Genomic DNA, 72,089 nt, shown 5'->3' with positions numbered 1-72,089 from the left:
AAAAATTTGCTAAAAACAACACTTGTCTTTAGATTAAACAACTTTGATTCAAGTCTTATTAAACTCTTTAGTAGACTTTCATCAAATTTGAATGCATGTAACAAATCTATCTATCAAATTTCAATCCCTCGTGGAGATGATGATGAAGAAAAATCATAGCTTTTACTTTGTGCTGGTTGGATGTCGTATTTCTTTCTTTAATAATCTCCCCAAGACTCATAGGATCCAGGTGGATTTTGGCATCAAGTACCCATGACAAATAACTATTGTCGTTAATATCAAGGGCAACAAATTCTAATTTTGTGAGATTTGTCATGGCAACACTGTCATAAAATATTGTACTTATATTAGAAATTTAATACATATTGAGTATGCGAAATAACATTAACTTTATTAATTATAACAAAGAGAGAAAATCGACATATCTTTTAGACCTATCTTTAGCAGAAAAAACAACAGAACATCGTGCTGATAACGTGTTATAAATTTGAGGAGCACAATAGGAATATAGATGGTAATAAAATATATATTAAAATAAATATAATAAATAAAACATAATATATAAATAAATAAATAAAATAACAAAATAAAAAAAATGAGAAAATTCTCAAATTTCTCCACTTCCTCCACTTCCTCCAATTTGTAGAGAATTTGCTCAATATGTATTTTCAAAACCCATCAAAGGCCACTATTTATAGACAATTTGGCAAGTAGGAGATGAATTATATGAACACTAAGAATGAGTATTTACAAGGCACATGGATAATATTTTGAATAATGGGGACATGATACATGGTCGATAAACTCTAAGCATGAGCATTTAATAGACATCTATTTTTTTATAACATTTATAATAGTAATTTTTTGTCTTAAAATATAATTGTTGATCTATGGATGGTTGGATTGGTGGCGGATGATTGGCATTTTTCTCACACCACCCAAGTTTAAATCCAACTCCAAGCATTTACTTTTATTTCCTTTTTCTTGTTTTCGAAATTTTAATATTAAATACAAATAATTATATCACTTTGCTCTAAAGAATATTATAATTATTACATCATTTTTAGAAATCTAATTATTACATCATTTTATTTACAAATATTATATACTTTTATTTAATATTATATAAGTTCAATTGTAATTTACTTAGCGAGGTTAAATTATAATTTAAATTCAAAGAAAATAATTATTTATTTTTTTTATGCATTACAAAAAGAATTGTTTTCTTAATTTTAATTTTTCTAATGAAAATGTTATACTTTTATAAAGATTTCTATAAGATTCAAATATAAAAAGTTATAATAAAATGAAGATTCCTATTTGAGATTAAAAAAAATAAAATTATATGCTAACCATTATAATTTTTTGTTTTATTATCAATTTTTAGAACTTCTTTATAAAAAAACAAAGGAATCTTTTTTTTCTAAAGAATAAAAAAATTAAATAATTGTTATTTTAGTACTCAAATTATAATTCAACTGCCTAAGAAAGTGAATTTTATAGAAATATTTATAGAAATAATTGTTATTTTAGTAGTTAAATTATAATAAAACTATCTAACAAAGTTGTATAGAAATCTTATTTATATAAATGAATTTGATAGAAATCTTTATTTTACTATAGATTTTTATAACATTCTTATAAAAATGAAAAGTAACAGTTAAAGAGGAATAGTTTTTTGAATAATATAAAAATAATAATTATTATTTTAATATTTAAATTATAATTTAACTATCTAGCTAAGTAAATTACAATTGAACTTACTAGCTAGATATCTTTTACAGCAAAGTGATAAAATTACTAATATTTAGGATACATATTAATTTTACTTTTCTATTTAAAATAAATATTTAAGATAACAGATAAAAAAATAAAAATTAAAAGAGAATAGTTTTGTAAAGAAGAAAAAATAAATAAATATTGTCTTAATATTTAAATTATAATTTAACTATCTCGCTATGTATGTTGCAACTGAATTAGTATAAAATTAAATAAAAAACATCAAATATATATATTCGAAAACAAAATGATGTCATAATTATAATATTTTAATAGCACAGTGATAGAATTATTTATATTTAATATTGAAAATATCAAAACAACAAAAAGGAAAGGAAAGAGGAAAAAAAACACTTGGAGCAAGAACTGAATCTGGTTGGTGTGAGAAAAGGGAAAATGACATAAGTGACCTAAAATAAAAGGCACAAATGAAAATTGGATACCATTTTAAAAACCAATTAAATTTGGTCTTCTGCATGTATCCACTTTAACTATAAATGCATTATTCTTCTATGTTCTTCCTTTTTCTTTTTCTTTTTCTTTTTTTTTGTTTTGCGTTTTTCTTTCTGCATTTCTTCTTTTTTTCTTTTGTTCTTTTTTTGTGTATGTCTTCTTTTTTTCCCCTTTCTTTGTTTTTTTAATCAAACATCAAACATAGAATATATAACATTAGAGCATTGAGCATCGAGTGGACTTCTGAATCGAACATACAACATACAACATAGGACCTAGAGTATCTAGGATCGAGTAGCATGTAGCTAATATATAGTATAGAGCATTAACATAGAGCATAAAGTATAATGCATCAAGCATGAAATATTGAGTATTGAGGATCAAATTGCATGTAGCTAGTATATAACATAGATCATATAACATAAAACATAGAGCGTAGAGCATCAAGCATTGAAGATCAAGTATCAAGTATCAAGAAAACTTATAATTCACAGTATGAGTTTTAGGGTCGAATGAATAAATTCATATAATGCTGACATAAGCAAAAAACCACTTTTCATTCCATTTAAAGAAGTACTATTTTTTATTTGGTCCAAAAAAAGAGCCATGCATACAAAAAAAAAAAAAACCGGTGAGAAAGTGGCCTTTTGCTAACACTTTACCACCATTTCAAAGTAGAATATGTTGTCCGAACGTATCAATTTATATATATAAATAAAACCTATCCCGTTAAAAATTTAAACTTGGTTTTGTTAAATGAGGCACAGATTCTGAATGGAGATGCATTCCAAAAAAAAAAAAAAAAAAAACCACACCATTTTCCTAATTTATTTCAAAAGTACCATTTTTTCCTAAAATATTTTTAGAACTACCATATTATTCCAATTAACCTAGATTTGAGCATTCAGACTTGAAGAAATTTCCATAGATAGCGCGCATATATGTATATATCTTCAATATATATATACTTATGAATTATAATATAGCATGTGACCTTTTCTAGATTGGATCCAAATCATGTCGTTTTTTTATTTTTGGCTAAAGTTTCAAACTTTTTGCAATATTTGAAAAATCAGTTATAATTATTATTATATGTTTGTGTTCACCTTTAGAGTAGGTTAGTATGGGCTTAGGGGCTCTCCTCAACTTTTGGTTCTACCTATAGTATTAATAAAATAAACCACACAAGCATTAGAATCTTGTACTGGCATGATGATATTTGCACTTATAGCCCCAGGATGTTCAACGTTTGAGTCTGGCTCCAACTCCCTCATATATTTTATGTATATATATATATATGCAATTCGATGTTTCTTTTGTGCTCTATTCTATGACTATGTATCTGGGCATCAAATTTCTTCCTTTTCCTTTCTTTCCCATAACACATGGAGTATTCATTCCATGGAAGGAAATCTGATTCTCTTTCCCCTTGCGAGAATTTTTCAAAGGTCCTCAGAGACCTTCATTTTGATTTATACTGTTCCACCTATAATCTCACCTAGAAATGGGAATTCAAATCTCTTCTATGGTGATCTCTATCTCAAAGAAGAATCCAATTCCATTCAATCCAAATTGATATGAAGTGAACCAATAAAAGAGATCAGATTATAATCCATACTTTTCTTTGAGTTTTCGGAATGAAACCCTTTATGTTGATGATTGAACCTCCTCACGAATACCTTTACAATTCTTGACATAAGGTTGCATGTTTGAGCATTCAAGTCTAATCAACTTGCTTGTGGAGCAATCAAACATCGAGTAAATAATTAGTTCTCCTGACGTGTAACTACCTCTAGAGTTGCTAATTGCTAGAATTTTCATACCATTTGGTATGAGGGCTTTGACACCATATCGTTCTTCTTTCCTTTAGATTCTAAACCAAGCTGAGGCCCCAGTGCCCCAATCAATTGATTTTTTTCTTTTTCCTAAATAAAGATCAAAACCCAAATACTCTTCTATGCAAACTTTCTTTTGTAATAAATAGAAATTCAAAGCAACAAAAACACATGAATACACCTGCACTAGACAGAAACCTTATACACCTGCACATCATTTCCCAGATATGGAATCCCAACTGCCAAACACAACAGCAGTTTCACATTCCTCAAGATGTAACCTTAATCAACCACAACAATCCTACATAACTTCCAACAATTATGGGTCCCTAAGAGATTTCATACCCAAGGTTAATACTTCTCCCAGGCATAACAGATGTCATGTGGTAGAAAAAGCCTTTTATAATCCTTACTTGAATGCAATTCAGCCAAGAACATGGCCAGAAAAATCACAACTATACCTTTCAACTGTTTACTTTTGTTACTAGTTGGATGCACATTGACCAAAAGTGACACAACATAAGAGCGAAAAGTAGTTAGTTTTATAATGTGATTAGTAGCAGAAAATAAAACCTGCCAGCCTATGATGCAATTACTTCAGTGCATCATCAAATCACATATAATATAGATAAACAGCAAATCCAGATGGGAGGGTAATAGAGAGAGAGACATGGGCATATTGATCAAAGCTTTTCACAAGACATCCATAAATTACCAAAATTTCAATTCACAGAAAAGGTAAGAGATGTTTTGGGAAAGAAAACACAAAGAAAACTTATGAGAATTTAACTGCATGAAGCAGGGAATCTATGTAAAAGGGAAAGCATACAAGTTCAAGATAGAAGAGTCATCAGAACTTGACCTGCTCAGAAAGTAAAAGAATAATACTAGTTGCTCTTTACTTAACTTTGATAAGGAAGGTTAGTATCAGCAGCTGAAATGCTAGATCTGCAACTGTTAAGATAAGTTCTCTCCACCTTGTAACAATGAATATACCATATATATTTTTGAGAGCCTGTTACAGAGACAAACTATGCAAGAAAGTCATGTCTTCTTAAGGATATGGAAATAAGATGGGTAGATGCTGATGCAAATGGACAGATCACCAGTTATGAAATGAGCCAGGTCTAAGAACATGAAAAGTCATAATTCCTTACATAAAAAATGTTGGCAATAGAATCCAAGCAACTTGAAAAGTTTGCAACAGCAAGCTGGAAGAATAATGTAGGGGAGTCACTTGCCTATGCATTTCATCACATAGTGGATTGCTTGTTAGTTGTTACAAAGCAAAATTACCAATTTAAGGTTCATCGATTAGTTCAGAAGAAGGCCTAATTTTCCATAGTTTCTGCACCCCATCAATTTTCTCGATTACCAAACAAGGGTTCACAAGAAAAAATATAAAGAAAATTATGGAAAAAAGAGGCCCAGCAGTCGTAATTATAAGAAAAGCTTAGATAGAGATGTTAAAACAAATCCCCAAACCTCCTATCAGTGACACTCAGGATTCAAAAAGATTCTAATGTATCAATTCAACCAAGTACTCCATCAAGGACTCTAAATATAAAGAAGAGGCCTGATCTTCATCCATATAGAAATTAGAAAATATACAAGCTAACACTTCTGGTAAAACATAGCCTCACACATAGCCACACAATACTTCAATCATCTAATAATATACTGGCAGTAGATCTATAATACACTTAATCACACTCATCTATAATATTTGATCACCTACAAATACATATCAGGGAAGAAAAGAAAACATGGTGATTAAAATTATATTAAAGGAGATCCATGGTAGCACTATCGTGATCAACTAACATGAATATGTTTCAACTAAAAGTGTAATTCATGTAAGCTAATGTGTATGGTCAGAGGCAAAACAAAAATGCAAAATATACCTATTGAAGGAGTGAATTGCATTAAGAAATACTTGGATCTAAGAGAGCACATCGAGTTGATGCAACAAGGATTTTATATTCCCTACTTAAAAACTGTATATGTTCCTTACACCTGTCTGCCATAAGCTTATTTAGAGACATCAAATTTTCCACAAGAGTAAGAAAATTCTTCTCTGCATACTGAGTAAACCTGTAATGATATCCTATCTATATGCTTTTTAGACAATATTATTATTAATACTACTATTTCTTGATCTTCTTCAGCTGCTTCCTAGGCCCAGGAACTTCCAACCTACCAACAGAACAGCCACATCTTGCTCGAAAAATGAGCACTGCTCTTCCATTAGGAGGTGCCATCTTCTTAAGTTCAGCTTCTAATTCACGGTGATGATCACGGGGCAATTCAAAAAGCCCCTTCTTCACTCCATTTTTAACCAATGGAGTTGAGTTCTTCACACACTCCTCTGTCTCCAATTGGATATCGAATTCAGCTGCCTTTCGAAGCCCTTTACAAAAAGGATTTCCACATTTCCTGCTCGTGCAAATTAAAACAACCCAAGCAGCTAACGAAGCACAGAAAATGCTAAGTCCAATGGATCCATAAACCCAAGGAGCCCGAGAGACTTCCTCTCCCATTAAATACAAAATCGCACCGAAAATCTCAAGAGATTCAACGATAACAAGCTTCATATAAGGAAATAACAAAAACCCACAAGCACCAACCACAGCGATCAAAATCACAATATCAATTACGGCCGATCGAGACCGATGACAAACAGGAAATTTCGAACAAGTCGATGAAGCAGTCATCTTCTTGTTCCTTGATTTGGAACTTGAATCGGCTATATTCACTGAACTCGCCATGACGGTTGGTTGGTCAACGGACTTGCAGACCGAGATCGAGTATGGGAAATAGACCATCTCAAATCAAATTCCAATCAAACTGCGATTGAAACACCCCGATTCAATCAATCACATCCAGCAATTCAGAACCCAAATCAGATCGAATAACTCAAAGGGGAAATCTAAATCGAAAAAAGGGTATTATTAATTGAAGATGAAAAGGAAAACCCAAAATTTTGTCGGCGTCTAAACCAATCCAACTCCTCAATCGAATCGAAATCGTAATTAAACCCAAAAAAAGAGGTAATGGGGGGGGGGGGGGGGGGGGGGTGGTTAGGGTGAGGAGGTGGGGCGATCGTAGAGATATCGGCAAAACGGGTTAAAGCCAAAGAAGTAGAGACAGATAATAAAGAAGCAAAGAGTGGAGAGAGCGTGATTTGAAGCTTTAAAGCCACATCTCTTAAAGAAAAAGAAAGGTTGAAAATTTTGGGAAATGGCAATCGGCTAAGTCAGAAGATGAAGAAGAAGAAGAAGGAAGCTTACGTGGGCTACTTTGGCTTATGGGCTTTGGATTTCTCGTTCCATCATATGAGAATGATTTGGTGGGCCACACCTCCATGGGCTTGGCCCACATTTTTTTTTAAATTTTATTTACCTCCATTATTATTTTACTAATATAAATCAATTAAAATTTCCATTTTTGAATATTCCACCTAACTCTAACTCCATTAAAATATTAAACAAGATTCCAAATTCTTCTACTAACCATTTAATCCAGTCAAAACTTAAAACAAAAGAAAAAAAGTATTATGTATAAATGTAAATAAATTTTAAAATAGCAATAGAGTCGAGTAGAATAGTATTTTAGAAAATTACAAAAATTTAGTAAAATAATAAAAGAATCTCAATTATTATGATTTTTATTTAGTTTCCTTTTTTAGAAAAAGTGAAGGAAAAAGTATGGTCTTTAGAAACAATTGTGGAGATTCCCCGTTTGTGCAAGTAATAATTTGATAGATGGTTGTTAATTAAAGTGGTCTTTGATATCATTAAGAATTAATAATCTAGCTAATCATTTTTCTAATAGAATATCTCCTTTATTACAAAATAATTTATCTAATAGAATATACTTCGAAAGATAAAATAAAAAAATAAAAAAATAAAAAGGAAAAAGCAACGTGTATGTGACTATGCAAATTATGAGGTAGATATTATATTTTAAGTTTTGAAACTATGCTTTGTCTTTTAATTTTGAAATATTGAAATTTAATTAATAATTAACAATTTTAAGGGATACTCCAAAAAAAAAAAAAAAAAAAAAAACTATTTTAAGGGATATTTCAAAAAGTTGAATTTCATGATTGATACTATTTATATTTAATTTTTACCTTCATAAGTTTTTATTTTCTGATTTATATTATCTCAAAATTTCAATTGATTCTATTAATTAATTATGTCTGTTTGAGTTTTCATAAATCAATTAGGTGTTGGAACTTTTTGAGAAATGAATTTTTTATATGGTCTTGAAAAACAAATCCTCTCTAAATAATGTTAATTGACAATAAGTTTTCACTGCAATTTTATATAATGCTAACTTTTTGTTGGGTAATTGTTTTTAAATAGCAAAATTATTGAAAATATTTTTAGATACAGTAAGGTACCACTGCTTATCAAAGAATTATATTTTGTTATATTTATAAATAAATTGACTTGTTTTCTTATATTTGAAAGTAACTTTTTTTTAATATAACATATGTGAATAGTGAAGAATTGAATTTACCTTAAGAAAAGAAATACATGTCAATTACCGATAGTATTAAAATAATTATAATCCTTGTAATACTACTTCTAGTACTCTTTTATTTTCCAACAAATTGGATCAATACAAGCCCTTTTTTTTTAATTTAAAATATTTAATTCTTCATTTCAATTGTATTTAATTAGTCTTTAATTTGTACCATGTCATATCAAATTATCAAATGATCACTTAAATATTTAGTGGCATGATTTTATTAATTTAAAATCAAAATAAGTTAATATAGTCGAAATTTTTTAGAATTTAAAAGAAAAATTCTTAAGATACAAAAATCCTAAAAATATTTATATGTGGAAACTTTTTGCTATAAAGTGTAAATATTTTTAAATATTTTTTTTTATATTTAAGAATTCCATTTAAAAACTAAATTGACTCAAATAATAAATTGAGATTTGACCTCTAAATTTTGATAACTTTCCTTGTATTTTTCATTGTTCCCATGAATTGAATTGACAAGTCAATATATATGTATATATTTTCTGAAAAAGGCAATTTGACGATGAATTGGAAAAAAGAAAATTCTTTTTTTTTATACAAAATTCAAAACCCAAACGCAAACTTTTTTTTTTTTTTGTTTTGTTCATAAACAGAATAACAATAATAATAATAATAATAAATTGTAAAAATTACCAAACTTTGACTAGAAGGAAGCCTGCAATAATGTCTGTAGAAGATATAATAATAAATGATGACGTTTGGGATGGAGATTTTGGGTCAAAATGGGCGTTGGCCATTGCCTCAAAGTTTCAAATTTTGGTAATGGTATTTAAATATATATGAAACCTCTTTTTTTCTTCTAAATTAGGTTTGAGTCTTCTACATTATAATTTATGGTATTCTGACATAAATATTAACATCATAAGTGTTAAAATCAACCACATAAATGGAAACTTACTAAATGGTAGAGATAGATTCTTTTAAAATTTAAGTATTAATAAGCTGCACTTAATCTCATGCATCTCTCTTTAGATATATAGTTAAAAACAATAGTAACAATTCAATTTTAAAAAAATATTTATCACGTAGTAAAATTTTATTGGTATCCGTCTCAACCCGAAACAACACTCAATTTTTTTTTCATAAAATTTTTAGTTTGAGGTATATAGATCAACGGTGGAAGTTTATCTTTTGAAAAACATTTAACACTATCTTTTTTTTTTTTCAAAGAAAAATCTAAGTCACTTTTATAACCATTTTTTTATAAGTAAAAATTAAGTTTATAGACAATACGTTCACTCTTGAATTATTATATTTTCTCATCTAACTTTTAAATTTTAATAACATTTCCAAAATCTAAGCTAAAAGTAATTATAAAAAATTTCTTTTTATTTTTAAAATTCGACTAAAAATTTCAAGATGTTGGAGCTTGGATCTCATTCACCTTGGGTTGCTTCGTGGGTGCCTGGTGGCCTTGACCTCTAACACGCTTCCCTCTGGTCTAGTCTCGATTTAGTTTGAGCTAACTTCGGTAATCCTCACAGCCTACTGCACTCCGATGCCTAAGATTGACTCTCTCCTTTTGAGGTTACTTACATGCTTCGTGGGGTGGTTGAATGGGGAAGTTGTCTTTTGATGCATGCCCACGATTGCGTGTGATAGTAGGTGGTGTCAAGGACGTTTCTGGCACTCGAGGTTACAGGGTGTCAGTCCGACCTCAACTAGTCGTCCCAAAGCCAAGGCGCTGATATATATATATATATTTAAGGACCCACACTCCCCTATGCCCTTTTTTTCGAAACACTTTAGGCTTGGACCTACCTGTATGCTTTAGGCATTACCTTTGGCAATCCTCAACAAAATGCATTTGGACTTATAAGACCAAGCGTAGTCTTAAAAAAAAAACCCATATCTCAAGCTCTCCCTACCTATAGTGTAATTTATTATTTCTAGTTTAACAACATGTAAATTAAGACTTCAAACCTTTAACCTTTTGATCGATGATATATATTTTAGTTAATTGAACGTATACTCAAGTTAGCAGTATTGTATCAAAATGAGCATAGTTTAATTGGTATATATGATATCTATGCCATTCAAAGATTCGATCCATCTACCTCAAGATTCGATTTATATAAAATTTGTATTATCAACCTCAATGTCAGAAGTTCGATCTCTCTACTCCACATGTTGTTAAAAAAAAGTAATAATGTCTTTTATCTATCGAACTTAAAATTGAATATTAATTAAATCTCTATCAATATGACATACAAAGAATGGAACATAAGTGGAGTTATGACTTCCTTGACTTATTTTTGCCCAAGAAGAAGAAAGTCTCCTTGATTAACACTTAATCATCCCAAAATTCATTCCCAAAACGTAGTGTGATTGAGTCAAATCTAGGAAAATGAAATAAACGCGTTTGGAAGAAAAACATTTGAGAATTTGATCTGTTTGTAATAAGAAATTAATCCTTAACATAGTCAAAGTCCTATGAGAAAAAATTCATGAAAATATTTGTTGAGCAGCATTTGACACGAAACACCATTTCTCTATTTTATTTTTGTATTTTCTTTTCTTTCTTCGAGAATACCATTTTGTTTCGTCTGATGAAAAATAATTTGTTTTATTGTTTTTTTCATACCTCATAAAAATCTAAAAAAACAATTGTAGATTAGTTATCAATTATTGAAATGTATGATTTTAGGTGCAAAAAGTAATCCATCAAATAGTAATCTAAAAAATAGACTCTAATTGATTACTTTTGTTGTTATTTACCTGCGATTATGTAATCGTAATGATTGTGGGACCAATCTCGAAATCGTAACAAAATACCATTCAATCTGATTGTGGTTGAGAAGATCCACTATATTTATGATTACGTTACATGTATTATTGTTGTAACGGTATAAAAATTATAAATTTACCACATTTATTGTTATCTTTACCTTTACATTACGTTAGGGTCAAATAAAAATAATAAAAGTAAAATATCACAAATCCAAAAATAGTAAACGCATCCAATTATAGTTGCGATTCAAGCCTCACTAGATGAAAACTATTTTATTGCAACAATTAATTTGCAACGCTTTTTCCACTGATGCGAAGCTTTTATAACTGCAACAATTTAAAGCAACACTTTTATAAAATGCTGCAATTTTGCGTATTGCAGCAATTAATTTGGCGACTTTTAAACTCTTGCATGACAGTAACAATATTAAAAATTGATGCAATTGTGTGAAGTGTAACATTTGATTTACAATGGTCTAATGATGGTTGCAAGGCTTCCATACTATTGCAACAGTTTTAAATAAAAAAATTTAGAAAAATTTATAATCGCTACAATTGTGTATTGAAGTTTGCAACAATTAATAAAATCAAATTAAAAAGAATAAAAATAGGTTATCAATTTTTTTGGCAATAAAGAATGTTTTGAAATGCTTTGAAATATTTCTTCTAAAAAAATGAAAATACTTTTGATATTGAAAATAAAATCTCTCCCCCCCTTCAGGTTTCCAACCCTCGACGCCTCAAATCCCCCAATTTTAGGCAGATACCAAAATCTTGATTTTTTTTTTTTTAAAATAATGCTATTTTATTAATTATTGACAAAAATAGGATTCAACATACAGAATTGACAAAAATAAGATAGTAAATCGTATACGATTATTGAGTAAGCAGGTAAAACGTGTACCCGATCCACGATTTAAAGCTAAATCGTGGATCTGGTATACGACTTCCTTACACATCACGTGACCAAATGTTGACCTGAAGCTACTTACCACCCGACAATTGCCACATGTCTGACATGCAGCTTTGACCACGATGTTGTGGATCGGGTCCACAACTTTCTAACCCGTGTACCGTGGTACACGGGTTAGTGGTCCCAAAACCCCCACGCCTTCCTTCCCTGATCAGTTTCTTCCTCATCTCCAACTTTCTTCTTTCTTCCTTTCTCCTAGCCCGCCGCCAGTTGCTCGTCCACCGTTCAACGTGCGTTCCATCATCCCGTAATTTCCTTACCATCACTTATATGCTACCGTCAACCATAGGTATTTTTTCTTCAATATATGAGATTGTGCCTTGAAAATCCATAAATCTAGTATTTTAATTAGATGTATGCATGAAAAACAGAGTTTTGAGCTAGATTTGTTTAAAATTTGGGAGATATAGTGTGTAAAGGTTGTTTTGTCTAAGATTTCGTATTTTAAGACCATCAAATTGGATTTGAAATTTTGTTTTTGGATTAGTTGGGTTTGGACTTGAAAATTTGAATTTTTTTTTTTTAGGTTATTATTGTAATTTGGACTGATGTTGGATTGGACTGTAGTTTGTTTATTTTTTTAAAAAAGAAAAGAATTGGATTGATCTTGAATTTGAGGTTGGACTTGGGAATAGGTTTATTATTTTTATAAGAAAAAGAACTTTTTGGATTGATCTTGAATCCGAGTTTGATTATCTTTTAGATTGGGTTGTTAGTATTAACCTATTATGTTAGACTAATATTTTGTCAACTATAACAATTGTAAACATTCGAGTAAATATTTGTTATTGTAACTAGTTTTCTTAATTATTATAATAGACTTTGTTATTGTAATTAGAATTTGTTATTTAACTTTGTTTATATTCTTTTAGTTTTTGTGCATCATGGATACTGGTCCTTCTAATCATGTACAACTATATCAACAAAATACCTATCATTCACAACTGATATGGGATAATTCTTCTACTATAATTTTGGATTGTCGGAGAAGGAAGGCATTTGTACAACGAACTATTCCGTTTGATCCACGTATTATGCCTTATGTATAACAGGCTGATTTTCTTGGGGTTGTACAAATTGGATTTGTCCTACTAGATTGACACCTCATTACTACTTTAGTGGAGCGTTGGAGACCAGAAACCAACATATTTCACATGCCTTGTGGGGAATGCACAATTATGTTGCAGGATATTACAATTTAGTTTGGATTACCAATGGACGGAGAACTTGTGACAGGTTCATTGCAATATGATTGGAAAATTTTTTGTGACGATCTTTTGGGCATTCGACTAGATGATTTGAAAAGCTCAAGTTGAATATCCCGTGGTTAGCATCTCAATTTCCAAAGTTGACTCTTGATGCCAACGACATTAGTGTACTGTGATATGTACGAGCATACATTATGCAGCTTATTGGAGGATATTTGTTCGCTGACAAGTTGAACACTTTGGTATATCTTATAGTTCTTCTACTGTTGGCTAATTTCGAGTATGCTGGTACATACTCGTGGGGTGGTACCTATCTTGCATGACTTTATAGAGAACCATGTTGGGCTACTAATGCACAAGCTTTGGAAATAGTGGGGCTATTGATATTGCTACAAGTATGAGCTTATGAAAGATTTAATATTGTAGCACCACAAGTCCAATTACAGGCCTCAGATCATCGTCCAGCTAGTGCCAAATATTATTTTTATTTATATATTTATTCCGTTATCATTTTATGTAAAAAAATAAATTAATTGTATTTTTTTATAGAAAAATTATAGATGTAGTGGTGTATTAGCTACCTCTGAACAGTTAGCAAATATGTTGCTAGTATTAGCTGCTTCTGAATAGTTAGAATATATATCATACTGGTGACATGTCATGATCATTGTGCACAAGGAGAAATAAAAAAATGGATCAACTGTATTAGATAACTATTATTCCTAGAACACTAGGGGTGGTCATTCAAATTGCAAAAACCAAACTGTTTCTAGAAACCGAACCGAAAACTCAGTGAAATTGAAAAATGCGGTTCGATCCAGTTTGAAGAAATTTTGAAACCAAATTAATTCGATTCGGTTCGGTTTCACTTTCGAAAATCGAATTTGAAACTGAACCGAACCGTTTGTAACTAATATATATAATTTTTATTTATATATTTTTAAAAAAAGTAAACCGAATTTAAAATCGAATCGATTTTAATTTAAAGAACAAAATCGGATTTAAAGCTAAATCGAACCGAACCATTTTTTAATTAAAGGAGAATATAACATGGATTTTTTTAAAATACCAAAATCGAATTTGAAACCGAAACGAACCGCATATAGGATTTATCATACCTGATGCCGCTTATTATTATTACATGGTAAGAGTTTTATTATCTTACGGTTTTCAAATGTAGGATATGAACATTATTTAGTATTAATGTTTTTCATCATATAGGATAATTTTGTCCAATATGTACAATAGTATTCAGTACAATACAATTTACCAAAGTTGGGTTCAATGTGTGATCAAAACTTGGTAAATATAGAAAATATTATTTAGTAGATAAGATGACTCAATGTTGTTGACACTATCGAAAACATATTCGTCATAGACAATAATGATAACAAGGTGAAGCTAATCTAGACGCACACTAGGGTTGGTAACGGGGCCGGGATGGGGCGGGGGGACTCCCAATCCTCATCCCCGCTCGAGTATTTTCCCCCCATCCCTACCCCCGTCCCTGCCAATTGAAGGCGGGGATAGGGATGAGGATTTCTCACAAGGACCCACCCTCGTTATATATATATATTAAAAAATAAAAAAAAAAGTTAATTGGAGATAGGGTAGGTATGCCCTCTCCATCCCCGACTGGGGACCCGGTTATAATCCCCGAATCGCTTCAGTTGGGGTAGGGACCCGACCCCACAGGGATTTTTGCCAACCCTAAAGCACACATATGATAAATAAAAGAACTAATGAAATTACATTTTATCTTGAGACTTTAAATCTAGTTAATGAGTATGATATAAAAGAACAAGAATAAAACAAGTAAGGAAGAAAATTGTTAATTAAAAATTTTAAAAAATTACTAAAATTATGGACGGGTTTCACGAGTTTGATCCTCATTTTGATTAAGTCCATATGGCTGAAGTCCTCATTTTGACCAAGTTCATATGGCTAACATGACAGTCATCTAGCGTCCACAAGGTGATGACTGGATTAAACAAAAATCGTGTATCGGGTACACGATTAGCTAGTAAGCAAAACTACCATATTTTTGTCAATATTTTTTTCTTTCTAACCCTACTTTTGAAATTTTTTTTCTATATATCATATTTTTATCGTTACTTTTAAAAATTACATTATTTTTTAACATAATCCCAAAATCTTTAACAAAACTCTCTAGCCCTCAGCCCTTTCCTCTAACCCTAGTCGTTCTTTTCAAGAGAAACTTCTAGTCGAAGACAACTTCATTGCTCACTCAATAGCATTGCTTCCAATCCTTTTCAGGGTCAGGTCTTGCTCAACATTTGTCAGAATTGATTTTTGCATTTGACGCTGATATTCCCTGTCATGGCATCGACATCGGTACCAAACTCTTCTTTTGGTTGGATGTTTTTGTGGTACTTCAACTGTTAACTTCGTTGTAGATTGATGATGATTTCTTTTGCTTCAGGCTTATTACTAAAGATGAAAGGTTTAAAGTGATAAAAATCGGTAAAAGAAAAGTAAATATTCTTATATGATATATTCATTCATTGGGGATACAATTAGCCTCTATATATACTTATTGTCGAACTTTGTCGATTTTTTTTTCTGTTCTGCTTTACAAGTTATGTAGATTGCCACCAAATTAGCTACATCTGTGGGGGCAAGTTTTACAAGAAAGCCTTCTAAGTATGATTGGTTCATCCGCCCATTAGGGCTTTGATATACAAAAACACATGTAACACATCCTCATCACTGAAGAAATTGAATCCCAAACAGAAGTGTGTGAACGCCGTTTTTAATTTTAGTTTGATACAATAATGAAAATAAAGAGAGAAAAACTAATTTTATAGGATAAACAACTTCTCAAAACAACACGCAAAAGGAGAAGGAAAAAAAATGAAGATATTCTACTTAAACTTGTAGAATTCACAACCTTCATGAATCCTTTCCCGATCTCACCAATAAAAGCGATCTTTTCTCGGTCTTACCAAGAAAATGCAGCAACAGAGGAGGGCACCACCACGAGGACTTCTTCGTTATCCTCAAGGATGAGAATCAAAGTAGGATTGTGGGCTCGCATTGATTAATTTTGAGAGAAATGGAGTAAAGAATTTTGTGGGAGAATTTTTCAAGAATTTCCATAGAGAGAACGCGTAGGAGGAAGAAAAAGAATCGTTCTGCCTCTTTCTATCAAATGTGAACTATTTCATGTAAAAGTGGGGGATTTTGAGAGATTAATGGGGAGGAACTCCCTAATTATTATAAAAAAAATTAAATAAATAAAATTTTGAAATTTAAATAAAATATATAATAACTACCCTTATTATATATTAATAAAACCATATGTTATTAACATATAATATTATCTATAGTTTATTAATCACTCATATAACATATAGAATTAATATGAATCACATTCATATTAATTTTATTCTATAGTTTTTATATGAATCATATTCATATAATTAATATTTGAATCATATTCAAATACTTATTTCTTACCTTAAAACTTTATATTATAATGTATCACATACATTATATTAATTCTATCTTATATGAGTCATATTCATATAATTAATATTTGAATCATATTTAAATATTTATTTCTCTCATTAAAACTTATAATGTATCATATAGATTATATTAATTATATCTTATATAATTAATTCCCTTTAATTTTAATAATTCAAATTAATCCTATGGTGTATCATATATATTATATTAATTATATCTCATATAACTAATTAATTACCTTTAATTAATTTGAATAATTCAAATTAATCCAAACTTAATTTGATTCTCATTAGTCCTAATTGAGCTAACGAGGGGACATTATAGACCTATAAATTGAAGCTCCAATGATACTTGATTAATTAATTAATTAAACTCTTTAATTAAATTAATCAACTTTCATTATCTGTCGGTCACTCCACCAAAGATTGATAGTTGCACTCTTTGCATTATAGATATATTTATGTGTCCATTGGATATAACCAATCAACAGTACGTTGTCCGCTCTTAAGTACAGTTGGGCCAAAATTACCGTTTTGCTCCTACTCTAACTCGTTAAGTACCACTGATCCCTTTAATGAACCATTAGTTATAGTCCAACTATAACTGAACTCCTCTCTGGTCAGGAGAGAGTGTGGTACCACATTTTCCAAACCTCGAAATCAGCCCTTAAGGGCGCAATTTTTCTACTTACCCTAACAATAGAGAAGAAGTGAATTTCTTCTTCTGTAATCGCGTTCTTAGCTCTCCAATCAGACGAATCCCCAAAATGATAGGTATATTGAGTCGGCGAAACTGGAAACTCTCACGCATGTGATAAAGGAACCAGTGAAGGTCCTTAAACGGAAACAAGGACGGCGACAAATCCCAATTTTTACAGAATTTCCAATTTTACAGAATCAATAAAAACAATATTCATTTAATCACAACAACCAACATGCTGAATAAACAATTAAGAGAAGGGGATAATTAGGGGAAGAGATACTAACCTTTGAAGAACTTTTCTTCTAGTAAGATTTCTCCTCCGAAAATGGCCACGAACTGGAAACTCTAATTTAACCCAAATGGCCACTACCAATAGGAGTCTTCTGTATTCTCTAAGATGAGAATCATAGGAGTTTTGTGGGCTCTGTGATTTTTGGAGATGGAAATAATTGAGAGGAGAATTGAGAGATTGGGAAGAAAAAAAGTCTTAGGGAATTTCTTTTCAGAAGCCTTTTATGATACTCCCTCTCTCAAAGAAGAAGAAGATCATCACTTCCAAACCACCCATACAATACGTGGGTTGAGATAGAATAAGTGAAGAGAGTTATTTCCCTCCCTTAATTTCAAAATTAAATAAATTTAAAATAAATTTAAATTTATTTAATTATATATATATATATATATATATACATATATATATAATAACTGATTTATTATACATATATACATAACTATATGTTATATCACATATAATATATAATCTATAGTCTCTATATTGTATCAAATACAATATAACCTATAGTTTCAATTCTCTCACTAATGACATTTAATATAAATCTCATTTATATTAAATTCAATTATATGAATCCAATTCATATAATTAATATTTGAATCATATTCAAATATTCATTTCCTCTCAAATAAACTTTATATTATAATGTATCAAATACATTATAGTAATTATATCATATACAATTAAATTAAATTAATTATATCACATATGATTAATTCTCTCAATTCAAATCAATCCAAAATTGATTCTCATTAATCTCTGTTGAGCTAAAGAGGAGACATCATGGTCATGTAGCTTGAAGCTTCAATGATACTTGAATAATTAATTAAACTTCTTTAATTATATTATTCAACATCCATTAACTGTAAGACACTCCACTAAAGACCGCTTCATTCTTCGCACTACAGATATATTTCTGTGTCCATTTGATATAACCAGTCAACAGTGCGATGACCCTTCACAAATTGCTCGTAAGTACAACTAGGCCAAAATTACTGTTTTACCCTTGTAGTTACATCTAACTTCTTAAGTATCACTGATCCATCTAATGAACAATAAATCATAGTCCATCCATCTAATGAACAATAAATCATAGTCCAACTATGACTAAACCTCTCTCGAGCCAAGAGAGAATGTGGTGTCACATTATTCAAGCCCTGGAATTAGCCTTTAAAGGAGCAATTTATCTACTTCTCCCGACTTTGGGGAAGAGTGAATTCTTTCATGTGTAGCTGTGCTCCCAGCTCCCCAATCAGACAAATACCTAAAATGGTAGGCATGTTGAGTCGACGATCTAGTCATTCTCACCCATATAAATCATAGGACTGCCTTCATAGGCAAGAGTTCACAACTCATTCAGGATTTAGGTTATATCACATGTGATCATCCTTGTGAAATGTAAGTCTCTAATTATGAACGGTGTTATATAATGAGACTAGTCATTTCGTGGTTCGGTCTTATATAAACTCCTTTGTATAGAATACTCTTACTCACATGTCTTCACATGAATGATTAGGATCAGATCATCTGTAGCACTTTACAATAATTGTAACATCTACAAAGCGGGTCGTACTTGTAGTGTCACCAAGATAAGGTATCCAGCCTTATCCATCTACTATAGATCATTTAGGTTATCACTTAAGCATGATCCACCTGTATGTCTCTACATACATGTTTAAGCTACAGATGATAATCTTGAATGTTAGTTTATTGGTTTGTAGGTTTAATGCTATTAAATGTCAAATAAAACATCTCATATTTCATTAAACAAATAAAATGTTTTTACAATACAATTAAAAACTACAAAACCCTACGAGATTTAAGGCATCAACCCCAACATGCAAATCAAAGGACTACCTTCATATGTAGGAGTTCACAACCCACTCAAGATTTAGGTCAAGTCCCCTATGATCATCTTGGTGAAATATAAGTCTCTTCTAGCAACAGTGTTATATAGAGAGACTATTTATTTCGTGGTCCGTTCTTATACAATCACATGTCTCTACATGAATTATCAGGATTAGATCATTTGTAGCACTTTGCAACACTTGTGACAACTACAAAGCAGGTCATATTCGTAGTGTCACTAGGATAAGGATCCAACCTTATCCATCTACTACAGACCGTTTAGGTTATTACTTAAATATGATCCACTTGTATGTCTCCACATACATGTTTAAGTTACATAAAATAACCTAGAATGTTAGTTTATTGGATTGAGTAAATGCACATAAAATAACAATTATTTTATTGGTAACAATTTGTTTACAGAGGTTTACAAACTACGAGAATAAAAGAGATTTAGAACACCAATCTCAAAAACTATACTTTCACTATTGAGATTAGTGGAGTGAAGAAAAATCTAAATGGTCATATATATACTTCCATTGGTCTCATATCCAAGAGAACCATGAGGTATAACACTTTTATACTCAACATCTTCACTATACATTATTAAATAAATGCATGAACAACCCTGGTTGGAGCCATGGTCTACCCAGCAGTACTTCATATCCTTCTTGCTCTTTGTCTAAGATTAGACTAAAGCTTTAGATTAGAGGCATGTCATCCTTTTATTTTTTTGCTTTTGGCTAAGAAGCCCGTAGGTTGTACGCCAACCATACGTAGCTTGAACTGTGATGGCCACAATGCTTAGCTATTGCCGATCCCCAAGACGTCTTTGGTTGAATCTTCACACCTGATCCACCGTCTGAATGGTATGCACTTCCGTGTACTAGCTAAAGCCTTACGTATGTCAGGTGGAGACCATATTCACGCTGGTACCGTAGTAGGTAAATGTCGAAGGGGGAAGAGACATCACTTTAGGCTTTGTTGATTTACTACGTGATGATTTTATTGAAAAAGACCTAAGCCACGGTATTTATTTCACTCAAGATTGGGTCTCTTTACCAGGTGTTCTGCCAGTGGCTTCCGGTGGTATTCACGTTTGGCATATGCCCTGCTCTATCGAGATTTTTGGAGATGATTCTGTACTATAATTCGGCGGAGGAACTTTGAGGCACCCTTGGGTGTGCATGCTACCCACATAGCTTTCTCTGTCGATACTGAACACGGATTCTAACAAATTCACTAACGGCTTATTTTGTTGACAGAGTGGCTCCGAGTGACAACTAGACTTTCACACTCTTGACTTCTGCTATAAGCCTATAAAAAAAAGAGGGCAAGCAAAAAGGACAAATGCCCTCGAAGAGTTCGTTTATTCTTTCCGTCTTCGCTTTCAAAGATATACCGACTGTAGGTATCTTACCATCAGATACCGACAGTCGTCTTCTAACATCACCGACCTTTAAATTCAATATCGGGTTTTCATCAATTTCACATAAACCCTTCTTAGAAAGCACTCGCTGAGTTACTTACGGAATCTCAAATCTCTTTCGACGCCGAGAATTTGTGATGTTTCCAGGTCGATCAGAGGTTCGGCTTGCTTCTCCCCCACCTTTTAGTGTTTTGGGCCCCCGAAAAAAGAAGAGAAATTAGGTCATGTTTCCCGAGAGAGACCGTCTTCTACTTCTAGTCGATATAATGTCGGGGGTTGACTTACGGGTTTCCCAAGCCCCTAAGCTCATCAATGAAAATATTCCATCGAGAACAGCACAATGTTCCGGAATCACGTCTGAGCACACGGAAATGTCGCAGACGGTCATCGATATCGTGCTCCCAGTCATCATGGAGAGCCAACTGGATAGCACGCTTGACATCCTCCAGATCTTCGAGCCTGAGCCCACGCTCATGCAAGATCCTGTAGGCTCGGCGTACCATCGGCGGCCAGAGCTGGCGCTCCGCGTTCGAGATAGGTTCCGCTCTGACGTACGCCCCACCTCACATAGAAGAAGGGGAACCCCTTCAATAGAATCGAAGAATCCGTGTGGGTAGGAGGGGATTGAATCATTCATTCATCAGATATGTCTTCTTCCGTGATCCATTTCATGTCAACGCTAATTAGTTATCAAAAGGTCGACTTTACAAAGGGAACGTCGTTTTCTGGGAACCTTTCAACCTTGCGGTTCTTGGTAACCGGCCGCATCGGCCCGTTACCTTCGTTACCGTCGGTTCCCGCAACCATTTCTTTTTTTTTTTTTTGTTTCTAATAGCTCACTTATATTTTCATCTCCTTTTAATCAGGTGGTATTGATTATCCATTTGGTCCTATTTACACAGAAATGTTAGGGTACTGGCCATATGTGCTATCCATTTACTGTCATTTGCTTAGTTGGGGATTAAATTGGATGCTTCTCAACATGGAAAATTACTTGAAAATGCATGGTTGGATTCTTTTTAATGGTTTTTTTTTACACAAGTGGAGGTATGATATATTTTCATAATATTCTCTATTTGCTTTGTCACATATTAACCATCTTTGTGTAGTATCTATCATTCCTAACAGAATTGGGTGAAAACATAATTTCAAATGGGATGAAGAATGAATGAGGGTGACCTTTTGGTGGTTGTGCCCATTTAATTGGTACAGAGCATTGCTTATGCATCAAACATGTGGCACAATTATGCATCCAACTAGGAATTGGCAAAAAAGATGATGGAAATTATTAGGATCACAAAGACAATACAACAACAAGATGCATCAAGTTTGTGAAGTCACCTAAGCAACATTCATAATATTTAAATATCTTAGTGTGTAAAGGCTCTGCAATGTTCTATAACAACAGTTGGATACTGATTATATTTTGTTTATTGTGTATTTGTTCTACACTATCAAATATCTTATTGGAATATTAATCTTTTTGGCTATTTTTACTATTCAAACTTTAAAAATAATAATGCAAGAATATGGTTTTCAAAAGTATACACTCTGCATCAGTCAACACTTAATTATTAATTTGTTACAAATGTTGGTTTAACATACTGCAACATAATATTAAAAAACTTAGCAATGTGTAGAAAAAATTTGATCCATAACCATCAATAAAAATGATGCGAATTTTTTCTTTCTTTCTTTTTTTTTTTTTTAAATGTTGCAATTAGTAACAACAATTTTAACATTGTTGAAATACATGACTTTTAACTGCTGCTATAGATAAAAAGTTGTTGTTATAAGCTATAAAAATCGTTGCTATAGATGAGAGAACTGCAGCGGTTTGTTTCTTTTATTTCAGCAATTTTCAAAACCACTTCGATAGACCCTCTCGACAATGTTTTAGCCCCCCGAGGTTATGAAACTACTGCAATAGTTATTGTAATTGTTACGATAGACTTAACCATGGCATAATAGGTACTTTGTATTACTTATTACGATTTATTCATCAATGAAATCTCATTTTGATTATACCAATAGTGATAAACAGGACCTTACTTATAGATTAGAATCAGATTACCATTATCAAGTCAAAGTCATTAGTAATCCATAACTTACAAAATTGTAAATAACGTTTATGTATCCATCAGATTTTGAATTTCAAAGTTAAATTGGTGTATATTAAAATTTTAATTTCAAGTCAAAGTTGTATATAAGAATGACTAGATAAATGTATGGTAAAGTTGTATAAGAGAGTGATCGTCAATTGTATACCAGAACGATGAGACCATTGTAAAATATTTGGCATAAAAAGATTGGAATAGATAGTTCATATGAGAATGTCAAAGAACTGTAGTTAATATGAATGAATTCAAATTTATATTAGATAATTTTATGATTTGAATTTGTATGGTATGTTCTTTTGATTTTATCTTGGTTATCTTGTTGATTCTAGGGTTGAAATACTTTTTTCCGTGGTTAAAAGTGTGTTTGGGAGTGATAGTTAGAGTATTGATTTTAGGAAAAGAGATTTAGAAGCAATTGAATTTTAAACGGATTCCAAACTTTTTAAATGTTTCTAAATATTTAAAAGTTATTTTAAATTATTATGTTTGGTTCTAAAAGTGAATTTAGAATTATTAAATTACTCAAAATTGTATTTTCTATTTGAGAAATTATTATCTAAATAATTATGATAAATATCTATTTCTATTTATTTTATTGTTAAACTTTTATATGCATAGTTGATATTTTGAGCAAGGTGAATGTTTATAATAGATATTGAAAATTTAAGAATAGACATCACATAGAACACAATTGTTACATAATAAGTCCAAACACCTTCTTAACAATAAAAGAACAGTAAACAATAAAACAAGAGATACCACATAGAGTTTGATAACCCAATTCAACTATAAACCACTTATGTCTAGGGGATTGTGTGTTCAGGAAATATAATCCACTAATATTAATAAGTGAAACTTTTACAACGTAGTACTTATCTGTAAAGTAACGACTTTTACAGTGACTCACATAAAGCCTAAATTGATGAACACCTAGACTCCCCTAGATGCGAGACTCCTTCTCTAAATGAGCTTAAGCTCCCATAAGTTGTAGAATATTAGTTGTTGACACTTCGACACTGTGTAGTGTAAGAGACTCCGTCTCTTCTAATTGAAGTTATCTTTCCAATCGCTTGTCACCTTAGGCTCCCCATAAGATGAAGAACTCCTCTTCGAGCGATGCTTTAGGCTCCCCCTAAAACCGAGAATCCTTCTCCAAATTAAAGTCTCAAGCTCCCCAGACTATAAAATAATTGTTGCTTTGAAGAACTTCTTTCACCAAAGTTTTCACGGTAGATAGATTGATACAGTTCACGGCAAGAGAATTATAGAATGACCACACAAAAACACAAACTCTTTAAAATATTCAATTGGAACAGTCAATCCTAGCAAAGGCACAAGCATCCAATAAATAATCCATTTGGAAAAAGAAAACATCCCCAAAAAGAATTTGACTTACTATAAAGAAGAAAAGAATCCATAAAATAAAATATGTTGAATTTTCCAAATAAGAAAAGTCTAGATTGTAGGAATGGCGCTTATTACAAGTTACAATAACAACCAAGACAACTTTTGTAACAACATGCAAATGGCCAAAACCATAATACGCCCCTTAAACAAATATATAACCAATCACAAAACTCTAACAGATATTGAATGAAAACTCAAAATATACATAATTGTTTGTTTTATTAACAATTTAGTGACAGACAATGCATGTCATCTTTTGTTCAAGTATTTAAAATTTAAAAAAAATGATTTCACAAATAGCTAACCAACAATATTTTAACAAAAGCTGAATTAGATAGCTATTTTGGGATTGATTTTAGGTCAATCACTTAACAAAAACCACCTATCAACTAATTTCTCCAAAATCAATTTGAAATGATTTTAGTTTTTTCTAAAATCAAAATTTTACCTCATGCCAAACACCATCATTTTAAGGAAAAAATGATTTTGGCAAGAGAAAAAGTGATTGTGACCATCTCAAAATCAATTCCAAATATACCCTAAATCTTTCACGTACACACTTGTTGAAATAATTGAATACTCTAAATTCTTTTATTCCTCAAATATCCTAACTTGTCTTTTTAGTGATAGCTTAGTTTTCAAATTAAATGACTAGTTTAGGTCCCATTTGATAAACATTTAGGCCTCGTTTGGTAGTTATTTGGTTTTTGATTTTTAGTTTTTGAAAATCAAGTCTACAAACACCTCTTAAAAACTTGTTTTTGTTTTTTAGGATTTTGGCTAAGAATTCAACTCTTGTACATGAGGGAGATGCAAATCATGGTATGAAAATAAGAGAATATAGACTTAATTTTCAAAAATAAAAAATAAAAAACAAAATGATTACCAAATATAGTCTTAGTTTTTAGTTTTTGAAAATCTATTTTTGGTTTTCAGTTTTTTAAAAATAAAAGTCATACATGTTTGATAGTTGTGTTTTGCTTTCTGTTTTTGAAAAACAAAAAACATGCTAGGTAATTGTTATTAGTTTCTTATTTTTTAAAATTTGAAAAACTTAGGGTTTGTTTAGTAGGCAACTCAGATTCTATTTTATGTTTTCAGATTCATTGAGTTTAGTGAATATGTGCTTGGTTGACAGTTTATATTCTATTTTCAAAAACTGTTTTTGAATTCTGTGATTCAAATAGTGAAATCTTGAAACAATTTTTTAATGTTTTCAGTGTATTTAGATTTTGAATTCAAAATTCTAAAACGCTTAATCATTTTACAGAGGATAAAAATAAAACAATAACAAATATAATATTTCATGTTATAAACTCAATTATTTTTGTTAATTAAAATATGTAATATATTATATATTATATATTATATATTATATGATTACAACATAATATTTATCCAAAAACTTTTAACATAAAAAAAGCTTAGAAATTAATTAGTAAATGATTTATATTCAACCTAGTATTTAATGACTAATTAAATATATTTTCGAACACATTTTGAAAAATTGTTTAGATTGAAATTTAATTTTAGAAGCTGCTGATATTCTTCGAGTAATTAGAGGTAGGTTATGTTCAGACCATGGAGTGTCTTGATAGATCCAAGGATACTACTGTTGTCACTGATTTGGCAACCTCTAAGGATGTTGCTATTGATCCGGTTCGTACTATGGACACTGATAAGTTCGAGAAGGACAATAAGACGATTAATGGCCATTTGCTTAACCACATGAAGGATTCCTTATTTGTCCTGTTTGTTGTTCAGAAATTTATGAAAATAATTTGTAATAACCTGGAATCCAAATATGGAGGCAACAATGCTAGCAGAAAGAAATACGTAGTCGATAAGTAGTTGCAGTTCCAAATATTGGACGATAAATCTACCATGGAGCAGATTCACGAATATAAAAATTTGGTTGCAAGCATGCTGTTAGAAGGGATGAAGATGTGTGAAATTTTTCAAGCAAAAGTCTTGCTTGAAAAGATTCCTCCTTCCTGGAGTGATTATCGCAACCATTTGAAGCATAAAAGAAAGATCTAACTTTGCAAGAATTGATCAACCACATGCATACTGAAGAGGCAAATAGATAGAAGGATAAGTGAATTCATTGTCTTTAATTTCTGTTAATGTTAATCTTTTTGTTGAATCTTCTAATGTTAAAGATAGGTTAAAAAACAAAAGAAAACAAATGAAGCACACTCCAAATGTGCATTTTCTAGGCTTAAAATTTAACTAGTTTTGTGCTTAATTTGAGACCGTTGATACTTTTTATGTTTAATGGTAGGAAATTGAGCAATTGGATCGGAACAAGCAATTTCGAGGATAAAATTTCCAAAATACTCACAAGGAAGGTCAGACTTTGGCCTAGGGCAAGAAGAAAAGAGGAAGAAATCGTTAAGTGTAAAAAACAAGGTAGGATAAAAGGTAGCATCATTACACTGCCCCTTAAGCTGAAGACCCGATGAGAAAAAACAGGGTAGCGTTGCTACCATAGAGCGTTGCGTTGTTTTGGAGAATAGCACGCACGTCCGTCAAATTATTTAGACAATGTCACGATGTTGGCTTAGAGCATCGCGATGCTACGACATATTTATAAATAGGATGTTTGCTATCAATTGAAGTGGAAGTTGACTTAAGGGTTTTATTCATACTTCGTCAAGGCCTCCGTTGAGATCAGAGATCTTAGCAGAGATGAAATTGTGGAGCTTCAAAAGACTAGATATTTGAAGAGATCGTTGGAATGTGATTCTGAATTTGAGGATGATAGTCAAGAACCCAACCTACATCTTCTTCCCTTTTTAATTTTTTGTTTCTTTCCATTTGGATGCATCATGAATGGTCTAAATTTATGTTGTACTCATGAGTGACAAATTTGTAGTTCTAGGACTTATGGTTTTTGTTGTTGGATTGTTTTAAACTAAATTGGTTGTTTCTTAGAATTGATTGTAGTTATTTTAGCATGTTTATTCTTTATACTTTTGAACATATGACCAATGTTTGAATGATGTGTACTTGATGCCTTGCTTGAGAGAGAGGGTATTGGTTTATATCGAGCATGTTAAATTATTGATCGAATATGCACGAAGTGATAGGAGATTAATAAAGACAAAAAAAATAGAAAATTTTAATGCTGCACTTCATGAATCAATTACATGAAAGTGAGTTGATAATTAGGTGTTAGAAAGGGTAGAGCTCGAAAGAGAATACCTAGATTTAGTTGATAATTAGGTGTTAAAAAGGGTAGAACTCAAAAGAGAATAATTAGATTAAAGACTCTTTGGTCTATAACTTGCATAAAATCGATCAATCTAAGACATAAACAATCAACATAGTTGATCCATCAATGAGACCATAACCCTAGAGCGTGTCTTTGCTTGTTCTCACCTCAATGTTATTTTTATTTGCTTTCTAGTATTAGATTAGATTAAAATTCATCAAAGTTTGTTCCCCTAAATAAAATTAGAAGGATCTCTATGTAGCTAAAAGAATTGAAAATCAATTTCCTAGAGGACAATACTTGGTATCTTATACCATTTTAACTATATTATAACTCGACGCATGTGTTTGTGTGTTATCAATAAACAGCGAAGTATGGTCAATTCAAGGCAACTGAAGGATGAATTGAGAAGTCTAAATTGATTTTTTACGTTTGTGGAAAATCGGGACACAAATCTTACTAGTATACTCAGAAAAAGGGAAGGCCAAGTCAAAATTCTATTGCTGCCAAACCAGCCCCACAACACGTTGTTGAGGACGATATTGTTGTTATTATGGTCGTAGAGGCAAACTTGGTGGAGAACAAATCTGGATGGATCCTGGACACTAGTACATCAAGAAATTTCTACTCAAACAGGGAGCTTTTCCATGATTTCTAGGATATCGACAATGGTGAATGTGCCTTCATGGGAAAATCAGCTACTACTGGCGTCTTTGGGAAAAAGGAGATTTTATTAAAACTTATGTATGGAAAAACTCTATCCCTTAATGATGTTTGTATGTCCCTTCCTTGCATAGGAATTTCATGTCGAGGAGCATGTTAAACAAAGTGAAACTTAGAATTTTCTTTTGAAAGTTGTCAAGGTTATCATCACAAAAAAATGGTGACTTTATTGTAAGGGATATCTGTTTGATGGTCTGTTTGTTTTAAATGTTGTCTATGCTCCTACTTCCATAAATGAAAATGACTTTTACTTTGCGTATATGGTTAAATAATCCATTAATGTATGCCATGGTAGATTAGGACATGTTAATTTTGCATCGATTAAAAAGCTTAAAAATTTGCATATTATTAATGTATCTGATTTGTATGAAAATAATTGATGCCCAATATGTGTAGAAAAAAAATTGCTAAAAAGTCTTTTAAGTCAATAACAACACGTAGTACAAAATTAATTACTTGAGTTAATTCATGCATATCTAGTTGATTTTAGAAACACCATTAGTAGAGGTGGTAAAAAAATATTATATATCCTATGTTGATAATTACTCTAGATATACAAAAATTTATCTTTTAAAATCAAAGGATGGAGTAGAAAATCAATTAGATAGAAAAAAAAAAAAAAGATTAAGATCTGATAGAGAATGTGAATATAGTGATAATTTTCTTAAAAAATTATGTGAACTATGAAGTAACTACTTCGTATTCACCTCAACAAAAGGGCATAGTAGAATGTAACAATAGAACCTTAAAAGAAATGACGAATCCTATGTTACTGAGTTCTGGATTATCTGATAACATATGGAGGGGGGAGGGGCTATGTTTTCTGCCTGTTTTATTCTTAATAGGGTTCCTCACAAAAAAGTTGAATAAGACTCCCTACAAGCTACAAAAGGGTTACCCGCCTAACCTAAATTACTTAAAAGTGTGGGGGTGCTTAGACAAGGTGGCATATCCAAAATTCAAGAAAACCACAATTGGATCTAAAACTTTTTTACTACATTTTTATATGTTATGCTAATAATAGTATTGCATATAAGTTTATGTGCTTAAGTGAAAATTTATTGTCTGAATATATAGATTCTGTGTTTTTTTTAGCATTTTCCCATGATTAAAACCGTTAATCAATCAATAGATATTTCACTTCATAATCAAACTGCTAGTACTTCAAGCATCAATCAAATGTTTGAATCCTTTTTTCCTATCTGTAATAGCACGCATGAACTAGAGTCTAGAAGAAGTAAAAGACAAAGGGTTAGTAAGAATTTTGGACCTGATTTTCTAACTACTTTCCTAGTAAAAAATTTAAATAAAATAGACAATTAATTTGCTTGCATGTACATAATAAATGAGGATCCAAAAATTTATCAAGAAGCTTTAAGCTATGTAGATTCTAGTTTTTGGAAAGAAACAATCAAGAGGAATTAGATTCTTTAGTTACGAATCAAACATGGGAATTAGTGGAACTACCTAAAGGAAATAAACGCATTAGGTGTAAATGAATCTTTAAGAAGAAAATGAGACCAGATGGTACAATTGACAAGTTTAAGGCTTGACTAGTGGTTATGGGATACAAACAAAAGCAAGGCATAGATTACTTTAATACTTACTCGCCTATGACTAAAATAGCCATTATTAGAGCATTGATAGTCTACACAGTGGCACATGGCCTTTTAATACACCAATGGATGTAAAGACAATATTCCTTAATGGGAACTTGGAAGAGGGAATGTATATGACACAACTTGAAGGTTTTATTATTGTTGATCAGGAAGATAAGATATGTAAACTTACAAAATCTCTTTATGGTCTAAAAGAAGCTCCTAAACAATGGTATGAAAAATTTAACAACACTTTAGTAAACCACAATTTTAAAGTAAACTATTTTGATACATGTGTTTACCCAAAGTCGTTTGGAGCTACTATGTGATTATCTATTTGTATGTTGATAATATATTGATCTTTAGTATAAACATAGATATAATTAACAACACTTAGTCATTTCTATCCTCGCAATGTTAAATGAAATATTTAGGTAAGGCTAATGTGATACTTTGTGTTAAGATAAGGAAAATTGAAAAAGAATTTTCTTTATGTCAATCACACTACATTGAAAATTTGTTAAAGAGATTTGACTATTTTGATGTTACATCTGTAAGAACACCCTATGATCCTAGTATGAGTAATAAGAGAATAAGGATGAAAGTGTTTGTCGATTTAAATATGCAAAAATTATTAGTAGTGTTAATGTTTTAAATGAACTATACTAGACTTGATATTACATATGTTATCAGTAGATTGAGCAGATATACACATAATCCTGATACAGACCATTGGACAACTCTTCATCGTTTACTGAGGTACCTTAGAGGTACAATGGATTTCTGTCTGCATTTCAACAAATTTCCTATAGTGTTAGAAGGATATTGTGATGTAAACTGGGTAATAGATAACGACGAAGTAAATTCCACGAGTGGATACATGTTTATACTAAAGGGATGAGCTATTTCATGGAAATCAGCAAAGCAAACCTATATAGTACGATCCACTATGGAGTTGGAGTTTATAGCACTTGAGCTAGTTGGACAAGAAGTAGAGTGGCTCAGAAGTCTACTAGAAGACGTGCCACTGTGGGGGGCTTTTGTACCAACATCTTTATATTGTAATTCATAAGCTGCCATGCCAAGAACAATGTGTACAATGGCAAAAGGAGGCATATTTTCTTGAGGCATGAAGTTATGAAACAACTGCTGAATGAGGGAATTATTTCTTTGGAGTATGTAAGGTTTAGGAGGAATTTAGCATATTCTCTCACCAATGGCCTAACAAGGAGAATAATCCTAAAATGTTTAACAAGTATGGGACCCAAACCTTTAGAATTATCCATAGCCCTTTCTTTTAGTTGGTCTATTTGAAGGAACTCGTTTACAAGAGATCCATGAGTAGAAGCAGATCGTCCAAATTCCATTTTGATTGAAAACACAAATTTACAGTAAACAAATAGGTTATGCATTCTAAATAAAATTACAGCATGCTTTCTAAACAAGAAGTAGAGATCAAGTGATTATATCTTTGAAGAACACTTCTTCTCGTACAACCCTCGAACAATCACGAACTCTTCAAATAGCAACAAGAACTTGAAGACCCTCTTCAAGTAAATCACGAACCAAAAGGTTGAAGACACTACAATTTGGAATCCTTGGTATTCTCAGGGTGAGAACCCTGTTGGGATTGGTGTCTTAATTCTCCTGGAGTCTCGTAGTTTGTAAACTTTGTACACATTGTTATTAATAAAATAAGAGTTATTTTATTTGCATTTACTCATATCCAATAAATAAAGATCTGTAGATATTTTATGTATACTTAAGCATGTATATGAGATATACAAGTAGATCATGCCTTAAATAATAACCTAAAAGGTTTGTAGTATAAGGATAAAAGAGGGATACCTTATCCTGGTGACACTATGGATACGACCCGCTTTGTAGAGATTTACAAGTGTTATGTGTTGGGTTTTATGTCCTAAAACTCTTGGTTTGTAAACGTTAGAACTTATTCTGAGAATTCAATAAAGTTGTTGTTGAATATATTATTTTTTAGAAATCCAATAAACCTAAGTCCCTTGACTATTATATGAGTACTTGAACTTTATGTGGAGACATACAAGTGGATCAGGTTCGAGTAAATAGTCAAAATGATCTATAGTATATGAATAAGGTTGGGTACCTTATTCTGGTAACACTATTAGATGCGGCCTACTCTATAGTTGTTACAAAGAGTTGTAAAGTGCTACATACGAAGTGATCCTAATTCGTGTATGTTGAGACATGAGGAGTGGGGGTGTCCTGTGCAAATGATTTTTGTGCAAGATCAGACCATTAAACCTGTCACTCTTACTTTATAACGTTGTTTACTATTTAAGACTGACAATTCGAAGCGATGACCTAGGTAACTTAACCTTAATCCTGAGCTAACTATGAACTCCTGTTTGTTCGGGATTATCCTTTGATCTGCAAACGATGAGAGTAGACCAATTTCCTCTGCTCAATAAGCTTACCATTTTGAGGATAAGACCGGATGAATAGTTGGGAACATAGGGTGCAAGAGGGAATTCACTCCTACTCGATTAGGGTTAGTAGAGAGGTTGTTCTCTTCAAGTGTTGATTCTGGGTCTTGAATTAGAGGTCTCACCCTCTCATTGGCCTGAGAGGGATTTGATTTGTTGATTGGATCACAAATAAATTGTTCATTAGGGGATCAGTGGAACTTAAGGGACAAGAGGTAATTACGGGGGTAAAACAGAGATTCAACCCGGTCGTTATTACGAGCAACTCGTGAAGGGTTAGTTTACTAATCATGGTTATATCGAGTGGACGTAATATATCTACAGTGAGGGGAGTTCAGCTATGGGTTTTAGTGGAATCACCCATTAGTTAACGAATGGGGGTTAAATCGGTCTAATGAGTTTAGCCGATTAATCCCAGATCGTTGGAGCCCATGATCTGTAGGTCTGCAAGGTTCCCCTACTAGCTCGTAAATGGGTACGCTTTAGGGTAGCTTGAGAAATTAATTTGAAACGTTCAAATTAAACAGAACAAGAGAATAAATATTTAAATATGATTTAAATATATAAAGATGATTATTGTGAAAAAATTAATTTAATAATATCAATTTTTGAATGAAAATGATTTAAAAGTCATTTTTTGTTTTAAAAATAAAAAGAAAATTTGTTTTGTATGGCACAAAGTGGAAAAAGGTTTTTCTCCATTATCATCATCTTTATGCTCACACACAAACCATGATCTTCACTACTTTGATTCTCTAAGCATGAGTTGCAAGCCATACACTTCATCTCTTTACATGTCCATTTTAATATATAAAGAAGATTGGAGTTGTGGGAGAAGGAGAAGAATACAGAATTTTTTAGAGAAATGTTGGTGAAGAAGAAACTGTTTTCTTCAACTTGCTATTGTGAGCTTTCTCTGTTTCTTCACATCTTCAAGCTATTCTTGAGTCCCACAGCTCTGCCTAAAGTTCCAAGAGCATAGTAGGGAAGGCTTTGAGGTGGTTCATGTTGATATCAAGTGAAGACAACAGCTGAACAGACGATTTTCTTAAAGAGTTCTTCAAAGGTATGTTCTGAAAACCCATTTTTATGAACAACATGCTTTAGTTTTTGCTAAAATTAGTGAATTAGAATGCTTATGGATCCTTGATACTTCTGCTACATGTTGTTTAACTCTAACATTATGAACTACTACAGATGGTCTGATCCTGACTATTCATGTGAAGATATGCGAGCGGGGGTATCTTATACAAAGAGTTTGTATAAGACCGGACCATGAGATGATTCGTCTCTATATATAACGCCATTGATAATTGATACTTACATCTTACTAAAATGACCATAGGTGACATGATCTTAATCTTAAGTGTTTTGGGAACCCCTGCTTATGAGGGCAGTTCTTTGATTAGTATGGGTGAGAGTGGCCAGATTGCCAACTCAACAAGCCTACCTTTTTAGGGATTTGTCTGATTGGAGAGCTGGGAACTCAGTTACACAAGACAAAATTCACTCATTCTCCGAAGCAGGGTAAGTAGATAGATTGCTCCCTTAAGGGCTGATTTCGGGTCTTGAACATAGTGGTCACATCCTCTCTTTGGAAGAGAGGATCCAGTCATAGCAGGACTATGACTTATTGTTCATTAGATGAATGAATGGTATTTAAGGAGTTAGATGTAACTATAGGGGCAAAATGGTAAATTGGCCCAACCGTACTTACGAGCGATTTGTGAAGGGTTATCGCACTGTTGATTGGTTAATATGGACATAGAAATATATTTGTAGTGAGAAGAGTGCAGCTGTCGATCTTTAATGGAATGCCTGGAAGTTAACAGATGGTGGATCTCATGACTAAAGAGTTTAGTTAGTTATTCACGTATCGTTGGAGCTTCAAGCTACAAGCTATAAGTCCATAAGGTCCCCTTGGTAGCTCAATAGGTTCAAGTTGAGAATCAGTTCTTAGGGTTAGTTTGAAGTGTTCAAATTAACAAAAAAAAAATCAATTATATATGGTATAACTAGTGTGATATATGAGATACATCAAGTGGGGGATTAATGTAAATATGATTTACATTAAGTATTATAAAATAGAAAAAGAACTATGGTTTATATGTTTCATGAGATGAAACATTAAAACTATAGGTTATAATATAATATGATAAGTTGGATATCATATTTATTTATAATATATTAATTATATGATAATTAATTTCTTGTTCTCTAATAACCAATTGAGTGGGAGATTATTCGTGGTTTTGTGGTAACCGTGAGATAAAAGGAAAATTATTTTCCTAAATTTAGAGGTTACTTCATTCGAAAAGAACTCACGGATAAGCTATTAAGTGAAAGAGTTTCACTAAGTGATAGCGGGGCAGAGACTACACGATCACTTACCTTTGATTATACGATAGTCATTCAGCTGATCGTAACTACACGATTGAGTGGCTACGTCTATACGATAGGTTTTCGTTTACTAAACGATCGAGCACATCGTCTATACGATAGACAGTGTCTTATCTCCCACTTGCTTGATCGTCTACTCGATCATAGTCCTCCAGTCTCTTCCTCAAGCCAAAATCATACAAAGTTAACAACTCCTGGATTCTCATACCGAGAATACCAAGGTAACCATTGTGGTGGTACCTAACTTAGTTCATGGATCGAGTTAGACTCGATCAGGTTCGAGGAGACGTTCGTTGTGTTCGTGCTGTTGGTAGCAGTCTGTTAGTTGCATTTGTGTGTTGCTGTTCTTGTACGCTTGTAGATTGATTGAGGGATTCATGAAGAATGGTTCTTCAAAGGTATGCATCCTCTATCCCTTGTATGATCGTTTAGCATGTTGTAATTTCGTTTTGTGCATAACCTGTTAGTTTCCGTTTTAGACTGTGATTGATTATGTTCAATTCAAATGAAATTTGGAATGATCCCTTCCACTGCTCATGGAAATCCTCGTGTTTGATTTCCTTCAAACCCAGCAGTGGTGGGCTATGATTATTTTGGTTAGGAGAGAGTTTGAGACTTTGGAAGAGGAAAAGGATTGAGGAAGAAACACTATCATGTAGTTTCTGCTTCTTTTTCGTGTAGATTCTTTATAGAAAAATAAAATCATATTTTATTTATTTCATTTGCCATAAAAAACGGCTTAACCACCAACTAAGGTGGTTTGAGAGAAAAAAAAAAGGATTAATCCAAAATAATAAATAATATAAATAAATATGATAACCAACTTATCATATTATATTTATAACCTATAGTTTTAATATTGCATCATATACAATATAAACTATAGTTCTTTTTCTCCATTTTATGACATTTAATATAAATCGTATTTATATTAAATTTAACAACTATGAATCTCATTCATAGAAAATATATTTGAATCACATTCAAATATTTATTCCTCCAATTAAACTAAAATGTATCAAAAACATTATGTCAACTATATCATATAATTGAATTAATTTAATTATATCATATATAATTAAATCCCCTCTTATTAATTTGAACAATTCAAATTAACCAAAAAATCGATTATCAACTAAATCATTTTGAGCTACCAAGGAGACTTAAAGGACCTGTTGCTTGAAGCTCCAATGGTACGTTAATAATTAATTAAACTATTTATTTACATTATCCACCATCCGTTAACTGTTGGGCACTCCACTAAAGAACGATAGTTGTACTCTTCGCACTATAGGTATATTTCTGTATCTATTGGATATAACCAATCAATAGTATGATGACCCTTCACAAATTTCTCGTAAGTATAACTGGGTAAATTACCGTTTTGTCCCTATAGTCAGAACAATAGATCATAGCCTTACTATGACTAAACCTTTCTCGGGCCAGAAGAGGGTGTGGAAGCACATTGTTCAAGACCCAGAGCAATTTATCTACTTATCCCTGCTTCGGAGAAGGAGTGAATTCCATCTTGTGTTGCTGAGTTTTCAGCTCCCCAATCAGACGAATCCCCAAAATGGTAGGTTTGTTGAGTCGGCGATCTGGCCACACTCACCTTACAAATCAAATAACCAGAAGTTCACAACTCACTCAAGATTAAGGTCATGTTACCTATGGTCATCCTAGCGAAATGAAATTTTCTATTATGAACGGTATTATATAATGAGATTAAACATTTCGTGGTCCGGCCTTATACAAACTTCTTTATATAGAATGTCCCCACTCGCATGTCTAATACATGAATGATCAAGATCAGATCATTTGTAACACTTTACAACAATTGTAACACCTACAAAACGGGTCATAATCGTAGTGTTACTAGGATAAGGTACCCAGCCTTAAACTTCTAAAGCCGTGTGGGTTTACAAAAGTTATAAAAGTTTAAACTATCCCCAGCCATAAAAATGAGATTACAATTGACTTATTAAGTACTATTCGTAATTACAGTATAATTAAAACAAACATTTGGAGACTATCAATGTCTTTCTTGGCCAGGTTCTTATCACTGCACATACCTTTCTCCAATCAAATCGTCGCCATTTTCCTCTCCGAAATTGGCTCCTCCACCAATAATGGTGACACTTTTGACTTCAATTTTGTCTTCATCCTTTGCTCTGCCAGACGTGGCTCTCTCTACTTCTACAAAAACTTTACCATCAGCTTTGACTTTGACTCCTCCATCGGCTTCATATTTATTACTCCCTCAGAGCCACCGGTGATCATTCTAGTTCCATCTTCATCTATCTTAACTCCTTCGACACAGCCTTCGTCTTCGACCTCACCCTTAGCAACAATGCTGTCGTGAATAGAATCGTTGTCTCTGAATCTATCATCGCAGCCATAATTTTCTTCACTCTACTACTTTTAAATGTGATTGGTCTGTCTTCACTCTTCAGTCTACTACTTTAAGGAAGCCATCGACGCAAGGAAGAAGATGGGGGAAGGCGTGCAACATTGTTATGTTAAAATAACTTAAGTTTTTTTTTTAAAAAAAAAAACTTGCAATATATATATATATATATACATACATACATATACATATTTGATTGTATAAATTTTTCAAACTAATTAAAAAATCAAAACAAATAAATAAAATGATATTTGAAAAAAAAGAGGTTTAGTTTTGATATTTGAAAAAAATAAAAATATGATTTTATGATTTAAAATAGGAGAGATATTTTAAGAGAAAATAAAGATCTATGATAAAATAAACGTGTAAAGGAAACATTAGTTAATGAGATATTAAAATTCTTATGAAAGTTGTTGGAGATACTTTCTATGAGATATTTACGTGACCTACAAATACATTGTAATTAGTCTCCAAACTACGCTCAATTAATATATTAAACTTAAAATAAATACCCTACAATTGAAAATCAATTAACAAAATCATCTAAATCACTATTGAACTTACCAAAATTTTGTAACAATGCCTTTCTTGTTTTAGACCCAAAATATCAGTATAGAAAGTGAAGGCTGAACGGATAAAGTCTTTATCTCATGAACAGAAGAGAAACAAACAATATTCAACGATGATATATCCTCCCGTCATAAAATCAGTTAAAAAGGATGAAAATTAAAAAAATTAGATAAAATAAAATTTGAAATTGAAAATAGGATCAAATATAATATTGAAAAAAATTACATTCGATTTTTAAAATTCAAAAAATGTAGAGAGATAATTTAGGAGAAAATTAGTATTCATGCTAAAAAAATCTGCAAATGACAGAATTAGTTATAGTGTAACAAAAAATCCAGATAAGGGCATCTTAGAGTTCCACATGAGTGAGAGTGTTTTTGCTATAAATTTGGTGAAATTTTCGTTTTGCTATTCCTCCCAAGAATCTTTAAAACAAAAATAAAATTATTCAAAAATTTAAAATAAGACTAATTAATAAAAATAAGATGTTTTCTAATATTTCACATTTAAACAAAATTATAATAAAGATAATCATAAAAACAATTTAAAAAATATATGATTTAGTTACGATTAACAAAAATCTAATATAAATACAATAAGTTAGTTATGAAAAGTAATATAATATAAGATTTGAAAATTCAAAATAAGATAATAATAAAAACAATTTAAAAAACAAATTATTTAGTTAAGATTAAGAGAAAGTATAATATAATTGTAAAAAGTTAGTTTAGGAAAGGATTTAGAAAAATTCAAAACATTTTTTGAAGATAGAAGATCGTTGAAATAAAATTTTTAATTATTTTTAAATTAAATTAGAAAATTTATGCCATATTTTTTCTGCATCGAAATAGGCAGCTAGTTCTCGGTGAAAATCTAAAAGAAAATCAATAGAGTTCGCATTATAAATAAGACAAAATAATTACAGTATAATTAAAAAAGATGCATAATTAATTATAGTATAAATATAAAGGTTGGTGAAGATATTTTCGGATTAATAGAAAATCGATCCACATATGTGTCACACAATTTAATATAGAATTTCATGGTTTGCTATTTCTCTAAATGAGAATGTAACTAGTTGTATATATTTGATTTTTCCTAAACATAAATAACAGGAAATTACCTATTTCCAACCAATATTTCAGAAATGTCTGCTCAAGCATGCCTTAGTTTCAAATTGATTTTTCAAACACATTAAAATGATAAAGTGTTTTAAAACTTATTATTGAAATTTTATAGTTTTGTTCAAGAGACAATGATGATTAAATTTATTAAAACTAATTCGAAGATACGTAGATGCACATGACTTGGTTTTTTTTAATGAAAAATGAAATTTTGATTGAATTTTATATTTCATTGAGTTTAATTAGTAAATGTTTATTATCAACTTAAGTAATTAAAAAGAAACAGTATTTGAAACTATGTATTTCTCTTTTTAAGTTAATATACAAGATAAATGAAATATGTTGGATATGTGACAGAAACATTGAGACCAAAATTTTAATCGAGAAATAGGATTGTTGAATAAATATATTTGTAATTAAGTTTAAATTTTAAATACATGACATGAAATTTAAAAGTATAGGAAGAGAGAAAAAACTATAAAAGTAGATGGATGAATAAAATTAAAGTATATATGATGTAATTGGAATAAGATTTTAAATTTGGAGATAATGATGCTACCTATTTAACTAAACTTATTTGACGAAAATAAATTTATGGGTTCTCAAAATTGTATTTTGATATAATTTAATGTTTCTTTACAAATAACAAAAACCTTTAGTTTTCATTTTTCTTTGAAATGGTATGTGATTGTCATTTGAAAAGAAAAAAAAAAAAACATAAAATGAAAAGTTAAGATCAAAATAATTATTCTAAAAAAATGGAAAAGAAAAGTTGAAGTGTTTAAACAAAGAAAAAAAACCCAAATTTTACAAATAAAATTGTTTTAAATTATAAAGAGTTGTGCTTGGTAATTTGTACTTCTTCTACTTACTTTTTTTCCTCTCTCCTCTCCTCCCTCACCATAGACAATACATGCCCCTTTGTAGAGGGGATAATTTGTTGAAAAAAAATCTAAAAACATACCAATAATAACGAAAAGGGCATAATGGACATTTATCAAAAAATAAAAGGCAAAATAGAAAGAGAAAAATTAGCATATAGTACCTTTTAATATGTAATAGATAAAAATAAAAATGTACATTCATCGCCTAAGAGAGACGATGGGCTTAAGAATTGGTCGTCGTCTTGTGCTTGAGACGATCCGAGGTGGCTAAAGTCCTAAAAAAATAGATATTTAAAAAAAAAAAAAAAAAAGAGAGATTCCACCCATCTTTTTTATAGTGTGATTTTGGACACCAAAGTAAAATAGATAATTTATTTAGAAAAAGAAAAATAAAAAGAATGGTATGCAACAAAATAGAGTTGAGTTCGGGGTTGTTTGTCTATGGAGAATGTGTTTGCACCCCACATCACTCGTTTAAAAAAACAATAGCCAAATTTTAAATTTTGAAATGAAAAAGTTATTTAAATAATATTTTTTCAAGTACAAAAATAAGTTAATTGAGATAAAACATTTAAAACAATATCTTATTCTACCCCATTCTTCCAATATTTGAAGTCATAATCACATAAATAAGTAAAAACAATCCATAAATTTGGCTATAGTTGGATATTGTCAACTTTGGGCATAAGTCCTTATTGCTTTATTTTTTGTTTCACCTGAAATGTCTCATCCACTTAAAATAATTATTCTTATTTATATACTCATGAACGGTAGTGGGAACCTAAAAAAAGTCGAAGTAAGAGGTCATGGGTTCAATCTATGATGACCATTTACCTAGAATATAATATCTTACAGGTTACCTTGACACCTAAATATTGTAGAGTCAGGCGGGTCATTTCGTGAAATTCGTCGAGATGCGTGTAAGCTAGCTTGGACATTCACGGATATAAAAAATAAAATTATATACTCATAAACATCATCTTATCTAACTAATGTGGAACTATAATCGCACTCCAACGTATTAATTATTGGTTACATGACAATCTCAAAATAATGTTGGATTATCTAATATCAACTTTTTTTTAATAAGAAAAAAGCTTTGATCTTAATAATGTAGAAAACATGTATAGATTGGATGAAACACTATCAAAGTATTATTTTAAAATTAAAACAATAGCTATGCATAGTAAAAATAGATGGTTAAATAAACGTTGATAGACACTTAGTTATAAAATTTTATTATATTTTGTAAATATTTTCAACAGTTTTATCATTTGAAATAATTTTTTCTAAATTATATTTCGAGGATAACGTAGAAATCATAAAAAAAAAAAAAAGAAAAAAAAAAGTATAACATGACTTTAGATATAGTTCAAGGAATTGTGCTCTAAACCCACCACCAAAGAAAGAGATTCATAAAGGTCGAATTAAGATGGAATTATCATGAATATTTTTCCTTAGATAAGATCTTTGATTATACTATACATTTCTTTTAAAAAAATATGTCATTTTTAATTAAAAAAAAATGATTAGATTAATGGCTACTCTCCTATTATATTAAAAATGAATATAGCAATGCCAATCAAACTTTAAAGTGAGATTTTATTCTATCAACAACCTTCTTAAAGATTGCTTTTCGATATATTTTCATGATTGTGTTATAGTTATCGAGAGTTAGGCAATAAGCATCATTATAGGTGCACTAAATTATTCTAATAAAAAAGCATATTCCTCACTGTTGTAGCCTTCTTAAAATAACATCGTAAATAATATAAAAAAGAGAAATCAAGAAAATGGAAAATAACAATTCAATCTAAAAATTCTTTTCATATAATTATAGACACATTGAATACCTATTTCAAATTACTAAAGAAAAAAAGTGTTTTTCAAAAATTCATTTTAATTTAAATTTTTTTATTAAAAAAATATTTTAAAGTACATTTTGAAATTATTTCAAAAACTATTTTGAGTGATTGCCAAACACTTTAATTTTTTTTTCTTCAAAATATCTTATTTTCAAACTTAAACAATTAAAAAAATAAATCAAACTCATCCTAATGACGTGTTTGTTTGATAGATATTGCCATGAGATTTCATGCAAACATTTAATATTTGTGTTTGTTTCACAATATTTCACTTTCAAAACTTAGGATATTATTATCGAGGAGCTTGATTAATTAATAAATTAATATCAATTAGTTATTACTATTAATTAAATATGGAATATAAATATATTATTTAGACTTAATAAATTTCAACTAATATATTTACCATTGATATTTTATGTTTTAACTATTTAAAACAAAATTTTATTATCAATTATTATTATTCTAATTAATTTATATTTATCTAATTACTTTTATAAATAAAAATAATAGTTAAATTTAATTATGACTACATTACTTGTTCTTCTACATTTGAAAGTAATTATTTAATTTTGATTTCTATATACAAAATTGATAAATCAAACATATTCATTTAAATAATTTATATTTATTATCATGCATATCTAAACAGAGACATTAGTTATCCAAACATTTAAATTTCAACTGTTATCTATACCTATGAAATAATATCTACAATTCCAATGACTCTAAATACTATAAAATTGTTTCCTTGACCTTTTCATTTAACATATAAATATATATACAATCTCATTGAAAAACCCTAAATTATAGTCCACAATTAATTAAAAATTATTATAAATATGTTAAATTAAGTATAATGTAGATATCCATTATTAGTGTTCCATTGGCTATGTGTCACTTATCCATTGCCCCATGTGTTATCCATATGTCTTAAGATTACACACTATTAGTGTACATGTAATCCACCTCCTACTTGCCAAATTGTCTATAAATAGTGACATTTGGTGGATTTTTGAAGACATATACATATTAATGATCAATCCACAAAGATTGAATAAAGTGGATAAATTCATCTTTTGTTGTCTTATTTAGTCTAATATTTATTTTATTATTTTATTATATTTATTTTAATATTATATTTTATTGGTATCCGTGTTTTCATTGAATCCTCAAGTTCCCAACACGTTCTCAACACGAGCTCCTATCATTTTCCTCGCCAAAGGTAGGTCCTAAACATATGTCAGTTTTTTCCTCTTCATTGTAATTAATAAATTTAGCGTTATTTTTCATATTTAATATCTATTAAATTTCTAATATAAATACAATATTTTATGATAGTGTTGCCATGACAAATATGAAAAATTATAATTTGCCGCCCTTGATATTAACGACAGTAGTTTTTTGTCATGGGTACTTTATGCCGAAATCCACCTGGATGCTATGAACCTTGGAGAGACTATTAAAGAAAGAAATACGACATGGACAAAGAAAAAAACTATGATTTTCCTTTGTCATCATCTCCACGAGGGATTGAAAATGGAATATCTTACAATAAAAGATCCCCGTTTCTTGTGAAAATTTTTGAAAGAGAGGTATGATCATAAAAAACAGTTATTCTTCCTAAAGTTCATTATGAGTGGATACATTTGAGACTACAAGATTTCAAATAAGTAAGTAATTACAAATCTACATTATTTAAAATCACTTCAAAATTGTTATGCGAAGAGAAAAGAAAATCACTGATGTTGATATGTTAGAAAAGACATTTTCTACATATTATGTCTCGTATATGCTCATACAACAATAATATTACAAGAAAGGTTTTAAACAATATTCTAAACTAATTTCATGTTTTCTTGTGGTCGAACAAAATTAAAGTTATTAGTGAAAAATCATGAATCTCCACTACTAGAAAAACACATTTCCTTGACGTTTGCAATTTTAAATACTTGACTTTTTTTATAAAAAATGTCAAGCAATAGGTAATTTTTAAAGAAAAATGTCAAGAGATCTTTTTAAAAAAATGTAGAGGTAGTGCATTTTTTCGAAAATTTTTCACGTTGCACTTTTTTAAAATTGTCAAGTTTAATATATGTTTTCTTGTCCTATTTTAAATGTCAAGAATACTATGTAAAGAGAAATTATACTTTCTTATTTTTTTTTGTCTACAAATTTTCACTGACCCTTCAAATGCTTCACGCAAACCCCTGCAGCTGAAACCCTCACGATCTCCACGCCAAACTTCACCTTGCCATCGAAACCCCTGTGATGTCCACGCTAAACTTCACCCTACCATCGATTGGCTCAAGATCTCCACCACACGGTCGATTCCCTTCACCTGAAACCACCACACGAGGGTTTTTTTTGCCGAAACCGCCTTCACCCCTCTTACCGCCGAAACCTCAAAACGATCGAAACCCCCCACGCGAAACTAGAATTTACAAAACTGATGAGAAGTCATGAGGTCGCATTACAGAGCTCAATAATCTCACCTTTTCTAGAGTAAGCCCTACCACACTCTCTATTTCTTTATCTTCTTTTTCAAATTCGAACCAGGTGTAGAACGATGTACTGACATTCTATTTAAAAAATTCGAATTCTACCTATTTTCCTAATTTTGTTGAATATTTTGCTCAGACCAAGCTTTCCATTGTATACGTTATTAACTAGAGTACAATGGAACTGGAATCTATATTACATGAGTTAGAATGTGAAGTTGAAGGATATTGCTTGATTCACGCGGCGGACGATAGCACTTAGACATGGTAAACGATAGCGTCAAAGATAGACGATAGCGTTTTGTGGAGGTAGATGATAACGTCTGCGGGAGGTAGACGGCAGATTCAAGAGATAGGCGATATCGTGTAGACGACTGCGACAGGAGGTAGACGATATCGTGTAGACGATAGCATCATGAGGTAGACGATAGATGATATTGTGTAGACAATAGCGTCAGGAGGTAGACGATAGATGATATTGTGTAGACGACTGCGATAGGAGGTAGATGATATCGTGTAGACGACTGCGACAGGAGGTAGACGATATCGTGTAGACGACAGCGTCAGGAGGTAGACGATAGTATCAGAAAAGGTAAATGATAGTTTTACTCAAGCAGACGATAGGCAGTAAACGATAGTGGCAAGCCAACTTTTCCTTTATGATTTCTTGTATTTGAAATGTACATAGGTGATGTATTTATACAATATGGAATCCCTAATTTGGGAATGCAAAAATAACTCAACAAACACAAATGGTTAGATATTTTGTTGTAACCAACCTATTCCTTTGGTAAGCCTTATTCTTTTGGTAGATAGGCAAGACTTTATGTGTTGGCATCCTTAATATCCTTAACATCCCCCTTCAAACGAGAGGGTAGTTCTACTACACCGAGTTTGGATCGAGGGTGGAAGAACTGTGAGTGTGTTAGGGTCTTGGTGAGGCATTCAGCGATTTGGTCAGAAGATGGTACATAACGAACATCAAGCTGACCACTGAGGACTTGATCATGAACAAAGTGAATGTCGATCTCAATGTGCTTGGTCTGCGCATGAAACACCAGATTGATGGCTAGAGCACCGGCGCTGAGGTTGTCATACCATAGGACTAGAGCCGACTTATGTTTGACACCAATCTTAGACAATAGATGTTGCACCCAGATGATTTCTGCAGAGGCATGAGCTAGCGGTCTATATTCAGACTCTGTGCTGGACTGGGCGACAACGGATTGTTTCTTGGAGGACCAAGAGACAAGATTACCTCCAAGGAAGATGCAATAAGCAGCAACTGATTTTTTATCGTCTATGTTGACTGCCCAATCGGCATTGGAGAAGGCCGAAATAAAAAGGTCGGACCCATGTTGAATATAGAGGCCAAAGTGTCGAGTGCTACTGACATATCTTAAAACTCTCTTCACCGCTTGCCAGTGAATGTCCGTAGGTTGCTTTAAGTACTGACTTAAATGATTAACCGCATATGTAATGTCAGGTCTCGTGGTGGTTAAGTACTGTAGGGCGCCAATCGTGCTTCGATAGATATAGGGATTGTCAAGAGGAGTGCCATCGGAGATAGAGAGTTGCTTGTTTAGAACACTTGGAGAGGGTGTCGATTTTTGATCTCTAAGGTCAATGCGGTGAAATAGGTCCTCGACATATTTTTCCTGATTCAGTAGAACTCCATTGGGGGGATAGTGTGTAGTTGGACTCCAAAGAAGTAATAGAGTTGGCCAGGATCTTTTAGAGCAAACTTGGAGATCAAGGCTGTTACAAGCTTGTTGATTGCCCGCTAATCGGTGTCGGTGATAATTACATCATCAACATATACTAGTAAGAGTATCAAGGCAGAAGTGCTCTGATATATGAAGGGAGATGTATCAGACTTAGCATTCTGAAAGCCCCAGCTACATAGTGCTGTTTTCAATGTGTTGTTCCAGGCCCTTGGCGCTAGTTTGAGGCCATATATGACCTTGTGTAAGCGAAAGACATGATTTGATAGTTGAGGATCAACAAATCCTTGCGGTTGGCACATGTAAACTTCTTCATCGAGGATGCCATTAAGGAAGACGTTATTGAAATCTAACTGTCTCAACTGCCACCCTTTGGATACCGCAAGGCTAATGACGATCCGGATGGTGGATGCCTTTACCACTGGACTAAACGTCTCAAAGAAATCGATGCTCGGGTTTTGATGGAAGCCTTTTGCTATGAGGCGTGCCTTGTAGCAAAGAATGGAGCCATTAGGACTCCGTTTGATTCTGAATACGCATTTATTGCCAACAACGTTCATTGACAGTGACAGAGGAACCAAAGTCCAGGTCTGATTTTTCATAAGTGCTTGAAATTCATCACTCATTGCTTTGTTCCACTGCGTGGTTTTGAGCGCATCACTGACTCGGGTAGGTTCGGTTAAGGACCAGTCTTTTTGGGTTTGGGAGGACAGTATTTTGGGTTTGAAGATGCCTGCCTTTCCTCGGGTAATCATGGGATGAGTAGACATGGGCACAGAGTGTGGGACAGTATCGGGTGAAGACTGGGCAGTGGATGATGAAGGTGAACGATCGGTGGGTTGGGCGGTAGGCGATGGTGAGTCAGATGGTAAACAATCGAAGGGTGCACGATCGGTGGGTAAGTGGGTGGTAGGTAAATGATCGCTGAGTAAATTATCGATAGGTGAATGGTCGTCGGGTGAGCGATCGTTGGGTAAGCAACTGGTGGGTAGATGATCAGTGGGCTGGTCACTAGACGATGAGGGTAAAAGATCGTCGGGTACACAATTGGTGGGTAGACGATTAGAGGAAGGAGGTGGGAAGGCTGGGCTGTCTGTAGAGGTATTAGCTGGTGATTGGTGTGGGTTGTTCTAACAGTTGGTGAGAGTGAGGTTGTAAACGTAGAGGGCATAGAGTCACTGTGCGATGTGTCCTGATTGAGAGGCAGCTAGGAAACTGGATGGACGGCAACTGCTTGCTTGGCTGGTCTGCAAGCTGAAGGAGGCACCTGACAAGGAAAGTCCGTTTCATCAAACACAACATGCCGAGAGATGAATAGCCTGCCACTGGGGTTGAGGCATTTATAACCTTTGTGATTCACAGCCGGACCGAGATAGATGCACTTCTCTGTGCGATAGCTCAACTTATGTGAATTGTACGGTCTAAAGCAGGGAAACATGCACACCCAAATATTCGAAGCTCTTCGAACCTAAGCTTCTTTTTGAACATCACTTCCATTAGAGACTGTCCATTTAGGACAGGGGTAGGAAGGCCATTAATCAACAGAGTTGAGTATAAGAATGCATCCCACCAATGATGTAAGAGAAGATGTGCTTGGGCTAGTAGGGTTAGCCCTGTCTCCACTCTGTGTCTGTGCTTCCTCTCGGCCTTCCATTTTTTGCTGACGTATATGGACAGGTGTATCTGGAAGCAATGCCAAGCTGATGACAGACTTTGTGTATCTTGACAAATTCTCCACCATTATCCGACTGTAGGGACTTGATCAATGTATTGAACTGAGTTTGTACCATGGTGAGAAACTATTGAAAAGTTGCCAGTATGTCACTTTTTAACCTCAGAGGATAGATCCATGTGTACCTGCTGTGATCATCAACAAAGATAGCATAATATTTGTACCCATTTGTTGACAAGAGAGGAGCTAGACCCCACCAATCAATATGTATAAGTTCAAAGGTTGCAGATGCTCTTGAATTAGAGTTAGGGAAGACTAAAGAATGCGATTTTCCATAGCTACAAGAATCAAAAAATTTGAGCTCTTCATTAGATAACATAGGGAGATTACAACTTTTGATAATAAACTCTAATGTTTTTGACGAAGGATGGCCAAGCCTTCTATGCCATGTAACCTTAGACACCTTATGCTTCAAAGATATGCGAAGAGCAGACAGATCTTTATTCTTGTGCATTGGTTGCGATGGTACTCCGTTTCCTACTGACTTCGAGTTGACTTCTGCACCCTCTAACTGATATAGTCCATCTTTAAGCATTTCCTTCATTATCGTTTGTCCCGTACCCTTGTCCTTAACAAGACAATAATCCGTGTGAAATTCAATAAACACGTTATTGTCTTTTGTTAGCTTAGATATACTGACCAAATTTTTTGCTATGGCAAACACACATAACATATCATTCAGTTTCAAATTGCAGACATCACTAGACGGACATGCAGTTCCAACATGAGAAATTTCTAGAGTATTACCATTAGCTACAGTGACTGCTTCAATACCTGAGTATTCAGTCGGATTGCCAAGATTGTTGAAGTCTGAGGTAACATGATTGGAGACACCACTGTCAGCATACCAATTTGCATTAGTCATATTTTTTTGTCTTGTCAGAAAGGGGTTACTTCCATAAGCAGTGGCTAGGGCTGTTGGGTGAGGTTGTGTGTTTTTGGTCTGATTGTTGGGGAAGGGTTGTCCCTTGTTTTGAGGAGAATTGGGAACAAAATCTCTGTTATACCTGTTGAAGTAGTAGAACGCTATGTGTCCCACCTTCCCACAGACTTGACACACAAGTTTGTTGTTGTTTCTTCCCCTGCCTCGACCTCTGCCATGGCCACCACCACCTCATTGTCCTCCCCCAGTAGACTGATTGCTGCGATTGGTCTTGTTGTTTTGGTTGACATGTCTAGTGTTTGTCATATTCACTGATGCGTTACTGTCTTGGTTGAAGCCTACTGTCGTCTTTTGGTTTGACTGATGTTCCAATCTCCTTTCATACAGGAGAAGTTCTGACTGCATATCAAGCCATGACATATCCGCTCTCCCTTGGATCGTGGCCACGACGACATTGTATTCTTCGTTAAGTCCTAGTAGTACCTGTGAAACAAGAGCTCTTGGTGGCACAGGACTACCAGCTTGCTCGAGATTTTCAGCATTCATTTTCATAGTTTGAAGATACTCTTCCATTTTCAAATTACCTTTTCTGGTTGTTTGAAACACGTCTCAAATAATCTTCTTCAGCCGTAGACTGAACACCAAAGAGTTGTTGAATGCTGGTCCATAGATCCTTTGCACATTCACATCACATCACTTGAATGGCAACCCTTGGTGTCATGGAGTTATATAGCCAGCTGAGGAGAAGTTGATCTACAGCCATCCACGCTTCATATTGAGGATTTACCTCAAGTGCTGTCGACGAGCTGGAAGTACCACTGCTGGAGCTTCCTTCTGTGCTGCGCGGAGCAGCTTCTGCTCCAGTTGATCCAGTCGGTATGCTTTCACTGATTGCAGGTTGTAGAAACGTTGGGGGACAAACTTTTTGTCCGGTCAGGTGTCCTTCAAGTCGATAATTCCGAAGGATTGGAAGCGCTAAGTTTTTCCATAGGAGGAAATTGCTGCGATCAAGTTTAATGGAGGTTATCTGATTGAAGAGTTGGTTCAAGAGTGGGCCACTGAAGTTGGCTGTGTCGAGGGTGGCTCCAAGGTTTCTTTGATTGACATTGGTCATTATTAGCTCTGATACCAAGTTAGAATGTGAGGTTGAAGGATATTGCTTGACTCACGCGGCGGACAATAGCACTTAGACAAGGTAAACGATAGCGTCAAAGATATACGATAGCTTTTTGTGGAGGTAGACGATAACGTCTGCGGGAGGTAGATGATAGCTTCAAGAGATAGGCGATATCGTGTAGACGACTGCGACAGGAGGTAGACGATATCGTGTAGACGATAGCGTCAGGAGGTAGACGATAGATGATATCGTGTAAACGATAGAGTTAGGAGGTAGGCGATAGATGATATCGTGTAGATGACTGCGATAGGAGGTAGACGATATCGTGTAGACGACAGCGTTAGGAGGTAAACGATAGTATCAGAAAAGGTAAACGATAGTTTCAATCAAGCAGAGACGATAGACAGTAAATGACAATGGCAAGCCAACTTTTCCTTTATGAGTTCTTGTATTTGAAATGTACATAGGTGATGTATTTATACAATATGGAATCCCTAATTTGGGAATGCAAAAATAACTCAACAAACACAAATGGTTAGATATTTTGTTGTAACCAACCTATTCCTTTGGTAAGCCCTATTCTTTTGGTAGATAGGCAAAACTTTATGTATAGGCATCCTTAATATCCTCAACATGTTAATCTAGGTTTTAAATCTTCGAATAATTGCTGAACTTTTTTCTTACAGATACATCTTTTGAATTTTGATTTTAGGTATTTTTGAAACACTAGACGAACTTCTGTTTTTTTCTAATGGACCTAAAATGCTTGGTTTGTTTACTCCTTTTATTGTTTAGAAGAGTGTTAGTTTTGGTAATGATTTTTTATTGCTCTATTTTTCATTTATCGAAGATATATGTGAAAACATTCATGTGAATGAATTAATATTCAAGGGTGGTTTGTGTCAGTATGGATTCGTTTGATCAGTTTTGGTGATAAATCCTTCATATCATCAATTTGTCGTATGAGTCATCAAGCTAAATTGGTTTTGAAAATGTTACACAGGTGAAATTGACATTTGATGAGCCTAAGCTTGGGGTTACCATTGTGAAGTTGGTACATTCCGACGTGCTTGAGGAGGATAGGTTCGTTTATCTAATCATTATGAATTTGTGCTAATGATCGATGTCTTTTTATCACTACAAATTTCAAACTCAGATTCTGTAGTTTTGTTAGCTAATTTGTTCATCTTTTGGTTTGAATTAGATATGGGAACGCAACTGTAGTGAAGAACACGAAAAGGGTCTGGCGGGATCTTATTTTTCACAAGATCATAGCAGTTTTTGGCTTTGGAATATGATAGGGTATCGTCTTACAATAGAGTCCACTCCTTTGACTTCTGAAGAAGCTTTTCATTTGCATATCTTCATGAATGATAATGATTTGAAATGCTGCATTTTTCAATTTTCAGATGATGGTGTTGTGTTCTCATAGTCGGTGTTGTCTTCCTCCCATAATTTGAGAATCAAAATTCATTGTTGGATTCTGAGCTTTTGACATATAATGAGATACAATTGACATATCTTTTATCAAATTCTGTCTTGTTCTCTGTAACTCATGAATGCTATGTTGATCTCATCCATGTTTTTTTGGCTGTTCGTCTTTCTTTAATAGCTTCAGTTGATTAATGATTAATACAACAAGTATTTTGGTTTTTCTTTTATGATTGTGAAACCAAACCTTCTGAAGCTTCCAATAGAAAACCAAGTCTACTAAGAAGGGATTTTAGGCCTCACATGTGACAGGTTTATATAGTTAAAGATTATAAAGTTGGAATTTTTTTTGGCTTACCAGAATATTTTTTTTATGGGCTTTTTATATTCTTTTATTTTGTTCTATGAAACCTCAATCTTGTACTTTAGGAAAAAAGAAATATCAAGAAAATTAAAAGATGTGGAAATGAGGATCGTCTAAATTTTAATTTTACACATAATACAAAAATTTACAGAACAACAATTATGCATTAAACAGGAAAAATTACAGTATACTAATAAAATAGGAGGAATAGGGTTAGGAAAATCTTACTCTTTAAGAACACAAAGCCTTCACGAATTCCTTTGAACTAGTCACGAACAATTCGTACAGGACACCATCACAAGAATTTTCCTTGAATCATAAGAGGTGTGGGTATGAGGTGTGGGTTCTGTGTTTTGGGAGAGGGGAGAGGGGAGGGGGAGAAGATGAATTTTGTCAGAGAAATATTCTGTGAGAATAATTGGGAGAGCTCTTTAGCAACACCACTTACCTTTTGTGTTGAAGAAGAAAAAATGTGAAAAACAAAAACTACCCTCAACACATCAGAGTTTGAGAAATTTTGGGTCCATTTTAAATTTAAAAAATTTAAAATAAAATAAAATAAATTAAAATATATTTCAATTTATTTGATAATTATATATATATATATATAATTTTATATATTAATTACCTTAATATGTAACATATATATATATATATATCATAGTATATGTTATATCCAATAGAACATATAACCTATAGTTTACATTGTACCAAATACAATATAATCTATAGTTTGAATTTTCTAAATCATTTGTGGTATTAAATATAAATCATATTTATATTAAAATAAATTATATGAATCTCATCCATATAATTAGTATTTGAATCATATTCAAATATTTAATTCCTATCAAAATAAACTTTATATTATAATGTATTAAACATTATTTTACTTATATAATATATGATTAAGTTAAATTAATTATATTACATATAATTAATTCCCTTAACTAATCCAAAATTAATTTTCAATAAACCCTGTTGAGCTACAGAAGAGACCTTATGGACCTGTAGATTGAATCTTTAATGGACATTGAATAATTAATTAAACTTTTTTAATTAAATTATTCAACATCCATTAACTGTCGGTCACTCCCCTAAAGACCAATAGTTGCACTCTTCGCACTATAGATATATTTCTGTGTCCATTGAATATAACTAGTAAACAATGCGATGACCCCTCACAAATTGCTCATAAGTACTTCTTGGCCAAAATTACTATTTTGTCCATAAAGTTACATCTGATTTTTTAAGTACCACTGATGTCTCTAATGAACAATAAGTCATAATCCGACCAAACTTCTCTCAGGCCAAGAGAGGGCGTGGTGCCACATTGATCAAATCTTGGAATCAAATTTTAAAATAGCAATTTGTCTACTTACCCAGACATTAGGAAATGAGTGAATTCTGTCTTGTGTTGTTATGTACTCAGCTCCCAAATCAGATGAATCCTCAAATGGTAGGCTTATTGAGTCGGTGATCTAGCCACTCTCACCCCATACAAATCAAATGACCCCCTTCATAGGTAGGAGTTCACAATTCACTGAGGATTCAGGTCATGTCACCTATAGTCATCCTAGTGAAACGTAAGTCTCTATTATGGTGTTATATAATGAGATTAATCATTTTGTGGGTCGGTCTTATACAAACCCCTTTCTATAGAATACCCCTGCTCATATGTCTCCACATGAATGATCAGGATTAGATCATTTGTAGCAATATACAACAATTGTAACATCTACAAAGTGAGTTGTATTCGTAGTGTCACCAGGATAAGGTACCCGACCTTATCCATCTACTACAGACCATTTAGGTTATTACTTAAACATGATCCACCTGTATGTCTCTACACACATGTTTAAACTACAGAAGATACTTTGGATGTTAGTTTATTGGTTTATGGGTTAATGCTACTAAATGTCGAATAAAATATCTCATATTTTATTAAAGAGATAAAATTATTCGTATATTACAATTACAAACTACAGGACCCATGAGATTTAGGGGATCAACCCCAAGAATCTCCCACTTATCTTAAAGCTATTGGAGTGTACAATATAAAAACGATACTAATATAAGAGTACACACAAAACAATAAATTAAGGCATAATACGTGCTTAGTAAAAAATCTGCTACTTATCCTAGACTAAATATGGCATGTTCCATGGACCCATACTCTGTAGGTGACCTTCAAACACCTTAGCCGTGAGAGCTTTTGTAAGCAGATCAATAACGTTATGCTCCAAAACTATCTGCGTGAAAATCACGTCTCATCGATGCACAATCTCCCAAATGAGATGGTACTTCTGCTCTATGTGCTTCACACGCTTGTGACTCATAGGCTCTCGGAAATTAGTCACAACACCATTATTATCACAATAAAAGAGTAATGGACTTAGACATATCTGGAACCACTTTCAGATCAGTCAAGAATTTCCTGAGCCATACAGTTTTCTTAGCAGCTTCACAAGCCGCTACGTACTCATCCTCCATAGTGGATTCAACAATGCACCCCTACTTGGTGCTCCTCTAGATTACTGCTCCTCCATTAAGAGTGAACACTGATCCTGATGTGGATTTTCTAAAATCCTTATCAGTTTGAAAATCAGAGTCCGTGTAACCTGTAAGGATTAAATCTTTAGAACCATACACGAACATATAGTCCTTAGTTCTCCGTAGATGCTTGAGGATGTTCTTAATGGTGGTTCAGTGATCAAATCCTGTATTAGACTAATATCTACTAATTATCCCACTGCATAGCAGATGTCAGGTCTAGTACATAACATCGCGTATGTCAGGCTACCAACAGTTGATGCATAAGGGATTCATCTTATTTCCTTAACCTCTTGAGGTATCTTAGGACACTATTCCTTAGAAAAAATAACTCCATGCCTAAAAGGTAGTAAACCTCTCTTGGAGTTCTACAACAAAAACTCGACAAACATCTTATTAATGTACGATGCTTGAGACAGGGCTACGTTTTGTTCTTTCGATCTCTAAAGATCTGAATGCCCAAAAAAAACTGCGACTCTTCCAAATCTTTCATTTGGAATTGGGTCGCTAGCCAATTCTTAATTTTAGTCAGTAGACCTACATCATTCCCAATGAGTAGGATATCATCTACATACAGTACTAGAAAAGCTATTGAATTGTTGATGATTTTCTTGTAGACACATGGTGAAGGAAATCGGACATGAGGATTTCCATGAGCAGCGAAATGATCGTTCCAAATTCTGTTCGTATTTGAACATACACAGTTACAATCAAGAAATAGAAACTTACAGGCTATGCACAATACGAAATTACAACATGCTTTCAATAAAATCAAGGGAAAGATTATCATACCTTGAAGACTCATCTTTGAACACCCTCGATCTCAAACGCTCGTACAACCAGCAAGACTACAATCACGAATGCTTGAACACTACGACCGCAACACAACACAATTATAACGACCACAAACACAATGATCTCTGAGATCACGAACACAGCGAATGACCTCCAAAAACCTTGAACTATGTTGAGTTGAGTACGACACCACAATAATGGGTACCTTGGTATTTTCGATGTGAGAATATAGAAGTGTAGGCTATGTGTGGACTTGGTTAGAGGAAGTCCAACGATCTCCTAGGGCACCACGAGGTCAGGCATGAATCTCACGATATGAACATTCAGGGAGAAACATGAGTGGAATCATGACATATCAGATATATCTCTTCCTCCCACTGAGTATTTTATAACTTAGGGTTTAGTTTACTTAGAAAAAACACCGCTAAGAATTTTAACTAAGTGACTTTTTAGGTTTGCCCAAGAGTAATTTTTACCTTGGATAGTTTAACAACTTTTGATCATCATCCATTAAACTCTTTAACAGAGTCTTTGACCAATTGTCACATGCTTGCAGAAAATCTATCTAATTCACCTTTCCAGGTAGGTTCTCAGGTAGGGGTGTTTCATTTCTGTCAGCTTAAGTACCCCAGCCTAGGCAGAATCTGCCTTAGACAAAAGATCCCTTATAAATCGACAATACAATTTTAATCTTGTATGCCAATCAATTTAATCATATTAAACCGATTTAAAAAGATTAAAATAGGTTGCTAATCCCATTAGAACTTTGAAGTTAGGTTATCTTAATCCAATTTTAAAACCCTTTTAAAACATGAGTTCACCTTAAATCCGCATGCAACTCTTTCTTATCAATTTTAGTTCTAATTTCTATTATAACGCTTATAACAGAAACACCAAAATCAACCACAACGCAAAGCTAACACATACGAGGCATTCATAACTTTTACAAATAGCCTAATTGTCATGCTCCATGCATTGTTCATTTATTGCTACTTGTTATATAACTCTTATACAAAAAAGCAACGAACCAAGAAAAACATTCTTCCATCTTATACTATAACGCTTATAATATAAAGATGATGCATGAATATGCTTACTGCATGTATAAATATAACTCTTATATTTCATGATGCATGCACATGCTTTCTTGTAATTTCGTATGCCATATTATCACACTTATAATACATGATGCATGAATAATTGCACAACCTAAGATAGGTTTCAAATCTATATGTCATACATTATGCCATATAAACCACATACATCTCATGTATATTAAACAAAAGTTGATGAACTGGGAAAAATTGCCTCAAATCCTTAAAACAAAAGCTAACTATTACAAATGAAAAGAGTCACTAGTTCAAATAGGAGAACCGGGACTTGAACCGTCTAGGTGAAGCAACGAGTCTCCACTGATCGTGTACCAAAACCCAGCGATCGTCTACACGAAAGAGTAAATTCTTTACTCAATCGTTTACCTATGCTTCTAGAGCTAAATGATCGTTTAGCAATGATCATGTAGCTTTTACTATCCGATTGAAGCATGAGGTGCGCGATCGTGTAGCACGCCACACCATACGCAAGCCTTATACGATCGTCTAAACGACAACGATGCGGTGAAGCACTATCGTCTAAAAAATCGCGGAGTGAGCGCCTAAGTATCGTATACTGCGTGATCGTGTAGTCAGTAATTATGCGATAAGGCATGCTAACTACACAATTATTTATCGTGCGCCTTTTACTAAACGATGAGCATCATATGCTCCCACTTGATCGTTTACCTCCAACGTCTACCCGATCGGGCAACCAACGCTACGTGATAGAGCAAACACTTTACCCCATTGTTTAGCATCAATAAATACTACACGATCGCATAGAAAAATCTACACGATCGTTTAGCCAAATTCCAACGATCGTTCTTTTAGTCTTTTTCTTTGCTGAGAACCGTATCTCCATGCTTCGAAACTTCATCATGAACGACTCGACAAACTCACACACTTTGAATTACAGACTCAATTGTATGTTAATTATGCCCAAAAACACAGGGGCCCTTACAAATTAATACTTTGTAATTTAAAGAAAGCTTTAAACAGAGGCAATTAACCTGTAAACATTCATCAACGACATCCACAAACGCATTTAATACTTAAATGCAATGCAGAAAACCCACCATGACTGTAAAAGACGTTCAAAACAGAAGTGAAATTTGGAATATCAGAAGAACCTAGCTCTGATACCAATTGAAGGAAATCAAACATGAGGAGCGGAATGATCTTTTCAAATTCCATTCGTATTTGAACATACACAATTACAATCAAGAAATGAAAACTTACAAGCTATGCACAATACAAAATTACAGCATGCTTTCAACAAGATCAAGGGAAAGATTATCATACCTTTGAAGACTCATCTTCGAACACCCTCGATCTCGAACGCTCGTACAATCAACAAGACAGTAATCATGAACACTCGAACACTACGATCGCAACATAGCACGATCACAGCGACCACGAACACAACGATCTCCAAGATCACGAACACAACGAACGTCCTCTAAAAACCTCAAACTATGTCGAGTTGAGTACGACACCACCACAATGGCTACCTTTGTATTCTCGGTGTGAGAATCCAGAAGTATGGGCTCTGTGTGGACTTGGTTACAGGAAGAACAATCGTGTAAAGGATTGAGCAAGTGGGAGATGACAAAGTCTATCCTATAGACGATGCCCAATTGTTTAACAAATGCTATGCGATCGTTTAGCAAAAGCTCTTCGATCATTTACCTAAAGGCCAGCTAAGTGAACTATCGTGCAGTGTCACTCCATGATCGCCTAGTCTCTCTTCAGCTATCATTTAGTGAATCCTATTCACTTGACATCCACCGTGAGTCTTTTCGAGAATGGAAACTCTTTCAACAACTACTAAATTTAGATTTTTTTTTCCCTTTTATCTCATGGTTACCATGAAACCACAAATAACCTCCCACTTAATTGGTTATTAGATAAAAAGAGATAATTATCTAATAATTAATATTATTATAAATATATATGATAACCAACTTACTATTGTATATTTATAATCCATAGTTTTAATATTTCATGTCATGAAACATATAAACCATAGTTCTTTTTCTATTTCATGGTTCCTTAATGTAAATCTCATTTACATTAATCCTCCACTAGATGTATCTCATACATCACACTGATCATATCATACATAATCAAATTACCTCTTGTCAATTTGAACATTTCAAATCAACACCAAGAACTGATTCTCAACTTGAATCCATTGAGCTACCAAGGGGATTTTATATGCCTGTAGCTCGAAGCTCCAACGGTACGTGAATAACTGACTAAACTCTTTAGTCACGGGATCTACCATCCGTTAACTGCCAGGGACTCCAGTAAAGACCGACAACTGAACTCTCCTTACTATATATATATATATTATGTGTCCATATCAACCAATCAATAGTGCGATAACCCTTCATAGATCACTCGTAAGTACAGTTGGGCCAATAACCGTTATGCTTCTATAGTTACATCTAACTTCTTAAGTACCACTAATCCCTCTAATGAACATAAGTCATAGTCCTACTATGATTTAGTTCTCTCTTCCAAAGAGAAGTTGTGGCCACTATGTTCAAGACCTGGAATCAACCCTCTACTTACCCCTGCTTCAGGAAAGGAGTGAATTCCATCTTGTGTAACTGAGTTACTAGCTCCCAAATTAGATAAGTCCCCAAAAAGGTAGACATGTTGAGTTGACAATCTGGCCACTCTCACCCATACTAATCAAAGGACCGCTCTCAAAGGCAGGAGTTCCCAAAACACTCAGGATTGAGGTCATGATCACCTATGGTCGTTTAGGTGAGATGTAAGTCTCTAGTATCAACGACATTATATACAGAGACGAATCATCTCGTGGTTCTGTCTTATATAAACTCTTTGTTTAGGACACCCCCACCGCATGTCTCCACATGAATGGTTAGGTTCTACCATCTGTAGAAGTTCACAACACTTGCAAACCTCTATAAAGCGGGTCGTATCCGTAGTGTCACCAGGATCAGGTATCCCTTCTTAATCCTTATACTATAGACCTATTTAGGTTATCACTTAAGGCATATCCGCTTGTATATCTCATATACATGCTTAAGTTTACATACAATAAGCATGGAGCTTTGTTTATTGGATGTGAGTAAATGCCAGATAAAATTATTGTTATTTTATTCATAACAATATGTATAGATTACAAACTACGAGGCTTCGGGGAGAATTAGGACACTAATCCCAACACAAGGCTTATCAACATTTTGATCAAAACCATAAGATTTGATCGCAGAATCAAATCTTATATCCCAAGATTGAGAAGCTTGTTTCAATCTATAAATTGACCGATTATGCTTGCAGACCTTTGGCTCTTGACCTTAGGTTATGAATCCCTCAGGCTACTCCATCTAAATGGTCTCTTCAAGATTGTCATTCAGAAAATAAGTCTTGACGTCCATTTGCCAAATCTCATAGTCATAATATGAGGCAATGGATAAAATGACCTGAATAGACTTTAACATGACAACGGTGAAAAGTTTTGTCATAGTCGACTTCTTCAACTTGGGTATAACCCTTTGCCACAAGTCTAGCCTTGAAGGTTTGCACTTTCCCAGTAGTACCCGTTTTCTCTTGTAGATCCATTTGTAACCTATAGGTTTTACCCAATTAGGTTGATCTACAAGATCCCAAACTGAATTGAAGTACATAGACTCCATTTCGAGATCAATAGCTTTGATCCATTCATCTTTGTCAACATTCTCCATTGCCTTCTTGTAAGATAATGGATCCTCAACATCTCCGTTAGCTACGATAGCTAAGGTTTCTGTTAAACTCGTATAAGGAATAGGTGGGTTCGCAATCCTCCCACGATGTCGAGGCTCCCTCAACATTTGAGGTGGATTTGACCTACTAGATGATCCAACTTCAATAACTCTTGTTGAGGTGTTGGGCTCTTCAACAACTCTTGTTGAAGGTTCGATAGTTTCACTGGAAAATTCATTCAATACAATCTTACTGTGGGGCTTATGCTCCCTTATGTGATCCTCTTTTAAAAAGTTAGTGTTTGTTGACACAAACACCTTATTATCCTTAGGATCATTGAAGTAACCAACTCTCATTCCTTTAGGGTAACCTACAAATAGGCACAATTTTGAACGATGATCCAATTTCTTAGGATTTTCCTCAAGCACATATGCTGGGCGACCCCAGGTTCTGAAATGGCATAAACTATGTTTAAGACCATTCCAAAAATCTAAAGGTGTTCTAGTAATGCTTTTGGTTGGAACACAGTTCAAAATATAAGTTGTAGTCTGTACTGCATAACCTCAAAACAAGTTAGGTAAGGAAGCATAAGTCATCATAGACCGAACCATGTCCAACAGGGTTCAATTTCTCTTTTTGGATATATCATTCTGTTGAGGTGTACCAGCTGTTGAGAGTTGGGATACAATTCCATGTTCTATCAAACAGTCTTAGAATTTTAGATTCAAATATTCTCCACCTCGATCAGATCGAAATTTTTTAGTGGTTTTATTTAATGCATTTTCAACTTCAGCTTTGTACTCCTTGAATTTTTCAAGGGCTTCAGACTTAAATCACATTAAATAAACATACCCATATCTAGAATAATCATTAGTAAAAATGATTAAATATCAAAACCTCCTCTTACCTTTAAAGGAAATCAAACCACGAGGATTTCCATGAGCAGCGGAAAAGGTCATTCCAAAATTACAATCATGTATAAACTTTATAATTGCAGTCATAATCAAAACAAATGGTTATGCATTCATTACAGAAATTACAGCATGAAAACAAAAATGAACAAGGAGAAATACTACGAACATTTGTAGACTCGTCTCCACGCTCCTTGATCACGAACGCTCGAACACAGCAACCTTGAACGCTCGAACAACACGACCGCTACACAACATGAACACCGCACACTCGAACTCAGCGATCGCCTCAGTCACGAACTTCTTAACAGCACGAACGACCTTCACAGAATCTCGACCGTGTCGAGTTGAGTATGACACCACCAAGAAGGCTACCTTGGTATTCTCGTTGTGAGAATCTAGAGGGTGGACTCTGTGTGGACTTGGTATGAGGCAGAAGAATGGAGGAAACAACAATTGTGTAAACGATTGAGCAAGTGGGAGAAGACTGAACCTATGGTATAGGTCAATGCCCAATCGTTTAGTAAAAGCTAAGCGATCGTTTAACTCATCACTTAGTTCCATGTCTGTTGCCTACAAATACTACACAATCGTTTACCTTTGTCAAGCTGTCGCTTAGTAAATCTTATTTACTTAACAACTTTTGTGAGATTCTTTTTTCGAGAGAGAATTCACAAAATCAACATTACTAAAATTAGGAAAATAATTTTTCTTTTATCTCACGGTTACCATGAAACCACCAATAACCTCCCACTCAATTGGTTATTAGAGAAAAAGATTTAATTATCAAATAATTAATATTATTATAAATATAAATGATAACCAACTTATCATATTATATTTATAACCTATAGTTTTAATATTTCATTGTTGAAACATATAAACCATAGTTCTTTCTGTATTCCATGGTACTTAATGTAAATCTCATTTACATTAAACCTCCACTAGATGTATCTCATACATCATACCGATCATATCATATATAATCGAATTACCTCTTGTCAATTAGAACATTTCAAAACAAGACCAAGAACTGATCCTCAACTGAATCCATTGAGCTACCAAGGGGACCTCATGGACTTGTAGCTCGAAGCTTCAACGGTATGTGAATAACTGACTAAACTCTTTAGTCATGGGATCCACCATCCGTTAACTACCAGACACTCCACTAAAGACTGACAATTGAACTCTCCTTATCACAGATATATTATGTGTCCATCTTAACCAATCAGTGCGACAACCCGTAAGTACAGCTCAACCAATAACCGTTATGCCCCTATAGTTACATCTAACTTCTTAAGTACCACTGATCCCTCTAAAGAACATAAGTCATAGTCCTATTATGACTGAGTTCTCTCTTCCAAAGAGAAGTTGTAGCCACTATGTTTAAGCCCCAGAATCAGCCCTTAAGGGAGCAATCTTTCTACTTATCCTTACTTCCGGAAAGGAGTGAATTTCATCTTGTGGATTGAGTTCCCAGCTCCTAGATCAGACAAGTCCCCAAAAAGGTAGACATGTTGAGTTGGCAATCTGGTCACTCTCACTCATACTAATCAAAGGATCGCCCTTAAAGGCAGGAGTTCCCAAAACACTCAGGATTAAGGTTGTGTCACCTATGGTCGTTTAGGTGAGATGTAAATCTTTAGTATCAACGGTGTTATATACAGAGTCTAGTCATCTCGTGGTTCGGTCTTATGCAAACTCTTTGTATAGGACACCCCCACTCGCACATCTCCATATGAATGGTCAGGATCTACTATCTGTAGTAGTTTACAACACTTGCAAACCTCTACAAAGCGGGCCGTATCCGTAGTGTTACTAGGATCAGGTATCCCACCTTAATCCTTATACTACAGACCTATTTAGGTTATCACTTAAGGCATGATCCACTTGTATATCACATATATATTCTTAAGTTCACATAAGATAACCAAGGAGCTTTCTTTATTGAATATGAGTAAATGCCAGAATGAAATAACATTTATTTTATTCATCAAACAATGTGCAACATTATAAACAACGAGACTCTGGGAGAATTAAGACACCAATCCCAATAGCCTTAATATTCATCGGACCAAAGAGGTTTTAATGTACAAGTTTTAAGGGTTCTTTGGCCTTGTGACCTTTCCTAGTAAAATTTTTTTTAGTCATTTTGTCTTCAAGGCATGACTCACATGCAGGTAAATAATTTTCTTCTAACTCACTTAGAAGTTCATTCTTGACCAATCTCTCAATCCTATTGAGATTTATGTGTCCTAATCTTAGGTACCAAAGATGAGTATTTTCCTTAGGAGTATTTTTTTTTATTCCGAGTTATCGCAGCTTTAAACAATTCAGTATTTAAGAGGGCTTTATTTGCTAATGGTCTTAGCACATAAAGATTATCTTCGAAATTTGCAAAACAAATATATACACCATTTTTGTTAACAAAGACTTTATTTACATCAAATGAAAAAAGAATATTTTTGTTCTTATAGGCACTTTACAGAAATAAGGTTCCTTTTCAAACTTGGAACCATATGTATATTATCTAGTATAATATATGATTTATGTAAACAAAGTCGAAGTTCTCTTACATTTGTAGCTAAGATGACGTACCTAGTTCCAATGCGCATTGTCACCTCCTTAGCCTTTAGTTGCCGCAAGGAACTAATTCCCTGAAATGAAGAAGAAACATGGTTAGTGGTGCCCAAATTTATTATCCAGGCTGATTCGTTATTCTCCACTAAACAAGTCTCCAAAATAAGTAAATCATATTTACCTTACTTGGTTTTCTTCTTTTTTGCCAAGTATTTGGGACAATTCCTTTCAGTGTCCCTCATGGTTGCAATGGAAACAAATTCCCTTTGCAACCTTGGCCTTTTTGCGCTTCTGGGCAACAGTTGGTGGTTTAGCTTTTCCCTTTCTACCTTTCTTCGTTTTCCACTTTTTGGTGCCGGAAACAGAAGTTACAGACTTAGTTCCAGAGGACGATCCTCTATATAACTTCTTAAAGGACGAGGCAACATTTGCCTCACCTTTCTGTTCCTTGGATTTCATCAAGGATTGAAAAGTCTGTAGCTCGTTGAGCAAGTGGTCAGGTTGTAGTTAATCCTGTTCATAACAACATTACTATGAAACTGTAGGAAACTTTCAGGTAAATATTCTATGATGAAGCTAACCTGACTGGCCTCATGGATGACAGACCCATTCATCTCCACCATGTTAAAGTGGACCATCATGTTGAGAACATGTTCTCTAACAGATGCCCCCTCTTGTATACGAGCATTGAAGATGTTTTTCAGAGCATTATGCCTAAGCTGAACGGACGGTTGTTTGAACATTTCCTATAGGGACTCCATGATTTCACGGGAAGTGATCATGGGCTCATGCTTCTTGGCCATGACTTCAGAAAGGTTTGCCAGGATATACTCCCGGGCCTTTTCATTTGTCTGTTCATAACGTTCATATGCCTCTCGAATGTTGAAAAGTATCTAAAAAGTGCTTTTATTACCTTCAAATTTAGAGCTACTATTGCTAGCTTTTATTTGGTTTGATGTGGTTTATTGAGTGATTTCAGGAAACCAAGCATCAGGAGTAGTTTATGTGAAAATGATAAAAAAAACATGGGGAAAAACTCCAATTTTGAGCAATTACGGGTTGACTATAGAAGTAGGAAGAAATCAAAGACCCAAGATCAAGAAAAGAGGCAAATTTGGAAAGCAATTTGGAGGAGCCAGTGTTGGCCGAGCGTTGCAACGCTCCTTATTGACGCTGCAGATTCGAGACCAATTGGAAACAGGGTAGCGTCGCAATGCCGCTTGTAGCGTTACGATGCTACAAACTATATGCGTGGCTGGCATGACGCTAGCGTTGCAATGTTGTGAGCAATTATAGATAGAACGTTGCGCCACCAAGTCAAGGAGAAGAAGGCAGAGTCGATTTTGAGCGATTTTAGTCCGTACAAGAGTTGAATTAGATAGTTGTGATCATTTCTAGGTGGAAGACTCGAGATTTCGATTGAGAGTTGAAGCGAGATCGTCTATGGGCTGATCATGATGGGAAGATTGATTGTGATTGTGCTATTTTGTTGAAGAACAACACGAGATTTATGGCGAGAGTCAAGGAGATTGTGATTGGGATTCAAACCTATTGAGGGGAGATCGTTCTTCTACGTTTAATTTCCTTTAGCTTCAATGATTGATTATTTGTGGAATATTGTTATCGGAATCATGTGTGGCTAAACTCTTTTATTCTAGGGTATTTATGGATTTTAGGGGATATTACTTTGAATATTGAATTTACAGTTGATTGATGTTGCATGGATTTCTAAATTTATGTTTAATGATTTTGATTAACTGACCATTAATTGAATGAACCTAAGTTAATTAGATGTCTCGAGAGAAAGTTTAATTCGCTGGACATAATAATTTAGATTGTTATTCGAAATTGCATGAGAATGAATTTAGAATAATAATGGGTGCAATTGAAGGATCTTAATGTTGTAACTATTCAAGTGATAGCAGAGATTCGGGTCGATGGGTACTTATTAGGAGGGTTTGAGCTCAAGAGGGGATTTCTTGATTTTAGAACTTCTAGCCTTAATCTATCAATTTCAATCAAGCATGTCATATTCACTGTATTCCTTGTATGCTAACAATAAGAATGTTTTGTAGGCACCTCCAGGTTTTTTTGAAAAGAAACTACCTGGGAGGCTTTTCTTGGGGATTTCATAAAATAATCTAGGAGTAGAACCAACTTCCTAGAGAGCACAGTAACGAGTCACGGGAAAGCTAACCAGAACCTTGAGGTTCAGGTTAGCCAGATAGCTGCTATATTGAATACGATGAACAAAAGAGCTTCCTTAGCTACACGGAGAAAAACCCAAGGGAATAGTGCAATTCAATAATGTTGAGAAGTGGGAAAAATGTTGTGCATCTTCTGACAGACCAGATAGAGGAACATGTAGTATTGAGCCTACCAGCTGATAAGGCAATTCAAGGAAAAATGGATGATGTTTCTGTATCATCCAATTCAGGTAGTAATTTTAGACCTTCCTTTGCTATATTGAATAAAATTTCTTATCCCAACGTTTTCAGAAAAAGAAAATAAATGATCAGTTTGTTAAGTTTTTGGATATCTTAAGAAACTTCACATTAACATTCCTTTTGCAGATGTGTTGGAACAAATGCCAAACTATGTGAAGTTTATGAAGGAGATGCTGTCTTCAAAGAAAAAATTTGAAAAGTACAAGACCCACGGAATGTAGTGCTATATTACAGAAGAAGCAACCACAAAATTTGAAGGATCTTGGAAGTTTCACGATTCCTTGCACTACAGAGAATCTGACGGTAAATAAAGCCTTATGTGACTTAGAAGCCTCGATTAATCTGATACCTTTATCCTTGTACGGGAAATTGGACATAGGAGAGGTACAGCCGATAATGATCTCAATGTAGTTAGCAAATTGTTCCCTCACTTACCTTCGTGGTGTAGTAGAGGACATTCTGGTTAAGGTTGACAATTTCATATTCCCAATAGATTTTGTGGTCTTAGACATGAAAGAAGATGTTGAAATTCCCATTATCCTTGGACGACCATTCCTAGCCACTAGTAGAGCATTGATTGATGTTTACGATGGCAAACTTACACTTCAGGTAAATGATGAAGAGGTAAAGTTCAACATTTTTCGCTCTTTCAAGCCCATTGAACTTGTAACTTTGTGCCAAGAGATCAAGGATGTAGATGATAAAAATCCCGAACAATCTCGTTGTAAGGAAAAAGGCAAGGAAAAGGTAAGTTGTCCTGAACAAACTCCTGAGAAAGGTATGGTAAATCTTCTGGATTATATTCGTAAGGGAGATATTGAACTTGTGGACAAGAGGAGAGAAAATTATGCTTTTTCTGATAACTATTTTTCGACTAATTTTTTATGTGAATGTCAGTATTTGAAAAAGTTATATAATTCACGTGTTGTTGTGCACGGAATGATGAAACCACCTTGAAAGTTTTCTCAATTGGAGACTTGGTCTTGCTAAGGACGTTAAACTAAGCGCTTCTTAGGCGGCAACCCAAGTGTTCTAGTTTTATTTCAATTTTTATTTCAGTTGTTATTTGATTAATCTGTTTTTTTTTAAGATAGAGGGCTACCTCATGATTGTTTTGTTTTGATCTTTAGGTTGGAGATGATGCCCAGGTGTTTTCAAGCACCAGTTCGTCATCCAGATTCGTGGATCCTTACTCATTCCCTAGGCTCGTAACACTCATCTGTTCTGTGATTGTTCTAGATGTTATGCATTGGGGACAATGCATCCTTTTAAATTTGGGATGGGGGAAGGGGGGGGGGGGTGTGCATACTTTTTGCTTGGAACTTGTGTTGTTATGCATGACATTTTGAGTTGAATGTTTTATGCATGTTATTGGAGAAAATTTGAAGAAAAATTGAAAAAATTTGAACTTTTTTTGAAAAAGAGTTGATTTTGGTTAGGAAGAATGCTGAGACTGATTGAAGTATGTTCTTTGGTTGCTTTCTTTACTATGATGGTTGATGAGTCACTCATGATGTATGTCTACTTTGAAGTAGAAATCGAATAACATACTCATTTCTTGAGTTTTCTTTGTTTTGATTTGTATCCTTTGTATCTCGAGCACGAACCACTTTAATTTAGAACCTCTAACTAAACAAAGCCTTAATTTAAGTCAATTTGGTTGTCACCTCGAAAGTCCCAACTGGTTAGCAAGTGTCTTGCATGATGGTTTGTAATGTTAGACTAAGAAGAAAGAAAAGAATATTATTATTGCCCTAAAAAAAAGGTAGAGTGTACACTCATGTGCTTGAAATAAATATCTTTCTCTTAATTAAACTTGTAATATGTATGCATGGATGGGGGTAAAAAGAGATGCTTTTGCTGTGATCAGTTAGGACACCTGGGAATTGACTAGGTATGGTTCTCTGTAATGAATGTGTGAAAGCTAGTGCCCCTAGGTAAAATGATGCAAGTTGGGATTCCGTTAAAATGAGTATTGCAAGCATCTTAGTGGACATATTACTTCCCTAAGTCTGGCGATGCTTACTGATTGGTGCTTGAGCTAGATTAAGGAGAAAATTGATGAAGCTTAATTGAACCTTAAGTCAGTTGTCGAGTTTTAAATTAAAGGAGGTGACACACACACAGAGAGGATAAAAATTTTTGGCTTTAGAAACTCTCAATGATTAGGATGCGTATGAATTTTTCTATGAATGAGTGTTGTGTATGTTTAGAAGCTGATGAAACCGGAATAAGAGAATGCATGCCTAGAACCTTTCATTTCAGTATTCATAATTTCTCCTACTTTGTGTTTCTTTCTTTTCTTTGCTCAGGGCTAACAAAGTCTTAAGTTTAGGGAGGTGAAAAGCATCTAAAAAGTACTTTTATTACCTACAAATTTAAAGCTACTATTGCTAGCTTTTGTTTGGTTGGATGTGGTTTATTGAGTGATTTCAGGAAACCAGGCATTAGGATCAGTTTGTGCGAAAATGATAAAAAATCGAGGGCAAAACTCAAATTTTGAGCAATTACGGGTTGACTTTGGAATTAAGAAGAAATTAAGGACCCAATATCAAGAAAAGAGGCAAATTTGGAAAGCAGCTCGGAGGAGCCAGCGTTGGCCGAGCGTTGCAACACTGCTCCTTGACACTGCAGACCCGAGACCAATTGGAAACAGGGCAGCGTCGTAACGCTGCTTGTAGCGTTGCGACACTACGAACTATATGCACGGCTGGCATGATGTTAGTGTTGCAACTTTGTGAGCATATTATAGATAGAACTTTGTGCCGCCAGGTCAAGGAGAAGGAGGCAAAGTCGATTTTGAGCGATTTTAGTCCGTATAAGAGCCGAATTAGAGAGTTCTGATAGTTTCTGAGTGGAAAACTCGAGATTTCGATTGAGAGTTGACCCGAGATTGTCTTTGGGCGATCGTGATGGGAAGATTGATCGTGATTGTGTTTTTTTGTTGAAGAAGAACACGATATTCGTGGCGAGAGCTAAAGAGATTGTGATTGGGATTCAGACCTATTGAGGGGAGATCGTTCTTTACTCAGAATTTGTTCTTGTGTGTAGTTGAGTTTTCGTTAGTCATAGAAATAGATAAGATTCATCTTTTGGATTGCCTGAATAAAATTGATAAAGAATTGTGATAGCAAAGTTTAGGAAAATTTTGCTCACGTCGGTCCTTGAGGACGTTACCCTATTTAGGATTTATTACTTTGATTGCGTACACTTGCGCATCACATCAAATGTTTCGAGTGGCGTTTTGAGATGGTACAGGAGGACAATCCTCCATTCGGATAAATCTCAGGCCATCAATAATTAATATTGTGTTGATTGTGTTTTTCCATGTAGCGTAATTTTCGTTGGTAAGTTTGTCAGTGGCAAGTAAATTTAGTGTTGCGGAAGTCATAATGAAATTTACTAAAACATACCATTTATTTATATTAGTATTCAAGCATTACCCATTTAGGAAAAACCAATCAAATTTAGTAAAATATTATAATGCACCTTATATTACATCTATTTTGCAATGATGTTTCAGTAAGGTAGGGTAAAAGCCACCATAGGGTGATCAGGTAGCCCATATACAGAACAACTCCTTGTTATTGTAACTATTAGTCACTGTTGTTCGGTTCATAAACTATTAACTAGCTGAACATTTTCTTAAAAATATAACCCCTCATTTTAGATTCTAGAGTTCAGCTCCAATGAGCCAATTGTAGGGAAAAATCGATTGGGTCAAAAGTTAAAGCAATCCTATCCATTTCTGAAGTTTGAGTAAAGAGTCATGCAAATGTCATCTATAGGGGGATACAAGCAAAGGTTCCTCGAGGCCAAGAATGAAAATTTACTTCAAACTAATGAGAGAGACCGAGGGATGTGTTGCTCCCACTTATTATAAACCATCTCTCCATTCACCCTGATATTGACCTATACAAACACCACCTGTAAGGGGACATAAGCAAAGGTGTCTCGAGGCTGAGTATAGATCTCACTGTGTGATTATAGGGAGAAACGTGAAAAAGGAAAAATGAAGTATCATATACCCCATTTTCCTCCCACTGAGTGTTTTACCTAAGATTATTTAACTTAGAAAAAATACGACTACTTATTTTTACTAAGTGTTTGTTTAAACTTGCCCAAAAGTTACACTTGCTTTAGATAGTTAAACAACTTTGATTAATGTTCATTAAACACTTTAATAACGTTAATCAATGATTACATGCTTGTAGCAAATCTATCTAATCCATCTTTCTAGGCCAATTCTCAAGTAGGGGTATTACGTTTCTATCAACTTAAATACCCCAGCCTAGAAAGAAACTAGCCTTAGACAAAAAGTTCCTTATAGATATATTTGCTACATATTTAATCTTTTAATTAAAATCAATTTAATCCTATTAAACTGATTAAAAGATTAAATTTATTTCTAATCTTATTAGAAATGTGATCTTAAGTCTATGTGAATCATATTTTAAAAATATTTTAAAAAATGATTTGAATCTAAGTTTGCATGCAACTCTAAATTATTGATTTTAATTTCTAATTTCATTTAATTATAACAATTACAAAATAAAATGAAATAAATTAAAATTAATTATTGCATATGAAACCATACTTAGGTAAATTATAACAATTAAATAACCTAAAGTAATTTCATGCTTGAAGCAATCACATTTCATTACTTAACATACATAACAATTATATAATAAAGTAATGAAATAATTAAAAACATACATTCATACATACATTCAACTATGTATTATAACACTTATAATACAAATGATGCGTGACTATGTTATTAACGCATGCAAGCATAAATTATAACACTTATATTATATGATGCATGAGCATGCTTATAAAATTAAATCATGCAACTATATTTTATAATATTTATAATATAAATAATGCATGAATAATGCTTAACCTATAGTGAAATTTTACTATATGACATACATTATGACATATATAAATAAAATTAAATCATACATCAAATGCATAATTTAAACAACAATTATTGGACCGGGATGGACTCCTAAGCAATTAATTAAATTAATATAATATTTATATTAATTTAATTAATTAAAAACAATTAACTATTACATAATTAATAGCCAAACCGATTCAAAACAAGTGAACCGGGTCTTAAACTGTACGAATTGGATTGTCTAGCACCCGAATTGCCCTTGAACCGCTTGAACTAGGTGAACCGAAAAAAAAATTCTATCTCGAAGCGTTGCGCTGTGACATAACGTTGCAATGCTACGAAATATTTTTTCGTTTCGCCCTTCACAGCATTGTAACGCTAGGGCACAATGTTGCAATGCTACTGTACAGTAGTCACTGTACAGTTGCGAATTTTGTCGATCCTTCTCTAATTTGAGACTCGTTTATGATCCCAAACAACTCAAAACTTTCAAATTACAAACTCTATTGCAATTTAATGCCCAAAACATCAGGCCCTTACAAACTAATTTGTAAAGAAAAAACAATAAATCTAAAGTCCAATCCCGTAGACATCCAAAAATTGCAAACCATCATACATTCCATACACATTCATCATATGAACAATTTTACAGAATGAAAACCCACCATAATTTGCAAAAGAAATTATGAAAAATTTAAAAATTAGGACAAAAAACCTGGCTCTGATATCAATTGAAGGAACGGTGAAGTTCTGTAACGAAAGCGGGGATTGTCCCAGTTTTAATTTTACACAGAATACAAAAATTTACAAACAACAATTATACATTAAACATGAAAAATTATAACATGCTAATAAAATAGGAGGAATAGAAGTTAGAAAAATCTTACCTTTGAAGAACACAAAGCCTTCACGAATTCCCTCAAACCAGCCACAAACAATTCGTACAAGATACTACCACAAGAATTTTCTCTGTATTCTTTGTAGGGGAGGTGTGAGCTCTGTGTTTTGAGAGACGGAGAGAATATTTAGAGAGGAGAATTTTCTCAAAGAAATATTCTATGAGAAGAATTGGGACACTTACATGACTTCTATGTGGAAGAAGAAAAAATGTGAAAAACTAAAACTACTCTCCACCGTTTGAGAGAGTTTAAGAGATTTGGGAGGAGGTAGTTAGAAAATAACTCCTTCCATTTTAAATTTCAAAAATTTTAAATTATATTAAATAAACTAAAACATATTTCAATCTATTTGAT

The 72,089-nt window shown here is 33.3% G+C and overlaps 1 protein-coding gene and 1 long non-coding RNA gene across 2 annotated transcripts; one reads left to right on the top strand and one right to left on the bottom strand.

Moving 5' to 3' along the window:
* Positions 1–6,027: 6,027 nt before the first annotated feature.
* On the bottom strand, positions 6,028–7,331 carry LOC120079403 (uncharacterized). The gene has a single exon (XM_039033567.2). The coding sequence runs from the start codon at positions 6,890–6,892 to the stop codon at positions 6,215–6,217; it is 678 nt and encodes a 225-aa protein (XP_038889495.1). The 5' UTR covers positions 6,893–7,331; the 3' UTR covers positions 6,028–6,214.
* A 36,872-nt stretch (positions 7,332–44,203) lies between these two features.
* LOC150035403 (uncharacterized) lies at positions 44,204–51,570 on the top strand. Its single transcript, XR_016529997.1, has 3 exons — positions 44,204–44,586; positions 51,042–51,121; positions 51,243–51,570. It is a non-coding gene; the product is annotated as an uncharacterized LOC150035403 (long non-coding RNA).
* The last annotated feature ends 20,519 nt before the right edge of the window (positions 51,571–72,089 follow it).

The sequence above is a fragment of the Benincasa hispida genome, chromosome 6, assembly GCF_027475165.1.
Source record: "Benincasa hispida cultivar pf3 chromosome 6, pf3_genome.v1.1, whole genome shotgun sequence".
Classification (NCBI taxonomy): Eukaryota; Viridiplantae; Streptophyta; class Magnoliopsida; order Cucurbitales; family Cucurbitaceae; genus Benincasa; species Benincasa hispida.
This window is presented reverse-complemented; position numbering and strand designations above follow the sequence as displayed.

Excerpts from the sequence above, each read along its gene's own strand:
- LOC120079403 (XM_039033567.2), bottom strand. The coding sequence starts at position 6,892 with ATGGTCTATTTCCCATACTCGATCTCGGTCTGCAAGTCCGTTGACCAA.